At 42.3% G+C, this 66,231-nt stretch overlaps 3 protein-coding genes and 1 pseudogene across 8 annotated transcripts in view; 3 read left to right on the forward strand and 1 right to left on the reverse strand.

Annotated features, from left to right (window-relative positions):
• The window catches only part of higd1a (HIG1 hypoxia inducible domain family, member 1A), a 5,628-nt gene extending 2,200 nt beyond the window's left edge, over positions 1–3,428 (forward strand). For both annotated transcript variants that reach the window (XM_089007850.1, XM_089007848.1), the window contains exon 4: positions 1–3,428. This exon is cut by the window's left edge and continues 211 nt beyond it. The gene's annotated coding sequence lies outside the window, so the exon portion shown is untranslated.
• Positions 3,035–19,608, reverse strand: LOC148891908 (gap junction gamma-1 protein-like; annotated as a pseudogene). Its single transcript, XR_016116404.1, has 2 exons — positions 19,572–19,608; positions 3,035–9,228 (listed from the first exon to the last, which is right to left on the reverse strand). The product of XR_016116404.1 is annotated as a gap junction gamma-1 protein-like (transcript).
• Positions 19,609–49,934: 30,326 nt separating this feature from the next.
• On the forward strand, positions 49,935–59,030 carry LOC148891909 (coiled-coil domain-containing protein 13-like). Of its 4 annotated transcripts, none has more exons than XM_089008223.1 (13): positions 51,020–51,132; positions 51,459–51,615; positions 51,687–51,838; positions 52,416–52,558; positions 52,628–52,708; positions 53,849–53,962; positions 54,044–54,148; positions 55,479–55,628; positions 55,688–55,864; positions 55,930–56,187; positions 58,530–58,672; positions 58,734–58,876; positions 58,949–59,030. In XM_089008223.1, the coding sequence occupies exons 1-10, from the start codon at positions 51,126–51,128 to the stop codon at positions 56,128–56,130; spliced, it is 1,287 nt and encodes a 428-aa protein (XP_088864349.1). In that variant the 5' UTR covers positions 51,020–51,125; the 3' UTR covers positions 56,131–56,187; positions 58,530–58,672; positions 58,734–58,876; positions 58,949–59,030. The 4 variants fall into 4 exon arrangements, with proteins under 4 accessions (XP_088864350.1, XP_088864349.1, XP_088864351.1 ...); XM_089008225.1 differs by having other exon boundaries at positions 55,930–56,017; XM_089008222.1 differs by lacking the exons at positions 58,530–58,672; positions 58,734–58,876; positions 58,949–59,030 and having other exon boundaries at positions 55,930–56,457.
• A 5,066-nt stretch (positions 59,031–64,096) lies between these two features.
• Positions 64,097–66,231, forward strand: part of LOC148891910 (coiled-coil domain-containing protein 13-like) — a 17,843-nt gene continuing 15,708 nt past the window's right edge. The window contains exons 1-3 of the mRNA XM_089008622.1: positions 64,097–64,207; positions 64,269–64,411; positions 64,484–64,564. Coding sequence (XP_088864748.1) covers positions 64,165–64,207; positions 64,269–64,411; positions 64,484–64,564 — 267 coding nt within the window. The 5' untranslated portion in view covers positions 64,097–64,164. The remainder of the gene's footprint in view (positions 64,208–64,268; positions 64,412–64,483; positions 64,565–66,231) is intronic.

Raw genomic sequence — 66,231 nt, forward strand, 5'->3', positions numbered from 1 at the left:
TTTGATTATTCAAGATAAATTATTTGGTTTTGAATGGTGTGGGAGTGACATAATGAATTGACAAGAATATATTTATACAGTACCAATAGGTTAGGACTATATTGAAGAAAATATATATTTCCCTGTGTTGTTTTGTCTTCAATAAATAATAATCATAATTATAATAATAATACATTTCATTTATCAGCGTTTTTCTGTGGGTGAGCATCGACAGCCACATGCGCCAGCGTTCACTCAACTCGGAATAACTCAAATAGATCAAGTTAGCTAGCTCACTAATAAATAACTAATAGATAGCAGACACGAATGTATTTATGTAAGGTATGGTATTTTCATAATTTGCCAAATCACAACAACAACAAAACATTGTGCACACCTTAGCCCACTTTTGGCAACCTTTGAACCAAAGGTTTCTAACCAGTAAAAGACAAATGCGACTGATGCATTGACAAACGAATAATATAATTGCACCAGGGCTCCATAGCCCAGGCAGAAATCAGTTTATCTCAAGTTAAACAGAAATCAGTTTATCTCAAGTTAAACCCTTCCAGGACTTTATTTGATAGTGTTGAAATGTTTATCTACCTGTGTACCCCGCTTACTGCCCGAAGCCAGCTGGGATATATACACACACACACGCACACACACACACACACACACACACACACACACACACACACACACACACACACACACACACACACACACACACACACACACACACACACACACACACACACACACACACACACACACACACACACACACACACACACACAAACCTCCAACAAGCAGGAACTTGAAAAGCATCTGGAAAAGGTCCACCAGGACACAAAAAAGGCAGGAAAAACTAGCTATCCCACATGACATCCCCCCTATTGAACCACCAGAATTCAACCTCGAGACTGGCCCTCCAAAATGGAAGGAAGTGGACAATACAGTATGGGGTGCAAGATCAGCATCAGCCCCGGGGCCAAATGGAGTTCCATATAAGCTCTACAAGAACGCACCAGATGTTCTGCGTTATCTTTGGAGACTCATGAGGATTGTGTGGCAGAAAGGGATAATACCAAAGGCATGGCGGATGACCCTCACAGACTCCAGAGACCGGAAGATCAGTCAAGCTGCACCCCCCCTATCAAATGGACGGAAATGGACGCCATCCATTGCAGTGCAGCAGCCCTAAGGCACAGCGACATTGTGGGACACGTTCAGCTAGGAAGAGGGGGGGTTTGGCCTTACAAACAAACCTTCTTGGCGTAAGGCTTCAACATCGGAAAGAAGGAAAATGGTGATGGCAGAGGTGCGCCGCCAAGAGGAAGCTGAAAGAACTGCACAGGCTGTCTCTCTTGCCAAGCAGGGACAATGGATGAGGTGGGAAGGCCTGGAGAAGAGAAATCTCAGCTAGAGGGATCTCTGGGAAATGGAGGCAAGCAACATCAGCTTCATCATCAGAGCTATCAATGATGTGCTCCCATCTCCAAAAAACCTCCACCAATGGTATGGCGAAGATCCAACCTGTGACCTCTGTCGAACTCCAGGAACTCTCAAACACATCTTGACCGGTTGTAAGACCAGCCTCACACAACGCCGCTACACCTGGAGGCACAACCAGGTCCTGAAGAGTTTGGCAGTTGTCCTTGAGAGCAAGAGGAATACCATCAACTCCTTGCCAATGAGAGCCACCACGTCCAGCACAGCACCATTGATTTTCATCCGAGAGGGACAGAGAAAGCCCAACCATCCTCCTGCCAAACCAGAAGTTGGACAGCTATCCAGGGCCTGCGATTGGGATATGCGGGTTGACATTGGCCAGCAATTGGTTTTCCCAGCGGAGATTGCAGCCACCACCCTCAGGCCAGACTTGGTGCTCTGGTCCCATTCACTCAAGGCTGTCTACATCGCAGAACTCACAGTCCCTTGGGAAAACTCTGTTGAAGATGCCTATGAGCGCAAGAAGCTACGCTACACAGAACTCTCAGTGGATGTGCAACAGCGGGGATGGAAAGCTAAGGTATATCCAATTGAAGTTGGATGCAGAGGGTTTGTGGCTTCCCCCACCATCAGTCTGCTAAAAGACCTGGGTATCCACGGACAGGCTCTGCGGCACACAGTTAGATCAGTCTCTGAAGCCGCATAAAGAAGCAGCCAGTGGATCTGGATGAAGAGGAAGGACCCTTGTTGGCCTCATAGAACAGCAACCTAAGACACAACACCCCTCCCCCCACCAGCTTCTCAACATCTGATTGGGAATGGGACACAAGCACGGGCGTGATCAACCTGTCGCTGGCCACCATCGATGAGGGTGTCTAGTGATTAAAAGGCCGAAACACCCAATGATTCTTTGGCACACTACTGACGATGTGTCCCAAATTCACAACCTCCCATCCCTGAGGCACAGCTCCCACACCACTCTCAACATCAAGGCTAATCTCATGTGAGGACCACCCATTGGCACAAACGGTCAGAATAACATCACGTCCAGTGTTTCATGATTCTTAGTGTGTGTGTGTGTGTGTGTGTGTGTGTGTGTGTGTGTGTGTGTGTGTGTGTGTGTGTGTGTGTGTGTGTGTATATATATATATATATATATATATATATATATATATATATATATATATATATATATATATATATATATATTCCGTGTGTGATTTATGACACAGAATAATCAAAACTCTCACAAAAAGGAGACGTCTCTCTTAGTTGTTCTTGCAAAGAGAATAGGAGGGACTGAGTACAGCTCTCTCTAATCAGTCCTCTTTCTCTCTTTTTCCTCACATTACGGGTGGGACTTGATAGTTTCACACACAATGTCCTTTCGATAGCTACTTCTCTAGAAACACATTGACCATGATAGTATCACAGAATATGTTCTCATAATCAGGACATTCTTTTACTCTGTTCTACCTGAGAGATGTCCCCCAATAGGCACACTTAGCCCATGAAAATTTTTTGGAAGACCTTGAATGTGATATATGCATAAAGGTTAGGAGAATACATACGTACATGGGTTCAATAGAAGATATCAGTCTGAGCAAGTTCAGCATCATAATTTATTTTGACTCCGGTTCAATTTCATTGCAAGTGATGCTTTATGAGGCAAATGAAGCGATACGCATAGTGTACACTGTAAGTACAGATTTAGTATATAGCATGTTGTTATATTCACTGAAATGCCTTATGTGACAGCGATTTTCACTGTGCTCCAAACAAAGCGTATGAGGTAAAAGTAGTTAAGATTGCACAACTTGAGTTTTTATGTAATGTGTTTTTATTTTAATTTGTTTTGTAAAGCGATTTGCTACAGTTGCTGCTGTTGTGAAAGCGCTATATAAATCAGGATTTATTGTATTGTTTATGCTCAAAGTTTCACTATGTCTGTGTTCATGCCACTGAAAAATAAATGGTCAGTATGTCATTATGGACTATGGAATATAGTACTTGAATCCCATCCACTGTGATTTCACACTCCCGTGAATTCACAAATTGTGCAGACACCCATATTACGTATATAGCTTTTGATTGATGGGAAAACCTGAGATAAAAAAAAAAATCATGACTCAGGATGCGGGCTGCGTGTGAGGAACTGACGTCACAAAGCATTGCCGGAGCTGCCATTTGAGTGACGACCGACCTTCACTTTTACATTCGTAAACCAAGTCGACTCAGTTTCAAAAAAGTACAATATTGCTACTCCTACGTAGCAGGTACTGCTACTCCTCTCTTTTTTTGTATCTTGAGAATTTTCGCTTTAATTCCCTATTCTTTCTTTCTGACATTTACTGAATGACCACTGAGGGTACCCACAGTTAGTGAGTGCTCTCCTGATATGTTTTGACTCCTTTTCTCTACCGTCAATGCTTGTTTGTATTAGTTTAGCCCTATGCTGGAGGGTTCTGATAACTCCTAGTTTGTGTTGTAAAGGGTGGTTAGAATCAAAAAGTAAGTATTGGTCAGTGTGCGTAGCCTTCCTAAACACTTCTCTTCAGAATTTTTGGTTTCATTCCCTATTCTTTCCTTTTGACATTTAATGAAAATTGAAAAACAAAGTAATGTAGTTTATTCAATACATTGTAAAAATGAAAATTGTAAAGAGCAATACATTGGGGAGACTAAACAAATTCTCACAAAAAGGACTATCAACATCACAGGGATAATACTAGTGGGCCTCAATCGGCGGTACATATGCACCTAAAAGCTAGCAACCACTCATTTGATGGCAATGAGGTTAAAATCTTAGCGAAAGAACATAGATGGTTTGAAAGGGGAGTAAAAGAAGCAATTTTCATAAAACAGCTAAATCCTTCACTAAACCGATATGGTGGTGTGAGGTTCAATTTGTCGTTCATACAACAGAGTGCTTAGGCAACATAGGATTAGTTATGCTGATGAGGTGATACCAGGGCAAATAGGGCAATCAGGCCAGTCGTCAGTCAGGACAATAGAAGTAATCAGTGGAGCCACAGGGAGTAGTCCTCTGCTCCCCCCAACTAGAGAACAGGGACCTATCATAGCAGAGTCCGGCACCGCCACGTCTGCCTACTGGGCCGAAACTACCAGTAAGACTTTAGTTCGCTGAAGAAGCATCTTGGATAAGAAGCGAAATGTCAGACACCTTCAAAGAAGTACAGATGACGGCTGAAGAAACCTTTTCATCGATGAACCACTCCTGTACGACTGAGAGCTTACACAGACATAGGTAAGACAATTTTGGAGTGTCTTGCCGGAGGAAGGTTTGTTGGCATGGATATTCGAGGGTTGAGGTTTTGGGGCTGTGGTTTTGGAGCAGGACGATGTTGACTCGTTTGTCCATCAAATGTCCAGTCTTGCTTCTTGTTGTGCATCTAATCTCTGATCTGACTGATCTGTTCAATCAACATTCCTTCTCGACATTTAGAATATTGCATGAAATCTGTCATTTCATTCATAAATCCCTCATCAGGTAGAGCTCTATCTAGTTTTACTCACTGTCAGTCTTAGGCTTCACCACTGGTTCCATGTCACTCTGCTCAGCTACACCCTTGGCTTGGGAACTGTATAGACTTCTCATGGAAAATGAGAACGGCATCTCCTTGGGGCAACTCAAGCTCCTGACTTCCCTGTTCCTCTTCATAACTCTGCTGTTGAGTTTGGTTGGTCTATGCTGCACAACTTTTTCTTCATCCCACCTTCTTCATCTTGGCTTGCTGTTATCTTTCTCCACTTCAAGTAGGCATAACGATCCCACCACTGCCACCAATTGTTTTGCGGCAAGACAGCAAGCCCGGTGGAAAAACGTCTTCATTCAGCTTTTAAAGGTGGTTCACTTGAGCTTCTGGCCAATCAGGTGCAACTGGCAATTGGCCATTCCCAGGTGGTTGCAATTGCCTTTGCGAAAGCAATTAGTGGTCGCCCGGCACTGCTGTTTTGGATGGAGAGAAATACGTACCTTTCTTCCATTCAAAATTCCCCCCAAAAGTTTTTTATATTTCTTTTGGCATCATGACACAACCACTGAGACCGAAGAGCCAAACATGTTGGGTCAGAGACCAGGAAGTGGTGTCACTTCCTGGTTGATGGCTAAATCTGGCTTTTAATGGTGAAAAGTGGGCATGGAGAGCACAACAATCTAGATGGATAGAAAATTGACGATCAAGAACTAGCTGCATTTTGGACTCCAGTTTGGACTCTTGTGTTCACTGTTGAATAAAGAAAACTGCAGTATTTCAGTGCATGTGCTGATATATATGAGGTTCACAAATTATGCCAATTAAAACATTTTTATAATGGTGAATTTTGAGTGTTTGTAAGTGCGGTCGTGGTCGTAAAACGAATGTTACCTGTATATCCCTACTGTCCAGAGGTGCTGGTGCCAGACCTCTGCTATGATAGGTCCCTATTTTAGTTAGCTGACAAAGGCTCTTGGATAAGAAGCGAAACGTCCGACACCTTCAAAGAAGTACAGATGACGGCTGAAGAAACCTTTTCATCACACAGGCAGGTTGGACCCAAGATATGAAGCCTCAGCCTCTGACATGTGAGACAAATCAGGTAGCCCCTTTTCGAAATTGTCACCTTGTCACAAACAGTTCTGTCTCTTAGATGACTGTATGAAACACAAGAGTTGACCAATACTTGTACTTTATTTTCCAGAATAAAACACAAGAGTCTTGAAAAAGTCTGAGGCACGTTGGTGAATGATAAAAGTGAAGCCAGGATTAAACTAACTGCGTTTAAAAAGATATTTTAAGGAGTCTACATGCCTCAACACGTACCTATAGTTCCAGCACTGAAGATGGGGCTTCTATTGTAACCAACTGTATATCAAGCATGCATCATCTCTAGACAACAAAAAGTAACTATGATATAAAATAACAATCTCCCTTGCTTATAAAATGTGATGTTGATTTGATTTTTTAGCAATTAAACATCCGATGACTAAAAATGAACAGATCTGGGAGCAAAAGAGCATTTCAGGAACGTGATAATTCCTTATCAAAACACCCATCCATTTGCCGTACTGTTTATTCCTCATTAGGGTCGCGGGAGGTGCTGGAGCCTATCCCAGCCGTCTTCTGAATTGGTTGCCAGACAATCGCAGGGCACAGAAAGACAAACAACAGTCACTATCACAATCACACCTATGGATAATTTTGAGTGTTCAATAAGCCTGGAATGCATGGGTTTTTTTGAATGTGGGAGGAAACCGCAGGTCCCGGAGAAAACCCACACAGGCCTGGGGAGAACATGCAAACTCCACACAGGGAGGCCAGAGCGGGACGTGATACTGCGACCTCTGCATTGTGAAGCTGGTGTGCTAACCACTCGACTACCGGGCCGCTCTTATCAAAACATTTCATATTTAATTTGCTTCCAGCAACACCATTCAAACTGTCCATACTATCGGCATAAAAGCCATTGTTATTCATAGAGCCTACAATCAGCAGTCATCCTTTCTAAGAAATCAGTTTATCAATCCAGTTTGACCAGTTATTAAATACATAAGAACACTCTTGGTTTCTGTGTTGATGAATTAATTGAGTTCGAGGCGCAACTAACTGGTCATATGTTTAAGCACAATATGACAATGTAAGGCAGGGAGGGGTGTCAAAGTCATTTTTTGCCGCGGGCCACATTGTAGTTATGGTTTCCTCTCGAGGGCCGTTATGAATTTGGGGAACCCATTACAATGTTTAAATCCCTTCAAATATTACATATAGAGCACACAGCAAATTAATGAATAACTCATTTTCAAATCTGAAGTCAAGAATAATGACTTTTATTGTGGTTGACATCCAAAAATATGAAATTTTGGCTCAGATTTTAGCAATCATCATGGAATTTAACAAGTTTGATTTGCTTTCGCGGGCCGAAAAAAATGATGTGGCAGGCCGGATTTGGCCCGCGGGCCTTGACTTTGACACCTGTGATGTAAGGTAACAAAGACGTTTTTCATGAGTTTCTTGGTGTGCATGGGTCTGTGTGTCGCCACATTATTCTGCAATCCTTTGTATCACAGGTCTCAAAGTCAAAGCCCGGAGCCAGGTCTGGGCCGCCACATCATTTTACGAGGCCACAAAAGCGAATAAAGCATGTCAGGTTCGATGATGCATGCTAAAGTTTGAACCAAAATTCAAAACTGTTATACAGAATCCACAAGAATAATCATTTTTGCTGATTCCTGACTTTAAATGAAATCATTCAGCATTTCTGGGCACTGAATATGTAATATGTGAAGGTGATTAAACATGTACATGGTTTCCCAAAAGTCATTAACAACCCTTCAAGTAAAACCGGAACAACAGTGTGGCGTGTAAAAAAAAAGATTAGTTTGACACCCGTTCTTTTAAATGGTCTGACTTGTCCGAAGTAACGCAGGTCTTCATGCGCAGTCTTTAACAAGAAAATAAACTTGCCTCGTAACCGCTGTTCCTGAAAACCTTAAGATACCACTGTTAAAACACAAACTATGTCAGGATCCAGACTGACATTTTTTTCATTTTTTACTACTTTGTCAGCCTTCTCCATGTCTGACTTGGACCTGGCTCTTCTCCTGGACCATGTTGACACGATTTTGTTCTGCCATAGTTGCCCCAGACACTGGACTGCTGGTTCTGAATGTCTGCTGGTGATATTTTGTTTGGTACGTTTGAAAGGCCATGTCCAGTTGCTCCTGCGCCACCCGCAAGTGAAGGCTTGCCAGGTCAGAGGGGATGTTCTCATCTGGGCTGGTGCATTGCTGCTCCTGAGCTACGTTGGCCATGTTCTGCTCATGGGTTGCGATGAGGCTGTTTGGCATCCTGCTAGCCTTGTCTGTCTTCATCACAAGGTTGTATCCAGGAGGGAAGGCCGGGATATTGCGGGAGAATGGGCAGTCGAAGCTCCGCCGACCCCGATTCCTCTTGAGGCACAGAGTGTCTCAAAGAGTGCCAATTACCAGGTGAAGCATCTCACACAGGTTCAAGGTGAAGCAGAGGCAGCTTACCACATACATGATGAGAAGGAAGATTGTTTTTTCTGTGGGTGGGGAGATGAAACAGTCCACTTTGTGTGGACATGGGGTCCGGTCGCACACAAAGGAAGGACTAACTCGAAAGCCGTACAGGAGGTACTGTCCCACAAGGAAAGCAATCTCAAACATGGCTCGTGACAAGAGCTGAAGAACGTAGATCTGCATCAGCCCCTCTTGAAGGATTCTTTGGCGACCATCATGCTTTAACTGCTCTTTGCAAGTGCTGCTCACCAGCTGAGGTTTGCTCTCCATACCATCTAGCGCGTCTTTATAGATCATCGGCTCGGCGTCGTCATCCTCCCCCTGCAAGCTGTCCTCCAGATGGTGGCTTCCTCGCCATCTCGAGGGAGCCGACATCTTTTCACGGATCTTGTTCCCCTTATGCCGCTTCTGCTCGGACGAGCGTGCAATCTTGTGGATTGCGTAGCCCATGTACATGATGGAGGGTGTGGAGATCATAATGATCTGGAAGACCCAGAAGCGTACGTGCGAAAGGGGCGCAAAAGCGTCCTAGCACATATTCCCACAGCCCGGCTGGATTGTGTTGCAAGTGAACTGGCTCTGCTCGTCCGTGTCGATGGACTCTCCTCCGACGGCTGTGAGCACAATACGAAATATGATAAGCACGGCCAGCCACACTTTGCCTACAAAGGTGGAGTGGTTGTGGATCTCCTCAAGCAGACTAGTGAGGAAGGTCCAACTCATGTTGCACTTGATAGCTTTTCAATTGGAGTCTGTGGAGAGAGGAAAAGGGAATCAAATGATTCAATCCAGGCAAGGATCTTGTGCCTCAAGTCATTGATTGAAATAGCGATCCTTTAGTGCAGTGGTGTCAAACACACGGCCCGAACCGGCCCCTAAGCAGGTTTGATTAGGCCCACAGGATTTTAAAAGTGGAAAAATGCACAAACGACAAATTTTTAATGAGGTGCAATTCAAGCCTGAAGAATGAATGTCTCTCTGTGTCTTTGTTTTGTCATAGTGTCTCTATGCTGTCATATTATTTGTTATTTAGTTTTTTTGTTCTTTTGACTTCAAGACGGCGCCGCGAGAGTGGCTGCCTTTCCAGCAGCTCATGTATTTCGTTTTTCTACTTTCATTCCTTTCATCAATTTGCTGCTGTGAAACGTAAATTTCTCCACTGTGAGACTAATAAAGGCATATCCAATCCAATCCAAGAATTGTCCACTAAGGGGCAGAGTGGTGCTGTTTCGATCAACGTAGAAGAAAACAGCGGTGTTTTTTTTTTTTTTTTTTTCAACCACGGTCATTTTTTTTCAACCGTGGTTTCAACACGCTACTGGCAAGTGGCAACCCCGATCATTTAGACATGAAGCGGTACAAAGGCAAGATTGCAGGATTACTATGGGAGTTTGATAAACGTTTTCAGGTATTTGGTGAACTTCAAACAGAATTTTCAGTTTTTCGCTCACCTTTCACAGTGAAAGCTTTTGATCTACTGGTTGAAATCCAGCTAGATTTGATAATTGATTTGCAATGTGAGGCTGACTTGAAGGGCAAATTTGCCTCCGTAGGTCTGGACAAATTTTAACAGTACCGTATTTTCACGACCATAAGGCGCATATAAACGTCTCAGATTTTTTTCAAAATGTGCGGTGCGCCCTGTAGTACGGACATATTAGAGACCACCATGAGAAGGACGTGGGAGAGAACATGTGGGGGGATGTGTGGGCGTGGTTTGTGTCTAAACGGTAAACAGGTATTGCTTTACGCAGAACATTGCTGTTTTAACAACCCTAAAAATGGCACAGAGATATGGTTATGAAGCTCAGTTTAAACTGAAGGCTATCAGTTACGCCGAGGAACATGGGAGTGGAGCGGCTGTGACATAATACGCGGACAAAAGGCAAGGTGGCCGGAGTTGGAGTAGAAGCGAGCAGAAGGAGCGTTTCGACGGTCACCATCCCACTCAGAGCAGTAATGCTAGCGGAGGAAATGAAAATTGAACATTTCCAAGGAGGTCCGTCTTGGTGCTGGCGTTTTATGAAACTGTGTCATTTTTCCATGCGGACCGGGACTACTGTAGCGCAGCAACGGCCGGCGAATTATTCTGGAAAGCTGGTGAAAAGGCTGCCATGCTAACGGAGAGAAAGTCCCGGCGATTGTGATTTTTTAAAAGAAAGACTTTGCCTAAAGAGACATTTCCAGCAGGCGTCATTAAGGCAAACGAAAAGGGCTGGATGTTACGCCACAGTTTGCCAATGGATTGTGGATGCTTGGGCTAACGTATCTGCTAGCACGGTGGTTCGAGCTTTCGGAAAAGTCGGTACCGGTAATGTGCTCCTTTTTACCATGCCAACGCATATTGAGTGATGATTACAAAATGTCATTCCTTTGTAATTAATAAAGCACTACCAAACTCAGTTTTGCTCCCGATCTGTTTTTTTAATTAAATACGCATACTTGTATGCCTGTGTGTTGTTGTGAGGCGGACGTACGTATGGCAGTAGATGATATGTACCGGTATATAAAACTTGCGTCCTTTCATCCGGTGCGCCCAATGTGTGTGTTAAATACAGAAATGGCTCACATAAATGAGACTGCGCCTTTTCACACGTTCCGCCCTTTGGTCGTGAAAATACCGTAATTACTACCAGGGTAACCCAAATTAACAGCACTGCCAGCTAAAGTTTTGTGCATGTTTGGAACAACCTACCTTTGTGAACAAAGCTTCTCAGTAATGAATATCAATAAAACAAAAATACAGTGAGGCCTTCTCTTACGAACTTAATTGGTTCCCAGACAGAGTGTGTAAGGCGAAGTGTGTATCCCAATTTTTTTCCCCCATAGGAAACCATTAAAATGAGAATAATCCGTTCCCAGGTCTCCATAAAATATAATTTTCAACTAAATAAGCCTTAAAACTACACAGAACATACCTTATTCTATGTATAGTAAATGGCTATTGTATTGTAATGAAAGAAATACACTATAATAAAGTCACTTTATTTACATTTATGATGGTCGTTGATGGCTCTTAATTGACACCTGTTGCTTTCTGACTTGTAAGGTCTTACGAAACTGAGGCATCACATTATTATTCATCATGTTGATGATTCTCATAGCCTTTTGTGGATGGAACTGTTCAATAAAAGCCCACACATCAACTCCTGAATGGCCTGCTTCTGCTTGTTCTCTTGAAGGCAAATCAAATTATCTGTGTTGATGACCTCATTATGGTCAGCAACAAGCTCCTCGATGTCATCTGCATCCACTTCGAGTCCCGTCGGTGCTCGCAGAGATTTTATGACAACAAAAGGCGCGAGTCCGATGATTCCACGGACGCGGAATAAAACCCGACAAAAGAAGGCGGGCGGGGCGAATAAAATGGCACACTCGCGATCGGAAACCGGAAAGCAACAAACTTACGCGATCCCGGCTAACAATCACCTCGGGCAAAGCAAACTCTTGGACTTGACAGCACAATACACAGCGAGGCGCGGGGCGTTGTAATCATGTCACTGTCAGCTGTCAACTCGCACGTGACAATTTCGGTGTCATTAGTCACGTGAAAGCATCAACTAAATAATGCCTATGTGTAAAGCTTTTAGGCGAAGGATGGTAGCAATAGTGAAAGCAATGGTCGTAGAAAGTTACTCTCAGGGAAGTGACACACAGCGTGAGGGATGTGTCAGGCTGAGATTCACATGACAGCCACGGTGTGCACATGACGCCACAAACGCACACCTCGTTCGTGTTTCTCAATGATCTCCTTCTCCTGGACGGTGATTTTATTTTTGTGTCTTCTTCGGCTGAACACGAGCATGTGGTGTGTTTTTTTTCGCTCCTATAATAGAAAAAATATCTGCAAAAAGCTCCTCGGAGGCGATGGACGTGTGAATTCAGAGAGAGGGGGTGTGGAAAGTAGCGCCGGCTGGAGCGCTGTTCGGTCATGTGCTTCCGCCAAAGATCCGAAGAGCACTCCGCCAGCCGTGGTGGGTGTGCCATTTTATTTTGCCGAGCGTGATAGGCTAGACGGATCACCCCCGCCTGCCTTCTTTTGTTGCGTTTTATTCCGTGTCCGTGGAATCATCAGACTCGCGCCTTTTGTTGTAATAAAATCTCTGCCAGCACCTACGGGCCTCAAAGTCGATGCAGATGACATCGAGGAGCTTGTTGCTGACCATAATGAGGTCCTCAACACAGAGGATTTGATTTGCCTTCAAGAGGACAAGCTATTCAACAGTTGATGTGCAGGCTTTTATTGAACAGTTCCATTCAGAAAAGGCTATAAGAATCATCAACATGATGAATGATGATGTGATGCCTCAGTTTCGTAAGACCTTACAAGTCAGAAAGCAACAGGTGTCAATTAATAGCCATCAATGACCATCACAAATGTAAATAAGGTGACTTTATTATACAGTGCAGTGTATTTCTTTCATTACAATACAATAGCACACTTATTATACATAGAGTCAGGTATATTGTGTGTAGTTTTAAGGCTTATTTGTTCTGTCAACCAGCAGCTGATGTTTGGCACCTCTAGTTTCTTTACCAATGCCTTTCTGTGCTTTGCTCATGTATTGATCCATGTGTCCACTTATCTTAGCCGCAATGATGCCTGACATGAGCTTCCATGTTGTGGAGAGACAGGTTATTGGCCGATAGTTGGAAGGAACTGCACTCTTTGAGGAATCCTTCATGATCAGGATTGTTCGCCCTTCGGTTAGCCAATCCTGGGTGAGTCCCATCCATCAGCCACTGGTTCATTTGTGCTCCTAGGCGCTCGTGGAGAGCTGTGAGTTTCTTTAGCCAGTAGGTGTGGACCATATACGGGCCTGGTGCCGTCTAGTTTTTCATACCTGAGACTCTTTCTTGTATGTCTGCCGTTGTGATTGTAACTGGGTTCTGTTCAGGGAGGTTGCTGTGATCCTCTTTCAAAGTCACCAGCCATTGTGCACTGCTGTTATGTGCGACATCCTTCTCCCATATGCCTTTCCAGTATCTTTCAGTTTCCAGCCTTGGAGGGTCTGCTCTGCTGTTAGAACCCTGCCACTGAGCGCACACTTTTGCAGGTTGTGTTGCGCTCTCTGTCAATTACCTCACATCTTTTCGAGCCGCCTTGATCTTAGCCTCCAACCGTCTTTTCCATGGGGGGTAACGAATCTTGCGGCTCTCACGGTTGCGCTTGTAGCCAAGCATCTCTAGGATCACTGACGCTGAAGCGTATATCAGCTCATTGGTTTCCGTGATCGTTCCGGTCGGGATAGCTCTCAGTGCTGCATTCACAGTTTCCATGAGACTTTCAGGTGGTACTTCACATAGCCGTTGTAATCGGTTTCTTGGTTGCCCAGTTTTCATTCTTGCCATGATCTTATCTCTCAGATCAGTTGCTGTTTCGCTCAGCATTTCATTCATTGGGGCTGGCTTCCCCATTTCATCACTCATTGGGGCTTGCCTCCCAATCTCTGGTCTAACCTCTTCTTCTGATGTGGTTCCTTCACTTCGGAATTTGTGTTGTACCTCATCAATCTCAAGTTGTGATAGCAATCGCCGTTTGTGGATGTTGGAACCCTGAGCTACTAGTTGTTTCGTGGTCAACCGTGACTGTGGGTATCTAAGTAATCATTCAACCCCCATGCTCCGCATGTTTGTGTGTGTAGTTTACCTTCTATTTGTAGTGTACACCCTCATTTGTTTTCAGTCTAATGTTCCACGCCTTAAGTCACAGCCGCTCCCTTTGAAATGAGGTCATTCCCGCTAATGTATTAATAACATCTGTTGAAGTGCACTAGTTGGGCTCATTTAAAGGGGCGTTTACCGGTTTCAACATGACGGCCACTATCATCCAATCAAAATGGCGCTTTCGGCCATTCTAGGTTATTGTCATCCAATCAAAATTGCGCTTTCCGCCAACTGCAGCCCCAATGGGAAATGAACGGCGAAAAAAACGACAATATGTATTTAGTTTTATCCGCGAGCCATATGCAATCATCAAAAGAGCCATATATGGCTCGCGAGTCATAGGTTCCCGACCCCTGCCCTAGGGATTTGATCAAATCCAGTTTATGAGCCACTGCTGTTGATAAATAACCACTGACATTCACACCAATGAACCATCTCATTTTCAATGTGGATGTCTTTGAAAAACAGAAAACCCCAGCAGGCACACAAACTGCTCATTGGAAGGCTGGAGGCTGGATATGAACTTATGATCGCCAAACTTTGCCAAAGTGCCATTAATGGGTTAATTAACTATCATTAAATTGATCACCAGTCCTGTAATTTAAGAAACGGTTACTATTTTTTTTTTTTTTTTTTTTTTTGTTCTTTTGACTTCAAGACGGCGCCGCGAGAGTGGCTGCCTTTCCAGCAGCTCCTATGTTTTGCTTTTCTACTTTCATTTCTTTCATAACTTTGCTGCTGTGAAATGTAAATTTCTCCATTGCGAGACTAATAAAGGCAAATCCAATCCAATCCAATCCAATCCAATCTATTTTGAACACTCAGTTAATGAATTTCAAAGAATTACTCACCATATTTCTGTTTTAAATAATACATGTGACGTCTGAAATACAAAGAGGCATGTCCGGGACTGCTTCCAGCATCCCCTTTAGTACTGTTTCGCTGCAAATGGCACCTAACAAAGGATAACAAAATTGATCAGATATTTTGGTAGCGTGCATAACTTTTTGGCACTCTCTTCAATGCAGTGATTAGCCCTCCCCCAACCGGCCTGAGTTCATGCCGCCCCGCGCTCCCCGGCATAAAATATTCCCTTTCCCCTGCCATCTAAGGGAACAGGAGAGGCTCTGCTGTGACCTCCCCTATCCCAATTCCCGCACAATCTTTCATGACCCAGGACTGTTCACACTGGGGAAGGCTTTGGCCTCGTGGAGACAGATGGCACCAATGTAGGTAAGTGCACCTCAGGATGGCATGGCACACGGGGCTGCCTCGCAAAGAATACTTTCATTCAAATTCCATCTTTAAATGCCTATAATGTGCTGTTGTTAGTCTGAAAACGTGAAAGGAGAAGTTTCATTTGTGTAAGCTTTACTCTTGCAACATCACTCTTTCGTGAAATATTATACATCCATATACGTATACATTCATCCATATGTCATAGGGGAACAATCCCTCCCCCCAAAAATAATAATATAACAATCATACTTCATGCGGATTACATGGATCTGTCTGAGCGATTGTATGCGCCAGAAAATAAAGGTGTGAACATTTTGCCTCATGCTCAAAATAAGCACAGTACCACTTTAGTTCTCCTGTGATGTGGCTTATCCACTATTGAAAATGAAAACTGCAATTTTAAATATATTTTTTGTATTCATCTCACCAGATATTTATTGAACAATAGCTTATATCTTCTTCATATGGAAGTATATTATCTTGATTTGTTATGATCTGATTTTTGCTTTCTACAAATTGATACAGTAAAGTCTCGTTATATCGATATTCAAGGGAGTCCGAAAAAATATCGATATAACCGGGACTATCGATATATCCGACCCTGTTTGCATGTAATTTTCTCCATGCGTGCATAGAAATAGTATCGATATAACCGGGACTATTGATATATCCGATATCGATATAACGAGACTTTACTGTATATCCATTACATATCCACAGTCTATTAGCATTTACAGATCATGCCCATATCAAGAAGTTCTGTTCTTCAGCAATTATTAGGCCAATAATTTTAAAAAAAAACCTGGAGAAGTGGCAATTGCCGTCTCATCCTAAATGTTCATCTCGAGGTTCCCTTCCCAATCTGATCCATAGAACACCACCTCTATTCTAAAAATCCTGGACCCCTGGGTCCTATGGATACACTTCAAAGCCCTAAAACACGTTACACTTTCCTTTGGTATCAGTTTTCCTTCCCACATTCTGGCTGGAGTCTTGATTCTAATTTCTGAGCGTGCATAGGTCAGACTTATTAAATAATAAAAAGGGAGAACAAGGGGTGGGAGGGTGGTGGAAATAAACCTCTGGCAAGAGACCCACATCCAAGAGTTGAGATGTGAGAATATGGTCGAGCGGAATGAAAGCGAGTGAGTGCATTCATCCCAACATACTCAGCGCTCATGTGCAACATTTGTAATGCAAATGATGAGAGTTCCTCGCTACTTTTCCTCCAGCCCCTCCCTGTCTCCCCCTCTTTCCCTCCCTGACAACACACCTGTGCGATCTGGCGAGACTGAAGTAACTAATCAAAGTGCCTTTATATGTAAAAAAAAAGCTGCATAGTTTGTTTGAAATTGACCAATAAACATTTAGGTTGAAGAATGAAGTGGTTTTTGTCATAGAAATATAAAAAGGGTGGTAATCACACAAGAATGAACTTGCATTTGTCACGTGCGTTTTTAAATTTAAGAATTGTCCTTGTTCGGTCCAAATGCACTGTACCTTTCATTGTGTAACAACTCTGTATGTATATGTTTGGTCCTAATTGCTCAATTTACAGTGGTTGCTCTAATGAGTGGCTCCAACCACCACAGATGAATTGCGTGGTTTGGGCATACTTAGCCAAGAGAAGAGATTCTGGTTCAGATCCCCACATTATTACTACGCCCACATCAAGTTTATTCTAAAAAATCTCTGTCTATAAAATTCCACTCAAGGCATGTTTATTGTCAATCAGGTGTTGAAACGTAAAGCCATGCCCGAAACAGAAAGAACAGGAAGTGTTCATATTAAGCCATTTCACAGGCAAACAAATCTTTGGATGTTTGGTCTGATTGGTACCAAATTAATCTCATCCAGCCATTACCTGTATTTATTCCTGAACAGGGTCGTGTTGAGTTGCTGGAGCCAATCTTTCTTCTGGGGCTGAGGGTTTGGTTTGATTCCTAACCACTTTTTCATTTTTCCTGTGTTCTCTGTGCGTCTACTTTGGAAAATGATATGCAAATGCACCCGGAAGCACAAAGCTATTCGATGCAGGCTTGTGATTGGCTGCCGAGTATGTAAATTGCCAAACAAACCGAAATTCCGAAATTTCCAAACCGAACGAAGATTTTGAAATCGGAATAAAGCAAATGTTTGATTTGAAAAAAAAAGTTTCATTTTTTTTCCCTTGAAAAAGTTGTCGGCCACCCGCACAGAGACGTTCTGTTCGTTGTACGCCCAACGTAAAAGTTGCACGCCCCGGGCGTCCGGGCAGATGTTATTTCAGACACTATGAAATAATGTCTGCATTATGAAGGGATGTGATTGTGGGAGTGAAGTAGAGAGATAAAGTGCCTGGCTTCAGTCCAGATCCTCTTAGTCACATGGAGTCATGATAATATTTACTTCTTCCATTCAAGAACGTGGACAGTTAACAGAGAGTCGCCTCGCTTGCTGTCATATTCAGGAAGGGATCCCTCATGTATCAAATGAACAGATGGCGGTTTAATGTCTGGCTTGTATCAGGCCATTGTCAGGGTGAATATAAAATGCTGAAATGTTACCCTTGTATGATCCTCAATAACACTTGATGACACCTAGCGTCGGAGAAGATTATGGTGAAATCCTGTTGCGAAATGTGAAATTCCACGATTGAGTGACAATGAAAACAACAGCAGCAAATAATTCACAATTTGATACTATAGTAAGACTTACGATGATCAGGTATTTGCACTTCGTCCTTTGAGCTGAAGACATAAACAGCAAAAAAAAAAAATGTCAACAAATTAGAGGGGAGTGGAGGGAATGAATGCCACCCACCTACCCCAAAAACAGGTCTCAAAAATAGTGACTGCAATTTTGCAAATGCCGAACCACAAATATGCGGACATTGTAATATTCTATCAGCAATGTTTGTATCAGTTTAGCTCGAGAAGAAGCAACTATACGAGAGGATCAGGGGTGGGCAAACTTTTTGACTCGCGGGCCGCATTGGGTTCTAAAATTTGACAGAGGGGCCGGGCCAGGAGCATTTGGAGGGAGTGTTTGGGTTGGAAATACTAAACCTAAAGCATTAAAGGACAACCGACGCCACCGGACAAGTTATGTCCATAATTTATAATATCACTTCAAATGACTTCGACTGAGCATATTTTACAAAGATTCCACAGCATATAGCTATAGTTTAAGTTTTAAGACTTGCGCTGAATATTCATGAAGTCTTGTTTTCGAGTTGATGACGATGCCCATGTGACGTCACGTTTGGAACGCCCCTGACCAAGAAAGCGACACACAATGCATTTTGGGTACTTTGTTTGGTCTGAAAACTTCGTGTTGATCCGTGTTGATGGCGAAATTAGAAGGAAAACACATAAATAACGCCATGTTAAATCGTTGTGTGTTGCACCAAGACAACTATTTGATATTCGCTGACACAAATTCCCAGCTGACAAATTTCCATTTCCAACGGAGCTTGGGCGCAATCTTCTGCATTTTCTGGGTGCTACATTGCTGTCATTGACGGCTCGAATTGATATGGGAGGACTCCTTGAATCAATTGCAAACATTTATGCTTTCCGCTTCAGAACTATTTGAATCATATTCATAACTGGATGAGTAAAGAGAAAGCATCTTCTCCGAATCTGAAGCCATTGTTTTGATTCTCGAGCAAGGCAAGACGTCTTGGCGTGACGTCACGAACAAGGGGGTGGGACCTTCTGAAACTGGCCATTTCCGGATTCATTTTGAAGTCATTTTTATTGGTGTTTTTCATTTAACTAAAAATATCAGCCTGCCTGATTTGGGTATTTTAGATGCTATAAAACGTTTTTCTGATGTCAGTGGGAAACAAAAAAAATGGTGCAGGTTGTCCTTCAAATGTAGTGTGTACAACCTCATAGCACAGTAAGAACACTACAACCCAATTTATTAACTGTCTTTCAAATGTGAAAAATATCCCTGATTAGTTAATAAATTCGTCTCAAGGAATAGGGCGTTTACATACTATTTCGCAGATACTTGGAGGAGGAAATGGAAATAGATTAAAATAACATATGCACTGTGATTTATCAAGATTGCGTCTGTTTTTAATACGTTTTCATTGAAGGGGCAAAGTTAAAGAAATCAACATTTATTGAAAAATTGAATCACTTTCAACATTCAAAACATATTATTACACAACGAAATATTCAGGCTCAATAATACCTACTTGTGTTAAATTCCGCCAAATCATAGATGGTTTGTCCTGACCGTGCGCTCAACAAACTCCACTGACGCTCTCGCCTTCATGCGCAAACAGTACACGTGTACCGTCCCCGAGCACACAGACGTAGGCTACCTGCAGTTGAAATTTGCATACTCGGCACGGCAGCCAATCAGAAGCCTGCTTCTCTCTTCCGGACTTTCACAAGCGTTATAAAGTCGTGCAATTGCATGTCATTTTCCAAAATAGATGCACAGAACCTCAGCCCAGAAGAAAGATTCAAAAGAAGCTAACAACATATGTGACGCTACAAAACGTAAATTTACATTAAACCGTGACTGTAAAGTGTATGTGAGACTTATGAAAGGGGCTTAGTGGTCTTGATTTTAAAAAAACTTTACTTTGTGACAATGTTTTTAATGTGATTTGTTGTTTCATTGTTTTTTAAGTTGTGAAAAATGGGGCAGGCAACTTTTCACTTACCTGCCCTGTTGTCTGCTAACTTTTTGTCATGAGTTTCAGACACTGTTTTTACTATACTTTGGGCAAGTTCGGCGGGCCGGATTATAAAGCCTAACGGGCCGTATGTGGCCCGCGGGCTGTAGTTTGCTCATGTCTGCGAGAGGATGATACAGTGCTGTTTGAGTAGTTTCCAGTCCCATGAGAGCCATATGGGCCTGCAGGGCTCGTGGCCCTCTCCATGTGACGGATAAGATGTGGTGTAACTAGCACCCCCGGTAAGAAGACAGGGGATGATGCTGGAGTGAGCGCTCAGCATTTGAACATGTACAAATAAGCACGTGTTTGGCTCTTTTTTTAAATTATTTTTTGTTTATTTCAAAAGTCAGCTTTATTGTCAAATATGCTAATATGCATGACATACAGCACAGATGAAATTCTCTCGGACCCAGCATCCAAGGCACTTATAATGACTTTAAAAAACATAATAAACATGAATTTATCTATTTATTTTATATTTATTTATGTAACTTCACCCGCAACTTTCAACTCATTTCTCCCCGCTGCTACTTCCAAAATCTTTACCTCATCCAAACAACACAGATGACTGCTAAGTGAATGTTGGAGACACTCAAAGTCAATGTCACTTCCTCGCGTTCCTCGACAGTGAGTGAAAGTGGCTGGCTTCGATGGACAATTAGCATGCGCAGGTCTCAGGGATTTAAATAACGACACTGACACACACATCCCCAATTTCATTTGCGCCGTTAGAAAGCCTTTTTTTGTTTCACTCTGCACTGACCATGAAAATCTAATTTGAGATGTTTGTCATCTTTATAGGTTGCAACAAACAATTGCAACAAAACTAATTACATTCATTCAGTGCCAGACGTGCAAAAATGTGTCCACAACAGTACCAGGGTTTTTGTCATTGTCATTCGAATTCCAGGACCCTCAGAATATTGAGTTGTAGGACTACATAAACATTCAATGCAACGTAAGAAGTCTCAGACTCTCATCTTTCATCAGAAACAATGAGTTAATTCCAAAATTATATGGGTCTGGAGTTATTTGGTGGCTGTCCATAATACAATGCAATACATACACATTGGTTTTTATATGTCATGGTTTGCAAGGTGGTGATGGTTGTGGATTGGTTGTGGAAAAAAATCTAAAACATCAAAGTCATCTGAACAGAAAAATACAAAGTATCAAACAAAACCAAGAGTAAAAGTCTGGCAAGATTAAACAAACCTGACAGGGTGCAGCAAACAAATACACAGCATACAATGCAATGACCCGACACCGAATGGTCGTGCCGGGAGTCCTTTTAACTGCCACTGATTGGAACGACCAACAACTGTGCGGCTGCAGGCAGGGCCGACAGCGCCACCCGTTGGTCGCCAACCAGATAGTGACAATATAGGGCTTCAACAACAGCAGAAGCTGGTACAAAGCGCTAATATGGAAAAAGGGAAATACTACCCCTTGTGGAAAGGAAATAATATATTGCCAGAGGCCATGGCACTTTATCGGCACCCAAACAAGAAAAAACAAAACCCGACAAATTGTGGAATGGGTCTCTGTCATATTTTCAATTCCCGAATACATTTGTGAATGGCAGTGAATGAGTTATTATACTTAATCGAATGAGATTAGTGGAAACACAATGAATTGAATGATAATGGATGTGTGTCAGCAAAATCTTCTGTTAGTCAAAGTTAAAGTCAGCTTTATTGTCAAATATGCTAATATGCATGCAGGGATTAAATTTATGTCCTCTCGGACCCAGCGATCAAGGCACTTATGATGTGGCTAAAAGAGACATACAATTGACAGCAGACAATACATGTATTTTCTGAATGTAAAGTGAGGTAGTGTCGTATGTAAAGTGACATAATGTAGTAGTGCAAAAACAAACAACAAAAATAGGGTTGAAGTGAGGTCTTGCAGAAAAAATTAGAAAGAAAAAAAATAGAGTTCGGGATGATAGTACAGCATGTAGCGTGTACTCAGAGTTCAGTGGGAAGGGGCAGGGTGGGCAGGGCTGGTAGGGAGTTGAGTCTCCTGACTGCCTGGTGTCAGAAAATGAGGTATATTACTTTTAAAAATGTCTAGAATTGCTGTAAATCTCCCCTTTCCGGAACAGTGTTTACGACAGTCGACATCAGATTTCATTTGATATGTAACCCTTTTATATGTCCACCTCATACTTTTGGATCATCCCTGCATCAAACATCCCTGCGCCAGAATGATTCAGTCACCTAATTAATCTGTCGCTCTCCGTGTCTCCCTCTCCGAACATTCAAAAAGTCAGCGTCGCTTAAAACCAAACCAAAACATACCCAGCAATGACAGCAGAACAGGTCGCCTTGGTGTCCTCAGATAATTTGGGCTGTTCTCGCTTTGGGGCAGCGTGCTTCATGTTGATCACTATTGATTGAAGCGTCTGAAGCCATTCTTCTGTAAAACATGCTTTGACATTGCTCGCCATCCAAGGTCTGGCAACATGTGACAGCCAAACGGCACTCTTTAATATTCATAGGGTTATACAGTAAAGTCTTTATATCGGGAGATAGTGGTTATATTGATACTATTATTTTGCAAACAGGGTGGGAATATCGATAGTCATATCGATGGACTCCCTTGATATCGATATAACGAGACTTTACTGCTTAATGTGTATACTCTGTCTCTGTCTCAGTAAATCCCAAACACTATACCATGGCTCATTTGCGTGCCGTGTGAGATTATCAAGCATGCATCGGGAGGTGATGTAATTTCAGTTAATTGGACTGAATGAAGATGTCCACAATTCACAGCAGCAAAATCATGAAAGGTCGTCAAGCCATGCATCCATATAGCCGCAGACTATCCAAGGAAAGGAAAAAGAAGTAGAAGAACAAAATATTGGACATGCTGTCAGACACTTTCGCTGCACCATCTGGAAGTAAAAAAACATTCCACAACACAAAAGACACTTAACCACTTTTCCACAACCTCTGTTTTATGAAGCAGTTACAGACGAAAGGCGAGAGGATCAAAGTGCCCTTTTCACCAGTGGATTAGGTCAAGTTTTGAAATTAAACACAAAGCTGTAGCATTCATTGATAAAGAGATTGTCTCACATCTCTCCTTGTAACAAGGAATCCACTGCAATTCCAAGCTGCAACTCCCAGTTCCACATACGCATCGACGCTCTGCACTGACATTCCTTTCTTCTCTTTGCCGACTCGTCAAGCCATGCATCCATCTAGCCGCATACTATCCAACAGCCCAGACCTTTCTGCTGAACAAAGCGGGACAAATGCTACCCATGACAGGTGCAAAAAACCCACAGTTGTCCAGCGATGAGAGTCAAACGGCACAGACAATCCTCCCAATCAAAAACAGTGCAGGCATACTCCCATGCTGCCGAAAAGGCGCAACCACCAAGATCAGTCGCCTCCTTGATGAATATCGTGGCCAAAAATGCTGAAAAGCAATCCAAATCCACACAACACGTGACAAAACAAAACACAAAAACAGCAACAAAAAAAGTAAGGCTCATGAGAGCACTTGCCGATGGCTGCTTACTCGTGCGCCACCTTAGACTTCTTATTTATTATTTCTATCGTACAATTTTTTTTTCTTGCCCATTTACAACAAATAATGACAGTCAAGATAGTTCACGTGTAGAGTAAGTGCTTTGACTTGGTTGGAAAACACGACACATTGCAGAGAGCTGCAATGTGTCCTGTGTGGGGTTTGCCTGCGCAGCTTTTCTCTGCGTACTCCGGTTTCCTCCCACATTCCAAAAACACACATGCCAGGCTGATTGAACACTCTAAACCACCACACAGCATACGAGCTACATAAAAACTACCAAGTCAAAATAATCTAAACAAAAATGCAAAACATAATTATTTTCAAATGTTTTAAGGATTCTTTGTATGTACAATACATCTGTGTGGTTCTTAATTTGATGACTTGCACAGATGAGGGCTGAAGAAATCATCGTTGTATATACAATGTATGTTGATGTACCTTGCATAACTGAAGAAGCAATATTGCACAACACACATGCTACATATACATAATAAATAACTATTAACATTTTTGCCTCCTGAGTTAGTAAGAGCACATTTACAAATGTTCATCATTCATGGTGGAACGGTATTTGGACTTAATGATCTTCATGTAGGAAAAGGCTGACTCACATAAATCAGTGGAGCCGAATAATGCAGTCAAGAGCACATTTCTCATGTTGGGGTACTTTTCCTGTGTGAGTAAGTTACAGAACTCCCATGAGCCCTGGACTTCAGCAGGGAGAACACTCACAATCTCCGATGTCTTTCACATTGCTGGGTGTAATCCTCAGCCATGTTCTTGCAGACAGCTGCAGAGCTTTAATTGAAGATATCTCTGCCTTATTTTTAAAGTCTCTGAACAAGGAGTCAGCTGCTTCAACGAATGCTTCTTTTACCATCTCTCCGTCTTGAAAGACGATCGATGACATGACTCACCCGAAACGATGCTTCGGTGGCGGCTTTCGCATTTGAAGTATGTTGAGTGAAAAATGACTGCTGTCCGGACAACTGGGATTTTAGTTCGTCCACCGTTCTCTTTCTCAGCTTGCTTTCCGGCGGGAAGTCAATGTCGTATTTTCCATGAACAGTCCGAAAATGCCGCTCCACATTTTCCCATTCCGTATGAAAGTATATGTTTTGCCCCCTTACGTGGTCCCGCTTTCTCACTCATTTTGATCACCATATGTTTTAGCAAGAGCTTAAAATTTTTCTACTGTCATTTCTTTCATAACGTTGCTGCTGTGAAATGTAAATTTCTCCACTGCGAGACTAATAAAGGCAATCCAATCCAAAATCTGAGGTAATTCGCGGACTAGCTTGTAAATTTTGCTGCGTTTAGCGCCGTTGTTTACGCATGCACGGCGACCTAAAGGTAAAAATTCAGTTCTGAATGGGTGCCCTGTATGTCAATCAAGTGATGGGACATTTGATAGGCTGACAAATGTTTTTTTACTGTCACGCTGCGATCGACCAGTACTACCTCCGCGAACGACCGGTAGATCGCGATCGACGTAATGAGCACCCCTGCTGTAAACTGTCCCTAGGTGTGTGTGTGAGAGAGCATTGTTGTTTGCCTCTGTGTGTCCTGTGATTGGCTGGCAACGGGTGTCTCCCGCCTACTTCCCAAAGACAACAGGGAAAGGCTCCAATATTCCCCATGACCTCATGAATAAGCGGATTGGAAAATGAATGAATGGATATATCTAATTTGTTGAGTTATTGCTTGAAAATGCTGAGATATGAGAGACAAATTTCTTCTGGAAAAAAAAACCTGAATGTTCGTGAAAGAAAAAAAATGAACAAAACATTTTTTGGGGAAAAAAGTCAAAAGTCAAAGTCAGCTTTATTGTCAAATTAACTGTCTTTCAAATGTGAAAAATATCCCTGATTAGTTAATAAATTCGTCTCAAGGAATAGGGCGTTTACATACTATTTCGCAGATACTTGGAGGAGGAAATGGAAATAGATTAAAATAACATATGCACTGTGATTTATCAAGATTGCGTCTGTTTTTAATACGTTTTCATTGAAGGGGCAAAGTTAAAGAAATCAACATTTATTGAAAAATGGAATCACTTTCAACATTCAAAACATATTACACAACGAAATATTCAAGCTCAATAATACCTACTTGTGTTAAATTCCGCCAAATCATAGATGGTTTGTCCTGACCGCGCGCTCAACAAACTCTCCACTGACGCTCTCGCCTTCATGCGCAAACAATACACGTGTACCGTCCCCGAGCACACAGACGTAGGCTACCTGCAGTTGAAATTTTCATACTCGGCACGGCAGCCAATCAGAAGCCTGCTTCTCTCTTCCGGACTTTCGCAAGCGTTATAAAGTCGTGCAATTGCATGTCATTTTCCAAAATAGATGCACAGAACCTCAGCCCAGAAGAAAGATTCAAAAGAAGCTAACAACATATGTGACGCTACAAAACGTAAATTTACATTAAACCGTGACTGTAAAGTGTATGTGAGACTTATGAAAGGGGCTTAGTGGTCTTGATTTTAAAAAAAAACTTTACTTTGTGACAATGTTTTTAATGTGATTTGTTGTTTCATTGTTTTTTAAGTTGTGAAAAATGGGGCAGGCAACTTTTCACTTACCTGCCCTGTTGTCTGCTAACTTTTTGTCATGAGTTTAAGACACTGTTTTTACTATACTTTGGGCAAGTTCGGCGGGCCGGATTATAAAGCCTAACGGGCCGTATGTGGCCCGCGGGCCGTAGTTTGCTCATGTCTGCGAGAGGATGATACAGTGCTGTTTGAGTAGTTTCCAGTCCCATGAGAGCCATATGGGCCTGCAGGGCTCGTGGCCCTCTCCATGTGACGGATAAGATGTGGTGTAACTAGCACCCCCGGTAAGAAGACAGGGGATGATGCTGGAGTGAGCGCTCAGCATTTGAACATGTACAAATAAGCACGTGTTTGGCTCTTTTTTTAAATTATTTTTTATTTATTTCAAAAGTCAAAAGTCAGCTTTATTGTCAAATATGCTAATATGCATGACATACAGCACAGATGAAATTCTCTCGGACCCAGCATCCAAGGCACTTATAATGACTTTAAAAAACATAATAAACATGAATTTATGTATTTATTTTATATTTATTTATGTAACTTCACCCCCAACTTTCAACTCATTTCTCTCCGCTGCTACTTCCAAAATCTTTACCTCATCCAAACAACACAGATGACTGCTAAGTGAATGTTGGAGACACTCAAAGTCAATGTCACTTCCTCGCGTTCCTCGACAGTGAGTGAAAGTGGCTGGCTGTGATGGACAATTAGCACGCGCAGGTCTCAGGGATTTAAATAACGACACTGACACACACATCCCCACTTTCATTTGCGCCGTTAGAAAGACTTTTTTTGTTTCACTCTGCACTGACCATGAAAATCTAATTTGAGATGTTTGTCAGCTTTATAGGTCGCAACAAACAATTGCAACAAAACTAATTACATTCATTCAGTGCCAGACGTGCAAAAATGTGTCCACAACAGTACCAGGGTTTTTGTCATTGTCATTCGAATTCCAGGACCCTCAGAATATTGAGTTGTAGGACTACATAAACATTCAATGCAACGTAAGAAGTCTCAGACTCTCATCTTTCATCAGAAACAATGAGTTAATTCCAAAATTATATGGGTCTGGAGTTATTTGGTGGCCAGCGCCACCCGTTGGTCGCCAACCAGATCGTGACAATATAGGGCTTCAACAACAGCAGAAGCTGGTACAAAGCGCTAATATGGAAAAAGGGAAATACTACCCCTTGTGGAAAGGAAATAATATATTGCCAGAGGCCATGGCACTTTATCGGCACCCAAACAAGAAAAAACAAAACCCGACAAATTGTGGAATGGGTCTCTGTCATATTTTCAATTCCCGAATACATTTGTGAATGGCAGTGAATGAGTTATTATACTTAATCGAATGAGATTAGTGGAAACACAATGAATTCAATGATAATGGATGTGTGTCAGCAAAATCTTCTGTTAGTCAAAGTCAAAGTCAAAGTCAGCTTTATTGTCAAATATGCTAATATGCATGCAGCGATTAAATTTATGTCCTCTCGGACCCAGCGATCAAGGCACTTATGATGTGGCTAAAAGAGACATACAATTGACAGCAGACAATACATGTATTTTCTGAATGTAAAGTGAGGTAGTGTCGTATGTAAAGTGACATAATGTAGTAGTGCAAAAACAAACAACAAAAATAGGGTTGAAGTGAGGTCTTGCAGAAAAAATTAGAAAGAAAAAAAATAGAGTTCGGGATGATAGTACAGCATGTAGCGTGTACTCAGAGTTCAGTGGGAAGGGGCAGGGTGGGCAGGGCTGGTAGGGAGTTGAGTCTCCTGACTGCCTGGTGTCAGAAAATGAGGTATATTACTTTTAAAAATGTCTAGAATTGCTGTAAATCTCCCCTTTCCGGAACAGTGTTTACGACAGTCGACATCAGATTTCATTTGATATGTAACCCTTTTATATGTCCACCTCATACTTTTGGATCATCCCTGCATCAAACATCCCTGCGCCAGAATGATTCAGTCACCTAATTAATCTCTCGCTCTCCGTGTCTCCCTCTCCGAACATTCAAAAAGTCAGCTTAAAACCAAACCAAAACATACCCAGCAATGACAGCAGAGCAGGTCGCCTTGGTGTCCTCAGATAATTCGGGCTGTTCTCGCTTTGGGGCAGCGTGCTTCATGTTGATCACTATTGATTGAAGCGTCTGAAGCCATTCTTCTGTAAAACATGCTTTGACATTGCTCTCCATCCAAGGTCTGGCAACATGTGACAGCCAAACGGCACTCTTTAATATTCATAGGGTTATACAGTAAAGTCTCGTTATATCGATATCGGATATATCGATAGTCCCGGTTATATTGATACTATTTCTATGCACGCACGGAGAAAATTACATGCAAACAGGGTGGGATATATCGATAGTCCCGGTTATATCGATATTTTTTCGGACTCCCTTGAATATCGATATAACGAGACTTTACTGTATTTTGGAGTGTGACATATTTTTAAACGGTCATGTGTATACCGCCTGCTTAATGTCTCTGTCTCAGTAAATCCCAAACACTATACCATGGCTCATTTGCGTGCCGTGTGAGATTATCAAGCATGCATCGGGAGGTGATGTAATTTCAGTTAATTGGACTGAATGAAGATGTCCACAATTCACAGCAGCAAAATCATGAAAGGTCATCAAGCCATGCATCCATTTAGCCGCACTATCCAAGGAAAGGAAAAAGAAGTAGAAGAACAAAATATTGGACATGCTGTCAGACACTTTCGCTGCACCATCTGGAAGTAAAAAAACATTCCACAACACAAAAGACACTTAACCACTTTTCCACAACCTCTGTTTTATGAAGCAGTTACAGACGAAAGGCGAGAGGATCAAAGTGCCCTTTTCACCAGTGGATTAGGTCAAGTTTTGAAATTAAACACAAAGCTGTAGCATTCATTGATAAAGAGATTGTCTCACATCTCTTGTAACAAGGAATCCACTGCAATTCCAAGCTGCAACTCCCAGTTCCACATACGCATCGACGCTCTGCACTGACATTCCTTTCTTCTCTTTGCCGACTCGTCAAGCCATGCATCCATCTAGCCGCATACTATCCAACAGCCCAGACCTTTCTGCTGAACAAAGCGGGACAAATGCTGCCCATGACAGGTGCAAAAAACCCACAGTTATCCAGCGATGAGTCAAACGGCACAGACATTCCTCCCTATCAAAAACAGTGCAGGCATACTCCCATGCTGTCGAAAAGGCACAACCACCAAGAACAGTCGCCTCCTTGATGAATATCGTGGCCAAAAATGCTGAAAAGCAATCCAAATCCACACAACACGTGACAAAACAAAACACAAAAACAGCAACAAAAAAAGTAAGGCTCATGAGAGCACTTGCCGATGGCTGCTTACTCGTGCGCCACCTTAGACTTCTTATTTATTATTTCTATCGTACAAATTTTTTTTCTTGCCCATTTACAACAAATAATGACAGTCAAGATAATTCACGTGTAGAGTAAGTGCTTTGACTTGGTTGGAAAACACGACACATTGCAGAGAGCTGCAATGTGTCCTGTGTGGGGTTTGCCTGCGCAGCTTTTCTCTGCGTACTCCGGTTTCCTCCCACATTCCAAAAATACACATGCCAGGCTGATTGAACACTCTAAACCAGGGGTGCTCACACCTTTTCAGCATACGAGCTACTTATAAAAACTACCAAGTCAAAATGATCTACCCACGACAAAAATGCAAAACATAATTATTTTCAAATGTTTTAAGGATTCTTTGTATGTACAATACATCTGTGGTGGTTCTTAATTTGGTTCTCAAATTTGTACAGATGAGGGCTGAAGAAATCTTCTTATCGTTGTATATACAATGTATGTTGATGTACCTTGCATAACTGAAGAAGCCAATATTGCACAACACACATAACTACATATACATAATAAATAACTATTAACATTTTTGTAATTACCTGAGTTATACCTGAGTTAAGTAAGAGCACATTTCCAAATGTTCATCATTCATGGTGGAACGGTATTTGGACTTAATGATCTTCATGTAGGAAAAGGCTGACTCACATAAATCAGTGGAGCCGAATAATGCAGTCAAGGAGGTAGCACATTTCCTCATGTTGGGGTACTTTTCCTGTGTGAGTAAGTTACAGAACTGCCCATGAGCCCTGGACTTCAGCAGTGAGAACACTCACAATCTCCGATGTCTTTCCACATTTGCTGGGTTAAATCCTCAGCCATGGCTTCACAGTGCAGACAGCTGCAGAGCTTTGATTGAAGATAATATCTCTGCCTTATTTTTAAAGTCTCTGAACAAGGAGTCAGCTGCTTCAACGAATGCTTCTTTTACCATCTCTCCGTCTTGAAAGACGATCGATGACGTGACTCACCCGAAACGATGCTTCGGTGGCAGCTTTCGCATTTGAAGTATGTTGAGTGAAAAATGACTGCTGTCCCTGGGATTTTAGTTCGTCCACCGTTCTCTTTCTCAGCTTGCTTTCCGGCGGGAAGTCAATGTCGTATTTTCCATGAACAGTCTGAAAATGCCGCTCCACATTTTCCCATTCCGTAAGAAAGTAATATGTTTTGCCCCCTTACGTGGTCCCGCTTTCTCATTCATTTTGATCACCATATGTTTTAGCAAGGGCTTAAAATTTTTCTACTGTCATTTCTTTCATAACGTTGCTGCTGTGAAATGTAAATTTCTCCACTGCGAGACTAATAAAGGCAATCCAATCCAAAATCTGAGGTAATTCGCGGACTAGCTTGTAAATTTTGCTGCGTTTAGCGCCGTTGTTTACGCATGCACGGCGACCTAAAGGTAAAAATTCAGTTCTGAATGGGTGCCCTGTATGTCAATCAAGTGATGGGACATTTGATAGGCTGACAAATGTTTTTTTACTGTCACGCTGCGATCGACGTACTACCTCCGCGATCGACCGGTAGATCGCGATCGACGTAATGAGCACCCCTGCTGTAAACTGTCCCTAGGTGTGTGTGTGAGAGAGCATTGTTGTTTGCCTCTGTGTGTCCTGTGATTGGCTGGCAACGGGTGTCCCCCGCCTACTTCCCAAAGACAACAGGGAAAGGCTCCAATATTCCCCATGACCTCATGAATAAGCGGATTGGAAAATGAATGAATGGATATATCTAATTTGTTGAGTTATTGCTTGAAAATGCTGAGATATGAGAGACAAATTTCTTCTGGAAAAAATAACGTGAATGTTCGTGAAAGAAAAAAAATGAACAAAACATTTTTTGGGGAAAAAAGTCAAAGTCAGCTTTATTGTCAAATATGCTAATATGCATGACATACAGCACAGATGAAATTACTGTCCTCTCGGATCCAGCATGCAAGGCACTACAAACATAATAAACATGAAAATGCCAATTTGCCGGGAGGGGAGCCGCTGCGTGTTCACGCGCCGCCATCTTGGGGAAAAAAAAAATAATAATAATAATATGACAACACAAAGACACAGAGAGTCATTCGTTCTTCTGGACTTGCCGTACCCTCTTTGTGATGATGTGAAGCAGTTCTAGATGAAAGAGGAGAGGATCAAAGCATCCATTTCAGCAGTGGATCAGGAACGTCATGGTGGAATTTGCACGTCTACTACAAGCTAAATGTTGAAAGCAAACACAAAGCTGTAGCATCCATTGACAAAAAGACATTGTCCCACATCTCCTGTCCCACATAAATCCGCTTCAATTCCAAGCCGCGACAGTTCTACATACGCATCGGCGCTCTGCGCTGACGCTCCTTCTTATCGCGGGTTCCTCAAGCCATGCATCCATCCAACCGCAGACTGTTCCACAGCACCGACCTTTCCGCTCAACAAAGCGGGGCTGTGAAGATACTCCCCATTACAGGCGCAAAAAAGCACAATGTCCCCAGAGCTGGCCAGCGATGACAGTCAAATGGCTCCGACATTCCTCCCATTCAAAAACAGTACTGGCATATTCATGCTGCCGAAAGGCGCAACCGCTCAGCACAGTCTCCTCCTTGATGATTGTCGTGGCCAGAAATGCTGAAAAACGATCTGTATCCGTTCCACGTGACGCACAGCAACATGAAGTGACAAAACAAAACACAATAACAACACAAAAACAACAAAAAAAGCAAGGCTCATGAGAGCACTTGCTGATGGCTGCCTTACTCAGGCGCCATCTTGGAAAAGATGGTGCACAACAGCCAGTTAGGACCAAGCCCCCTGTCGCCTTAAAAAAAAGACTGACATACATGTTTTCTAAAATGTGGAACAAATACACATGACAATTCAAAAACAAAGAAAAAGAATAAAAATGAGCCTTGACTTTGACACCTGTGCCTTAAACAATCGGAACAACTCTTGACCCGACGGGCGAATGACGAGGATGTTGCATACACATATATTGAACATCTACCCCCAAAGACACATACAGTCGAGGTCCGTCTGGAAGACTGGAAAATCAACGTGACACTTGTGCCCCCGTGGTAGTTGGAACACTTGGGGCAGTGACCTCCAAACTTGATGAGTGGTTGCAACAACATATTCCGGGAACAACATCTCAGTCCAGAAAAGTGCAGTGCTGGGAACAGCAAGGATACTGTAGGATTACTGTTTCCCTTCATTTGAAGATGCAAAACAACTTTCCTCTGGTTGGTAGTCTGAGATTTCTCAGCATCTTGTGGTGGCCATGTCGCAAATTCATTTTTGTCCTGAAGGCGAGCCTGTACTGTATAGGCTTGGGAGGCTGCACAAACACTGGATTAAACTTCATCACGAGTGACATGAATAGTCATCGCATACTCGGCGGATTGCAACCACCACGATTAAGTGACCTCGATCAAAACATGCTCCATACTTTTGTTTACATTGCAACATTTCTACACGGCTGTCATCGAATCCATCCTGTGTTCTTCCATCACCGTTTGGTTCGGGGCCGCCACAAAAATGGACAAAATCCGACTTCAACGGACAGTTAGGACGGCGGAAAAAATCATTGGCACCGCCCTACCCACTCTCGAGGACTTGCACACTGCAAGAATCCAAACTAGGGCGCGGAAAATCCTACTGGACCCTCCGCACACTGCCCACCACCTTTTCCAGCTACTCCCCTCAGGCAGGCGCTACCGATCCATGCGCACCAAATCCAGCAGACATTTAAACAGCTTCTTCCCCCAATCCATTAACTCTTTGAACTCTTTGAACTCTTTCAACAGTAGCCAAAATGGAACTGTATAGTGCCACTTAGCAGTTTTTTTTGACGACGATACTAGTGCAGCGTGTTCTACCGGAAACAAATTCCTTGTGTGTTCTACATACTTGGCAATAAAGATGATTCTGATTCTGATTCTGATTCTGACGAGTTTCATTCCAATTGCATGAATATGTGCCACCTGCCCCAATACAATTATACAAATTTCAAGGCACTACTACCACCTTCCACCTTTGTTGGGCCTTCAGTTCTCCAGTCCAAACACTGACACTTCTCTTTGTACAGTTGTTTACGAAATCTGCCTGCAAGTTGTAAACTGACTCAGCATGGTGGCTTCCATTGTCTCTGAGATTTAGTGGGGAAGTTGGTGCGCGGTGACCGCTACAAACTCACACATAGCCGAACTCATTTGCACATGATGTAGCATAAGTTTTCCGGCACTCCTTCAAGGCTTTTTTCATCTCTGTTGCTTCAGTGGAGTCAGGCCTTCGTCAAACTGGCACGAGACGCACTGGGCCCACAGGTAGGATAGGCTAAGAAAATGATGTGCCAGATAACCAAATGAGATAGGACTGCCACCACTCTCAGGCAGCTTATGGGATACGCTGCATCAGAACCCGCCCCTCACACTCAAATCAAAACACTTAAATGATAGTACCACACAGTACAGGTGGCGCAGGAGCAGTTGCATGTACTCGTTCTGGTGTCTTGTGTCACTCTTTTCTGTCAGGGTTGGGGGGAGGTGGTCAAAAAAGGTTGGAGAGGGGTGGGGGCATTTCCAAGTCAATTGGGGGCAGCTCGATCTGTTACATAAATGCAGGCGTCCAAAGCCCTACGTAAAAGCTGGGCCAAAACAAACATGCGTATCATACCTCTGATGTTGGAGGTTACTGATTCGCTGTGGCGACCCCTTGAAGGGAAAAGCCGAAAGGAAAAGAAGAAGAGACGTGCAAATTCCACCATGACGTGCCTGATCCACTGCTGACATGGATGCTTTGATCCTCTCCTCTTTCATCTAGAACTGCTTTATGTCACCACAAAGAGGGTAGAAGTCCTGAAGAATGAAAGACTCTGTGTCTTTGTGTTGTCATATTTGTTTTTTTTTACCAAGATGGCGGCGCGTGAACACGCAGCGGCTCCCCTCTCCCGGCAAATTGGTGTTTTCATGTTTTGTTATGTTTGTTAAAGTCATTATAAGTGCCTTGCATGCTGGGTCCGAGAGGACAGTAATTTCATCTGTGCTGTATGTCATGCATATTAGCATATTTGACAAAAAAGCTGACTGACTTTTTTTGACTTTGTTACTGTCAATACTATTTGTTCATTATGTCATTTGTATTGTACTTGCCATTAACTCATTCACTGCCAGACATGTGCAAAATTGTCTCAACTTTAGTGCCAGGGTTCTTGTCATTTTCCCTCAAATTCCAGGACCCACACAGGTAACATCCGACCTACTACCGGGTTCCGTTCCGACCAACCGGTCGTAGGTCAAAATGGTCTCAAGTCGAAAACTACTTAAAATGTTGAATAGAGACTCTGTGGGAAATGACTTGCAAACGACCTGATTCGGACGCCATGGGGGCAGGCGGGCGTGGGTCTAGGTTGCCGGTGTTCTACCGGTTGCCGTCTCCCCGCCCTTACCCTGCTCTCCGCACGGCCCGACCCAGCGCCAGGCAGGAGGGAGCAGTAGGGTGTATTTGACCAATTGTATTAAAATAAAGTAAGCAGGAAAGAAATCTAAAACATCAAAGTCATCAGAACAGAAAATACCAAATTATCAAACAAAACCATGAGTAAAAATATGACAAGATGAAACAAACCTGACAGGGTGAAAAAAACAATGACCCGACACTGAATGGTCGTGCTGGGAGTCCTTTTAACTGCTGCACCCGTTGGTCGCCAACCGGAACCTGACAGCGGCTCTAGTCCTGGCCGCGCCACGGCCGGCGTCGGTGGACACTCCCCCCTCCGGTGCCATCACGCAGTCAATTGCTGTGCAAGAGTGAGATGCTGGCTTGTTGGCCAAAATTGCCGTACGCGTTGCCAGATTGCTCGCGCGTTGCGGTGCCAGGCATGCAATTAAAATTTTTAAAATAGGGTCTGGTTGTCGTGGTCTTAAGTACGGGTGGTGATAAGTCGAGCCGGTCGTAAATCAGATGGTACCTGTATTGAGTTTTAGGACTACATAAGCATTTAATGCAGTGTAAGAAACCTAAGACTCTTCTTTCATTAGAAAAAAAACAGTCAATTCCTGAATTATATGGGTCTGGAGTTATATGAGCTGGAAATGAGGGTAGCTGTCCGGAATACATTGCAATACAAACCTATAGGTTTATAAAGTTGTATTAAGTTCATCCTGTCTACTTGATATCTAATTTAAACCAGATTATTTTCTGACAGACAGTGTATTGTAGGTGTTCAAATATCTGACATGTTTCGGCGTATACTTCCGCCTTCGTCAGAGTGTCCACTCTGAAGACAGACGACACTCTGACGAAGGCGGAAGTATACGTCAAAACATGTCAGGTATTTGAACACCTACAATACAATGTGTGTAAAAAAGAATCTGGTTTAAACAGTTGGTTTATATATAAAGCTGGAAAAAAAGGAAATGCTACCCCCTCTTGGAACGGAAAAACCATTGCCAGCGTTCTAACCAGCGCTTTATCAGCACCCCCAGCAATAAAAACCAAAACCCGAACAAATCCTAGAATGTCATATTTTCAACTCCCGAATAAATTTGGCAATGGCAGTGAATGAGTTAACTTGCAAAGACTATCATATTAAGTTCCACTATGACTGTGACTTATCATCACACTTTTTCATTGTCACTGGTACCCTTCTATAGTATTCTCATATTCTGGAGCCTATAATCAAATGAGTTTTGTCCTACTTTGAGTTGAACACACTTGTTTAGTAGTCTACAGTCAATGCTATACGCGATAAAAATCAATATGTATTGCATTGTATGTGCACTCTGTGTCTGAGGGATACATTTCACAGTGGCGCCATTCCATGTTTGGCCTTTGGTCAGCCACGAAGCAGTGCAGCCTGTTGCACTTTCAGTGAGTGCAACATGTCACATGGATGCTTCGCCTGGCGAAAAGAAATGTCATGGCAGCAATCCAAAGCCATTTGATGCTAATGTACAATTCGTTTCCGAAACCAATGATTTTCAACCACTGTCAGAGCATTGTCATCAAATGGTGAGTATACTTTTGCTTTATTGATTGTTGCTGTGCCACTGACCATTTTGTGTTTGGGAGCCTTTTACTGAGCGAGTTGCTTGTTCTGTACCCACAAGGGGACATAAGTCTTCTTGTGCCGGTCCCAAGCCCGGATAAATACAGAGGGTTGTGTCAGGAAGGGCATCCGACGTAAAAGCTTGGCCAAAACAAACATGCAAATCAAACCTCTGAAGATGGAGGACACTGATTCGCTGTGGCGACCCCTTGAAGGGAAAAGCCGAAAGGAAAAGAAGGGCCGTGGCACCCTGGTCAAGTCAACGTCAAGTCAGAGTCAGCTTTAATGTCAAATATGCTAATATGCATGACATACAGCACAGATGAAATTACTGTCCTCTCGGACCCAGCGTGCAAGGCACTTATAATCTTCTTCTTTTCCTTTCTGCTTTGAGTTGATGACGATGTCTGACGTGACGCGACTGGAGCACCCCTGACCGAGAAAGCGACACACAATGCATTTTGGGTACTTTGTTTGGTCTGAAAACTTCATGTTGATCCATGTTGATTGCAAAATTATCAGTAAAACACAAATAACGCAATGGTGAATCATGTGTTGCACCAGGACTACTATTTGATACTAGTTGACACACATTCTCAGCAGACAAATAAGCCAATTTCCAACGAAGCTTGGGCCCCATCTTGTGCATTTTCTGGGCACTACATTGGAGTCCAGACGCGTCAAAATGAGACGGAAGGACTTCGTTAATTGATTGCAAACATTTATGCTTTCCTCTTCAGAACTATTTGAATCATATTCATAACTGGATGAGCAACAAAAAAGCATCTTCTCCGAATCTGAAGCCATTGTTTTGATTCTAGAGCAAGGCAAGACGTCCTGGCCTGACATCACAAACAAGGGGGCGGGACCTTCTGAAACTCGCCATCTCTGAGGTCATTTTGAAGTAGTTTTGGGACACTAACTCATTTTTATTGGTGTTTTGCATTTGACTAAAAATATCAGCCTGCATGTTTTGTGTATTTTAGATGCTATAAAACGGTTACAAATTTATATATTCATATTACAAATATGGAGTGTCTCGAATTCAGAACATGCGGCATGCTACCTCTATTTTTGTTGATCCTGACTTGGTATCCAATGCGAATAATTGTAAGTAAATGGTGCGTTTTCCACTAATAGCTGTACCTCATAGCTTTGCATTCTCAATATGATTATTGAAATGGAGGTCCATACTTTTTTCCTTAAAATACATGTATATCTCTGCAGATCCTGATGAGAATGCCCCTGTGTCTCACCAAAGAAGAGCTTGAGAAGTGGCTGAGATGGATATTTTTTCTCAATCTCAAAATTACCAAACACTCGGACGCATTGAGCTCGAAAGCTATTGTCACCAACTGATTATGCTGCAGAATGCATGTCAAGGGATCGCTTCGAAATTATAAAAAGGAACTAACATGTCGCAGACAACACAAAACAAAGAACTCGAGGAAGCCCAAATTATGATCCCTTGCACAAAGTAAGGCCAATAATAAATCACCTGCGGCAGAAGTTTCAAGAATTACCCAAATCACAGCGTTTGTCAATTGATGAACAAATGGTTCCCTATGAAGGATGTTCACTCAAGCAGTATCGACCAAATAAACCAAATAAATGGGGGTTCTAGTTCTTTGTGCTGGCAGGTTATGATGGCTACATGTATGACTTCACATGTATGACTTCATTCCATATTCAGGAAAGATAGATCCAGTCAGTGATTCCAAGGTTACCGATCTGACAGTAAGCTCAAATGTTGTGCTCCATTTGGCTCAAAACATCCAACCACAAAGAATCATCGATTGTATTTTGATACTTGGTTTACATCTGTCCCCTTACTCCAACATTTGGCAACAACAAAAATCTGGTGTTGTGGCACAGTGAGGCTCAATCGATTGGTCAGCTGAACCGCAAGCTAAAAGACATTGAGGTTCTTTGCCCTCCGATGATATTCGGTTTGACAACATAGCTGATGTTCCATATGTTGCAAAGGACCGCAACAGGTGCAAGCATGGCACATACTCGGAGAAAAGTAATACTGGATACTTTACTGCAAAAAAATGCAATTTAAGTCTTTGAATCATCACAAGAACTGCTTTGCATTATTCCATGGTTATTAGCTAGTTTTCTGTATCTGTAAAGGAACTATGTATTTTATGTAAATATTTTATATAAATATTTTATGATGTAAATTATGTATGTATTTTATGTAAATATTTTGTGTATTTTTATGTCAATATGGATAAAAGTTGAACCTTTTTGACGAAGAGAGCCATAAAAGTAAAATATTTAGAAATGTTTTTCAGTGAGAGCCACACACACAAACACAGACACACACACATGCGCGCAAACACGCATGCGTGGCCACTTTTCAACAAAATGTCAGAATGTATTATTGAAAATAACTTTGTGATAGTACTCACAGTTAACACAAAAGGTTTTCCGTTCCTCGTGATTGTTAAAAATCCAGCCAAACGATTGGAATGAAATTCAACTTGCCGGGTCCATAGGCGAAGTTACTGCTAGCTAGCCTGCAGATGGCTCATAAGCTTCCACACTTGCTGTCTGCAATATACTTCTCGCAGAAGTATATTGATGCTAACGTTAACATGGGGCTTGTTAAAATGTCACTGACATTCGACTGTTTCATCGATGGTACTGTTTCATTGCAAATTAGCCTCAGAACCTTTTCTCTCCTCAAAGAAGAATTCTCCGGTGCATTCAAGCTTGAAGTGTACTCGACGGGCTCATTTAAAGGGGCGTTTACGTGTTTCAACATGACGGCCAGTATCATCCAATCAAAATTGCGCTTTCCGCCAACTGCAGCCCCAACAGGAAATGAACCAGAGACGGGCTCACAATACAATTATACAAATTTCAAGGCACTACTACCACCTTCCACCTTTGTTGGGCCTTCAGTTCTCCAGTCCAAACACTGACACTTCTCTTTGTACAGTTGTTTACGAAATCTGCCTGCAAGTTGTAAACTGACTCAGCATGGTGGCTTCCATTGTCTCTGAGATTTAGTGGGGAAGTTGGTGCGCGGTGACCGCTACAAACTCACACATAGCCGAACTCATTTGCACATGATGTAGCATAAGTTTTCCGGCACTCCTTCAAGGCTTTTTTCATCTCTGTTGCTTCAGTGGAGTCAGGCCTTCGTCAAACTGGCACGAGACGCACTGGGCCCACAGGTAGGATAGGCTAAGAAAATGATGTGCCAGATAACCAAATGAGATAGGACTGCCACCACTCTCAGGCAGCTTATGGGATACGCTGCATCAGAACCCGCCCCTCACACTCAAATCAAAACACTTAAATGATAGTACCACACAGTACAGGTGGCGCAGGAGCAGTTGCATGTACTCGTTCTGGTGTCTTGTGTCACTCTTTTCTGTCAGGGTTGGGGGGAGGTGGTCAAAAAAGGTTGGAGAGGGGTGGGGGCATTTCCAAGTCAATTGGGGGCAGCTCGATCTGTTACATAAATGCAGGCGTCCAAAGCCCTACGTAAAAGCTGGGCCAAAACAAACATGCGTATCATACCTCTGATGTTGGAGGTTACTGATTCGCTGTGGCGACCCCTTGAAGGGAAAAGCCGAAAGGAAAAGAAGAAGAGACGTGCAAATTCCACCATGACGTGCCTGATCCACTGCTGACATGGATGCTTTGATCCTCTCCTCTTTCATCTAGAACTGCTTTATGTCACCACAAAGAGGGTAGAAGTCCTGAAGAATGAAAGACTCTGTGTCTTTGTGTTGTCATATTTGTTTTTTTTTACCAAGATGGCGGCGCGTGAACACGCAGCGGCTCCCCTCTCCCGGCAAATTGGTGTTTTCATGTTTTGTTATGTTTGTTAAAGTCATTATAAGTGCCTTGCATGCTGGGTCCGAGAGGACAGTAATTTCATCTGTGCTGTATGTCATGCATATTAGCATATTTGACAAAAAAGCTGACTGACTTTTTTTGACTTTGTTACTGTCAATACTATTTGTTCATTATGTCATTTGTATTGTACTTGCCATTAACTCATTCACTGCCAGACATGTGCAAAATTGTCTCAACTTTAGTGCCAGGGTTCTTGTCATTTTCCCTCAAATTCCAGGACCCACACAGGTAACATCCGACCTACTACCGGGTTCCGTTCCGACCAACCGGTCGTAGGTCAAAATGGTCTCAAGTCGAAAACTACTTAAAATGTTGAATAGAGACTCTGTGGGAAATGACTTGCAAACGACCTGATTCGGACGCCATGGGGGCAGGCGGGCGTGGGTCTAGGTTGCCGGTGTTCTACCGGTTGCCGTCTCCCCGCCCTTACCCTGCTCTCCGCACGGCCCGACCCAGCGCCAGGCAGGAGGGAGCAGTAGGGTGTATTTGACCAATTGTATTAAAATAAAGTAAGCAGGAAAGAAATCTAAAACATCAAAGTCATCAGAACAGAAAATACCAAATTATCAAACAAAACCATGAGTAAAAATATGACAAGATGAAACAAACCTGACAGGGTGAAAAAAACAATGACCCGACACTGAATGGTCGTGCTGGGAGTCCTTTTAACTGCTGCACCCGTTGGTCGCCAACCGGAACCTGACAGCGGCTCTAGTCCTGGCCGCGCCACGGCCGGCGTCGGTGGACACTCCCCCCTCCGGTGCCATCACGCAGTCAATTGCTGTGCAAGAGTGAGATGCTGGCTTGTTGGCCAAAATTGCCGTACGCGTTGCCAGATTGCTCGCGCGTTGCGGTGCCAGGCATGCAATTAAAATTTTTAAAATAGGGTCTGGTTGTCGTGGTCTTAAGTACGGGTGGTGATAAGTCGAGCCGGTCGTAAATCAGATGGTACCTGTATTGAGTTTTAGGACTACATAAGCATTTAATGCAGTGTAAGAAACCTAAGACTCTTCTTTCATTAGAAAAAAAACAGTCAATTCCTGAATTATATGGGTCTGGAGTTATATGAGCTGGAAATGAGGGTAGCTGTCCGGAATACATTGCAATACAAACCTATAGGTTTATAAAGTTGTATTAAGTTCATCCTGTCTACTTGATATCTAATTTAAACCAGATTATTTTCTGACAGACAGTGTATTGTAGGTGTTCAAATATCTGACATGTTTCGGCGTATACTTCCGCCTTCGTCAGAGTGTCCACTCTGAAGACAGACGACACTCTGACGAAGGCGGAAGTATACGTCAAAACATGTCAGGTATTTGAACACCTACAATACAATGTGTGTAAAAAAGAATCTGGTTTAAACAGTTGGTTTATATATAAAGCTGGAAAAAAAGGAAATGCTACCCCCTCTTGGAACGGAAAAACCATTGCCAGCGTTCTAACCAGCGCTTTATCAGCACCCCCAGCAATAAAAACCAAAACCCGAACAAATCCTAGAATGTCATATTTTCAACTCCCGAATAAATTTGGCAATGGCAGTGAATGAGTTAACTTGCAAAGACTATCATATTAAGTTCCACTATGACTGTGACTTATCATCACACTTTTTCATTGTCACTGGTACCCTTCTATAGTATTCTCATATTCTGGAGCCTATAATCAAATGAGTTTTGTCCTACTTTGAGTTGAACACACTTGTTTAGTAGTCTACAGTCAATGCTATACGCGATAAAAATCAATATGTATTGCATTGTATGTGCACTCTGTGTCTGAGGGATACATTTCACAGTGGCGCCATTCCATGTTTGGCCTTTGGTCAGCCACGAAGCAGTGCAGCCTGTTGCACTTTCAGTGAGTGCAACATGTCACATGGATGCTTCGCCTGGCGAAAAGAAATGTCATGGCAGCAATCCAAAGCCATTTGATGCTAATGTACAATTCGTTTCCGAAACCAATGATTTTCAACCACTGTCAGAGCATTGTCATCAAATGGTGAGTATACTTTTGCTTTATTGATTGTTGCTGTGCCACTGACCATTTTGTGTTTGGGAGCCTTTTACTGAGCGAGTTGCTTGTTCTGTACCCACAAGGGGACATAAGTCTTCTTGTGCCGGTCCCAAGCCCGGATAAATACAGAGGGTTGTGTCAGGAAGGGCATCCGACGTAAAAGCTTGGCCAAAACAAACATGCAAATCAAACCTCTGAAGATGGAGGACACTGATTCGCTGTGGCGACCCCTTGAAGGGAAAAGCCGAAAGGAAAAGAAGGGCCGTGGCACCCTGGTCAAGTCAACGTCAAGTCAGAGTCAGCTTTAATGTCAAATATGCTAATATGCATGACATACAGCACAGATGAAATTACTGTCCTCTCGGACCCAGCGTGCAAGGCACTTATAATCTTCTTCTTTTCCTTTCTGCTTTGAGTTGATGACGATGTCTGACGTGACGCGACTGGAGCACCCCTGACCGAGAAAGCGACACACAATGCATTTTGGGTACTTTGTTTGGTCTGAAAACTTCATGTTGATCCATGTTGATTGCAAAATTATCAGTAAAACACAAATAACGCAATGGTGAATCATGTGTTGCACCAGGACTACTATTTGATACTAGTTGACACACATTCTCAGCAGACAAATAAGCCAATTTCCAACGAAGCTTGGGCCCCATCTTGTGCATTTTCTGGGCACTACATTGGAGTCCAGACGCGTCAAAATGAGACGGAAGGACTTCGTTAATTGATTGCAAACATTTATGCTTTCCTCTTCAGAACTATTTGAATCATATTCATAACTGGATGAGCAACAAAAAAGCATCTTCTCCGAATCTGAAGCCATTGTTTTGATTCTAGAGCAAGGCAAGACGTCCTGGCCTGACATCACAAACAAGGGGGCGGGACCTTCTGAAACTCGCCATCTCTGAGGTCATTTTGAAGTAGTTTTGGGACACTAACTCATTTTTATTGGTGTTTTGCATTTGACTAAAAATATCAGCCTGCATGTTTTGTGTATTTTAGATGCTATAAAACGGTTACAAATTTATATATTCATATTACAAATATGGAGTGTCTCGAATTCAGAACATGCGGCATGCTACCTCTATTTTTGTTGATCCTGACTTGGTATCCAATGCGAATAATTGTAAGTAAATGGTGCGTTTTCCACTAATAGCTGTACCTCATAGCTTTGCATTCTCAATATGATTATTGAAATGGAGGTCCATACTTTTTTCCTTAAAATACATGTATATCTCTGCAGATCCTGATGAGAATGCCCCTGTGTCTCACCAAAGAAGAGCTTGAGAAGTGGCTGAGATGGATATTTTTTCTCAATCTCAAAATTACCAAACACTCGGACGCATTGAGCTCGAAAGCTATTGTCACCAACTGATTATGCTGCAGAATGCATGTCAAGGGATCGCTTCGAAATTATAAAAAGGAACTAACATGTCGCAGACAACACAAAACAAAGAACTCGAGGAAGCCCAAATTATGATCCCTTGCACAAAGTAAGGCCAATAATAAATCACCTGCGGCAGAAGTTTCAAGAATTACCCAAATCACAGCGTTTGTCAATTGATGAACAAATGGTTCCCTATGAAGGATGTTCACTCAAGCAGTATCGACCAAATAAACCAAATAAATGGGGGTTCTAGTTCTTTGTGCTGGCAGGTTATGATGGCTACATGTATGACTTCACATGTATGACTTCATTCCATATTCAGGAAAGATAGATCCAGTCAGTGATTCCAAGGTTACCGATCTGACAGTAAGCTCAAATGTTGTGCTCCATTTGGCTCAAAACATCCAACCACAAAGAATCATCGATTGTATTTTGATACTTGGTTTACATCTGTCCCCTTACTCCAACATTTGGCAACAACAAAAATCTGGTGTTGTGGCACAGTGAGGCTCAATCGATTGGTCAGCTGAACCGCAAGCTAAAAGACATTGAGGTTCTTTGCCCTCCGATGATATTCGGTTTGACAACATAGCTGATGTTCCATATGTTGCAAAGGACCGCAACAGGTGCAAGCATGGCACATACTCGGAGAAAAGTAATACTGGATACTTTACTGCAAAAAAATGCAATTTAAGTCTTTGAATCATCACAAGAACTGCTTTGCATTATTCCATGGTTATTAGCTAGTTTTCTGTATCTGTAAAGGAACTATGTATTTTATGTAAATATTTTATATAAATATTTTATGATGTAAATTATGTATGTATTTTATGTAAATATTTTGTGTATTTTTATGTCAATATGGATAAAAGTTGAACCTTTTTGACGAAGAGAGCCATAAAAGTAAAATATTTAGAAATGTTTTTCAGTGAGAGCCACACACACAAACACAGACACACACACATGCGCGCAAACACGCATGCGTGGCCACTTTTCAACAAAATGTCAGAATGTATTATTGAAAATAACTTTGTGATAGTACTCACAGTTAACACAAAAGGTTTTCCGTTCCTCGTGATTGTTAAAAATCCAGCCAAACGATTGGAATGAAATTCAACTTGCCGGGTCCATAGGCGAAGTTACTGCTAGCTAGCCTGCAGATGGCTCATAAGCTTCCACACTTGCTGTCTGCAATATACTTCTCGCAGAAGTATATTGATGCTAACGTTAACATGGGGCTTGTTAAAATGTCACTGACATTCGACTGTTTCATCGATGGTACTGTTTCATTGCAAATTAGCCTCAGAACCTTTTCTCTCCTCAAAGAAGAATTCTCCGGTGCATTCAAGCTTGAAGTGTACTCGACGGGCTCATTTAAAGGGGCGTTTACGTGTTTCAACATGACGGCCAGTATCATCCAATCAAAATTGCGCTTTCCGCCAACTGCAGCCCCAACAGGAAATGAACCAGAGACGGGCTCATTTAAAGGGGCGTTTACCTGTTTCGACATGACAGCCAGTATCATCCAATTGGATTGGATTGGATTGGATTGGATTGGATTGGATTGGATTGGATTTGCCTTTATTAGTCTCACAGTGGAGAAATTTACATTTCACAGCAGCAAAAATTGTGCGTTCCGCCAAGCTAGGTCAGTGTCATCCAATTGCGCTTTCCGCCAACTGCAGCCCCAACAGGAAATGAACCAGAAAAAAGTGAGAATATATATTCAGTTTTATCGTAGCCATATACAAACATCAAAAGAGCCATGTATGGCTCGCGAGCCATAGGTTCCCGACTCCTGGTCTAGTCTTTGAAGTTGCATTTGACATATGTTCCAAAAAAAGGCACTCACTCAATTGAGGTCTTTCATGACGATTGTACATAATTAGGCACATGATCAAATTTTCTTTATGATTGGAAAATAATAAAAAAAGAAGCTACTAGTATGTTATTATAATAATAAAAATAATAATAATACATTTTATTTCAAGCGCCTTTCAAAACACCCAAGGACACTTTACAATAAAAACAATAAAACAAAGCACATAACAATAAAACCATAAGTAAAATGATACATAATAAAATAGCAGATAGAACTATACATTGAAAGCAATTTTAAACAAGTGGGTTTTGAGGTGAGCCTTGAAAATAGGGAGGGAGTCAATGTTGCGGATGTTGGGTGGAAGAGAATTCCAGAGTTTGGGAGCAGAGCGGCTGAAAGCTCTGCAACCCATCGTGGTGAGACGGGCAGAGGGCACATAGAGGTGAAGGGAGGATGAAGATCTGAGGGACCGAGAGGGAACGGAGATTTGAAGCAGGTCAGAAAGATAGGGAGGGGCAAGGTTATGGATGGCTTTGAATGTAAACAGAAGTATTTTATCCATCAATGACCATAAAAACTGAATATTTTTTTAACTAGAAAATAATTCAGGCAGTAAAGGGTTAAGATGAAAGACTGAGAAGTCAACTGACTTATGAGTTTGATAAAAAAGTAACTAAGAGATCATAGGAAACTATCGACCAGATTAAAGAAAATTACACAATAATAAACAATAGCAAAGGTTTGCTGGAATAAAAATACATGAGAAGTGTTCACACGGCACACATTTGCATCAGTGCTACGCCAATGTATTTTGTTGCAGTATATCTGACACTGGTGTAAATTTTTTGGGAGCGTTCACACATTTCGCACTTGTACTTCGGCATTTGACTCAGCATGGTTCCGATTTGGTCTTGGTTTCACTCCCTAGTGCTTTCTACTAACATTGTAACTACTTTATTTCCTGTGTATATCTGTCCATGTCAAGTGCTTTGTTGCAGATTCAGCTGTTGTTAACGTGCTATAAAAATCAATATGTATTGTATTGTATATAAAGCTGCTTCGTGTACAGAAGCGTGTTAACCCCGGTGCAGATCCACTTGTGTTCACATGGCAGTTTCTGCGGCTGTGCAACACGATAAGTAATAATACGGGAATAAAAAATGTGCTTGCATAAAGCGTACTTCATCTTTCCTGCGTTGTTTGTGACATATTGAAAAACCCTGGTTTATACTTCTCCAACCAAATCAACACTGTGGTCTGTCAGACACCGTAAAAGGATGAGCGAGAATGAAAGGAAAGATAGGAGAAGTACAGCAGAGCATGGAATACTAGTTCACCACAATTTCCGGTGTATTGGGTGCGCACAAAACACGCAGGAAAAAAGCAGTTGGTCTCCCCTCTAAAGTACAGGGAAAAAAAACTGTTCGTATCATTTCACAGTCAGCGGGAGAGTTCATTTAATTGCGACAGCAATCTCTGTCATTTATTTAAAAATTAATCAAAAAGACTACTCCCTCGAAAAGGCTTCCTACACATGATCAGCGTTTTTGGTGGTTTGATGTTTGGCAAGGACGTGACTAACCCGATTCTAAGCAATCGGTGCTCGTCTTACGCTGCGTCTTCGGCTTGGGAATGATTCACTGTCGTGCTGAAAGCTGACCTTTCAAATCCCGCACTTTTGTGTCACTCTAATGTGTTTTTGGAGGGAAATCCGTGTCATTGCTCCTGTGTACCGTTGTGAAGTTGAAGTGGCGCCTCAGATTGATTTAATTCGCTAATGCCACCGTTTTATTGCGAAACAAACAAACGGGCTTTGAATCAGAATAAATAATAATTGTAAATAATCTTGCTCCCACTCACCGTGAAGATTGTAGTTCTTGGCTCGTTTTCTCTCAGTCCATCTAAGGGTGATTAGCGCTGTGATCGCGGGCTGCTTGCTACAATTGAACAAGTTGCATCAGCTTTTCCAACCAACTCTCCGGTAAGTAAATTCGCTATTGGCTGTCCGAAAGTGTTGTGTCCGGAGGAATGAGAGAGGAGAGTTGCTTTGTCAACGTGTTTATTGTGCCACCATCTTAGTCTACCTGCGGTCGTGACGTCACCGCTGCTTTTCGACCTGTCGCAACATTCTGTAGCAGTGTGACATATGCTACATTTACCCCCCCCCTCCCTGAAGGAACCAAAAACACTCTGTAACAAGAGAAACCGGGTAGACTGCCAGTTTCCCTGCTTAGCCGTGTGGGTTATTCTGCCACGCGATAGGCTAAGCACTGGCTAGGGTCTGAACATTCAAAATATGTGATAATTGTCCAAATTACCAAAGGGCAAAGGCGAACGCGAGCTGGCCGAGGCTCTGGCCCTACGGGCACGGCTGGTTCACGACGCTCTTCGAGGCGTCCCATCGGTGTTCTCTGATGTGTGACAGGACGTCAATAGTCTTTGCTTGAGAAGTCGTTCGAGGGGGTCGGTGCCGCCACTCTCATGCCAACGGGACCCGTCAGCCAGACAGAAGGTGGTCGGTCCGAGTTGGGCGGTAATCTGGACTGGTGCTGTCCAGAATGAGTCCAATTTGTGAGAGCAGCACGGCCGGCGAATGCGGACCCAGTCCAACACAGTAAGTGTGCGTTGCTTCGTCCGGCGCTTCTCGTTGGGCCCTCTGCTGGCTGAGGAAGAGTAGGGCAGGCCGTCTGCTTGGTTGGAGCTTCCTCCACCCCCGTTGGCCTGGGGGTGAATTGGGGCACCCGCACTGTCAGAGATAGAAAAGCCGAGTGCACAAAACAAGTCCAAGCCCAAGCCCAAGAGGTTGGCGCCGTGACGGGACACTTGGAAAGTGAAAGCAGGGAGAGTCCTTGAGCCATAGCGCGCCGTGAAGGTGGCAGTTCCCACCATACCAATCTTAGTTTGGCCATACACAAACAAGTCCTCAGCGTTGGCCTTGATCTGGAGATGAGGAAATAGCCGTCGAACTGTGGACACGTTCAACAGTGACCTGGAGGCTGCCGTGTCGAGCAGGAGTGGTAAGCTCACTCCATCCAGTTCCACTGTGCACCACTTGAATGGCTTGGCGCGCGAGCCCACGCAGTGGTTGGTGGTTCGCCTCGGCTGGTCTGGCGAGCGGGATATGTTTGTCGACGAAGGGGCGGAGCGGCACATTCTGGAGAAGTGATTCATCTTCTCGCAGCGTTGGCATCGTTGTCCGGTGGCTCTGCAAGTGGGCGCACGTGTGGGGTGCGAGGCTGACCCACAGTTGGCCACATTTATCTCGGCACCGTCGTATGTAGCGGTGGAGTCGTAGGTGAAGGTGGCGTCTGGGAGTGCAGGGGTTGGAGCAACAATCTGTGCCAACGCGGGAGAGTGTGAAGGTGTGGGTGGGTTCACGAACCGAGCCGTTAATTGTCCTGCGTTCTCCAATTGAAACGCCATTTCCACAGCCTTCGATAGTGGGAGGTCGTCAGGGGACAATAACAGTTTCTCCCGTAGTTTGGGATCAATCGTGTGTTTGGCGAGTTGATCCCTAATCATTTCCTCCTCCAAGCGGCCGAATTTACAGAGGCCCGCTAAACACCGCAAGTCGGCAACGTAGTGGTGTACCGACTCGCCTGTTCGTTGCCGTCGTTGACGGAAGGCAATCCGCCGGACAATCACGCCCTGAGGTGGGGTGAAATGTCGGGCCAATAAAGTGACACAATCCCCGTATGTCTTCGCGGGTCCAAGAGAGTGAAAAATGCGCTGCCCCTCACTACCTAAACTGTGTATTAGCATAGCCGTTCGGCGTGCTTCGCTTGCCTCGTTTAGTCCGGTCGCCGTCAGATATGTCGTGAACGAGTCATACCAGCGGGACCACGGGACTGGTGGCTCACCGGGGAGCGCGAGAAACGAGGGGAGGGGAGCTGTGTAGAAGGCCATCTTCGTCGCCAATGTTGTGTCCGGAGGAATGAGAGAGGAGAGTTGCTTGCACAAGATATGCTAGCTACCTAGCTGGCTATCTATTTGCTATCCATTTGATATATCTTTGCTATCTATCTATCTATCTATCTATCTATCTATCTATCTATCTATCTATCTATCTATCTATCTATCTATCTATCTATCTATCTATCTATCTATCTATCTATCTATCTATCTATCCATTTACTATCTATTAGCTAGCTGCTGAGCTGGCTATCTATTGGCTATCCATTTGCCATCTATTAGCTATCTGGCTAGCTCGACATGTAGCTGGCTATCTATTAGCTATATGGCTATCTAGCTAGTTGACTGTCTCGCTGGCTATCTATTAGCTATCTGTTAGATAGCTAGCTTTCTATCTATTTGAGTTACTTCTGGGTTGAGTGAACGCTGGCGCATGTGGCTGCCGCTGCTCACCCGCAGAAAAACTGATCCTGTGACTGTAAAAAGTTTTGAAAGGCGCTTAAAAATGAAGTTTTATTATTATTATTATTATTATTATTATTATTATTATTATTTGATTGATGGAAAACTCGAGATTTGAAAAAAGTCATGACTGGGGATGCGGCCTGTTGGTGAGAAAACGACGTCACAAATCATTGCCGGAGCTGCCATTTGGGTGACCAGTAGTGATGGGAATTCCGGCTCCTTTCAGAGAGCCGGTTCTTTTGGCTCGGCTCACTAGAAAGATATTTAGTGGCTCCCAATTGGCTCCTCAGTTTGTTTTTGTTGCTTAAATTAACTACCAACAATTATGTAAAAATATGCAACAAGCAAATTACCCATGTAAAAAATACACTATCAATTATTTTTATTTATATGGCTTTGTTTATATGTGCACAGAGCATCCACTAACTTCTGAATATCAGCTGTCACTAATTTGCTTTTCATATTAATAATGCTAGAATACAAATGAGTAAAAATGATAATAATTGAATAATAGTAACAGCATAATATGATAATAGTTGTCCACTGTACCTGTCGACACTAATCTCCAGTGACCCCCTCTTCCACAGATCTTGACCAATCGCGTGCGGCTTTCACTGAAGACTGGGGGCGGGGGATACAGAGGATAAAAACCGGCTCCCATTTCCAGCTCCTTGTTAGGTGCTGGCTCTCTTCCTTTACTTCAAAGATCCGGCTCGTTCGCGAACGACACATCACGAATGACCCGTGACCACCGACTTACACTGTTACACTCGCAGATCAAGTCGACTAGTTTCCCAAAAAAGTACAATGTTGCACAAAGGTTTGGAAAAGAATTACAATATTGCATAAAAAGTATGCTCAATCAATAATAGCAACACACGTTGTCAAATATGTAGTCCAGCTGATCGTTCTCTCGCGATATCTCGTCAGGTCAGCGTCGTTGCCATGGATGCTGTTGTTGAGGTACAACAGAAAGTTCGGGCAATCTTCTTTTCCAGACAGCCGTGCAAAACAACATCCGTCGTAAAAGAAGACGACATTTCATCTAATGGAAGGTCAGTAAATTGTATACTCCAGTTGTAAGAATCCACTCTATGTATCAACGTTGGTTTTGGGATCCTTCACAAAGTGTTAGAACTAGCTCCTGTTTAAAAAAAATACACCACGTGACAACTAACTGAAAACAATACTTGTACAGTCTAATCATAGATAAACACTGTTTGAGGTATTTAACAATACGTTCAGGAACGTTCTCTTTTGGTTGTAGTTTGGTTTAGAGCTTCAGCGCATCATATGTTTAGAATATAAATATATCCGGAAAATGAATAAATGAGTGTACCCCCCGCCCCCTTTGTGTGATGTCACTGTGCCCTTATAACAGAAGCATCACAGATGGACTATAGCAATGAAGCGAACAATCTTGAGTCTCTTGAAAATGTAAAACAGCAAATGGACAATATGAAATCCAAGGATACGTTTCTAAATGAGCATATGGACTTATTGAGCCAAAGCGCTTCGGCAAACACCATTTTAGACAGGTGAGAAAGTCTAAAAGGATAACAGTCGTTACCTTGCGTTCATTCACATTTTATTTCTCAACTTCCTGTAGACTTGAACGGGATGAGCGTCAGCGTTTGTTGGACCAGCTGAGGGAGCTGACGGATGTCAACGGTCGCCTCTTCAAATTACTGAGTGAAAAAGAATTTGAGTTCAATCACATGAAACAGAAATGGGAAAAAGAAAAGGCCTTTCTCATGGCTGGTACGTGTGTCATAAAATGATAAGGATCCACCGATTTCCCTTGTTTTTTTCTGTCTGAATACTTCTGAAATCTGTGTGCTGTACTCATCGATACCTACAGACCAGATGCTTGATAATACTATCCATTTTGCATTTTTTTTATTTTTTTTTTATTTCAATTAAATGTTCAAAAAAAGAAACTTTTCATGAATATGGCATAAGTTACACGCATGTAGGTTTAATGTCACAACTCGTCATTTGTGTTATTTTAGCACCCAACTGCATGTTTTTCGAAGTGTAGTCATACGTTTTATTTAAAAGTAGCCTGTTAAGACATGAGATTTCAATGTTGTAGAGTCTCAAACTGAATGCTGAAGGACACACAGTTCAAGATGTACATAGGTTAAAAAAAAAAAATATATATATATAGGATCCGGTTATTATGAAGAAGTTATGAATATGGGTGCCATAAATACCTCTGTGGTAATTTCAAAATAAAAGTGAGTTAAATTATTAAAAAATTGCAGTCACTGTCCCCTTAGAATCTTGGCTTTCATAGATTGATCACAATAAGTGTTAGGAGCTTATGGGCTTTTAGGTGTGTCAGGCATGTCAGGCGATGCAGCTGCCGTCAAGATTGTGGAGTTGTCTAAAAAGAACCGAGAGCTGAATGCTGAAGTGGAACGAGAGCGGACAAAATGCAAACAAAACAGCAATAGAATCAAAGCACTGGAAAAGGATGTGAGTTTTTTTGGTTTCATGTTGCCGCATCATCTGAATGGTCATTAATTTCCATTTTTCTTACGACAGCTACAGGCTGCCGTGTGCTCACCTCAAGGAAAAAACATTGATGCCAAAAGGCAGAAGCAAAGCTCTTGTCAAAACTTTGAGGTTCGGTTGACTCAAATGTTGTTAAAGACATTGCAGCATTTTGACATTGAAGAAAGTCAATGTTATTTAAAGGACAACCGACGTCTTCGGACAAGTTGTGTCCATAATTTGTAAAATGGCTTCAAATGACTTCTATTGAGCGTATTTTAATAAGATTCCACGGCATATAGCTATATTTTACGTTTTAAGACTCGCGCTGAATATTCAGGAAGCCTTGTTTTTGAGTTGGTGACCACTCCGTACGTGACGTCACGAAAGGACCACCCATGACCGACAAAAAGACACATTGTAGCAGTCCTTCCATCACGTCAATTTCGCTGTACTGTTTGGTCTGAAAACCTTGTGTTGCACCCAAAAGTCGCCAGAAGAGAGCCTCCAAGCTCCATGGAAGGAATTTATCAGCCTGTGGAAACGAGCTGATTCATTCCTCACAACAGTGGTGGCCATTTTTGGGTGCGACATTCCCCCTCGCCCGTTTGCCTCAAAATGACATGGAATAAATTCTTTAATCGGTTGCAAACATGTATGCTTTCCTCTTCAGAACTATTTGAATCGTATTCGGAACTGGATGTGTACCAAGAAAGCATATTCTCCGAATCTGAACCCATTGTTTTGATTTTCCAGCAATGCAAGACGTCTTGGCATGATGTCACGAACTTGGGGTGGGACTTTCTGAAAATGCCCAATTCGCAGCTCAATTTTTTTGCAGATTTTGGACACTTTAAGTCATTTTTATCAGAATCAGAATCATCTTCATTGCCAAGTATGTAGAACACACAAGGAATTTGTTTCCGGTCGAACACGCTGCACTAGTATCATCATCAAAAAATTGCAAAGAGCCACTATACAGTTCAATTTGGGCTACTGTTCAAAGAGTTAATGGCTTGGTGTTTTGCATTTGAATAAAAATATCATACTGCGTGTTTTGGGTGTTTTAGATGCTATAAAACGTTTTTCTGATGTCAGTTAAGAAACAAAAAAGTGACGTCGGTTGTCCTTTAAAACGTTCACTGTACATCATGAATCATTTACTGTGGATGTTGTTGTGTTCCATCTTAGCGTTTCTACTGCAAATTTGTGTTGTTTTCTGCAAGTTAATCATGTCATCCTAATGAGAACAACTGATTGTCTGCAAAACAGGACAATCCAGTGGTGAAGTCTTTGAAGGATAAATTATCTGCTTCCCAGCTCAAAGTCACAGAGTATCGCAACCAAGTTCAGTTTCTCAAACAGGAGCTAAAAGTGGCTCACAAGGTACAAAGCATCTCCTTCTTATGTGATTACCAAACACATTTTGCACACAACCTAAGTTGTTGTTCATATTATCCGTTGAAGGTTCTGACAAATGAGGTTGGGGAAGACGTCAACTTAAGCCAGCTACTGAATTGTGTGGGAAGCTTTAGAGGACGTGCACAGCAAATAATGGCTCTACAGTCAAGGGTAAGAAGGAAATTAGGTTTCATATTAAATGTGAGAGTTGACAAAACACATTGAAACAACACATTTTTGTTTTGTTGATGTTTGTTTTCCTTTCCACTTCCTTTCATAATTTAGCTGCTGTGAAATGTACATTTCTCCACTGTGAGACTAATAGTCTAATTGAATCTAATCTGTCAGGTAGTGCTTGCAGTCCTCATAGGATTTTGAATCACTGACCTCTTTGATGAGTTTAACCAAAATAATTTTGCACTGTTAGATAAAATTCATGTGATTTACAATATCAAACTTTGCATGGTCACGCATAGTCCTTTAAATAGAATTCAGACTTTCAGACAAATTAAGCCCCCTATGATCAGTAAAATATATGAACCTTGGTTTCCCTTGCCCTGACGCGGGTCATCGGGGTCCCCCCCATTTGAGAGCAAGGCCTCGAAGTGAGGCTCCAGGACATGCAGGAGAGAAACTGTCTCCATGATGGCCTGCAAATGCCTCGGGATCCCGAAGAGCTGAAAGAAGTAGCAGGGGAGAGGGGAGTCTGGGCTTCCCTTGCTAAAGCTATTGCCCCCGCACCATACTAAATACAATTGAATAAATGTATACAAATAAATATACACACAATATATAAATTACATGCATATTTTTACCACAAAATAGATTAACAAGTTTATACCAAAAGGCACATACATTACAATACGTTATGTTACATACATTTTCCAGGCCGCTTAATCCTCATTAGGGTCGCGGGGAATGCTTAGGTCAATCCCAGCTGTCTTCGGGCACTAGGCGGGGACACCTTGAATTGGTACCAGCCAATTGCAGGGCACAAACAAACAACCATCCGCACTCACACTCACATCAAGGGACAATTTGAAATGTTCAATCGGACTGCCATGCATGTTTTTGGAATGTGGGAGGAAACTGGAGGAAACCCACGCGGGTCTGGGGAGAACATGCAAACTCTACACATGTAGGCCGGACCAGGTCTTGAACTTACGACCTCTGCACTGTGAAGTCGGCGTGCTAACCACCGACTACCGGGCCGCCCATAAACACATCTAGAATTGTTTTATTTTTATTTTCTGATTTATATATTGGCTTTTTTCCTTGTCCAGTATATTCCATTCACAAATAAACCCAAGTAATGTCATGAACACAAGTTTTCTATAAAATACAATTTGTTCTTTCTTGATAATCATTCATGAATTTTTGAGACCTCTTGACAAAAACTCCTGGCTCCCACAAAGTGTGTGTGTGTGTGTGTGTGTGTGTGTGTGTGTGTGTGTGTGTGTGTCTGTGTCTGTGTCTGCGTGTGTGCGTGCGTGCTTGACAGGTGCGGGACCTGGAGCAGCAGCTGAGGTCACCTCCATTGAGCATGTTGAACACGGACGAAGAACAACTATCAGGCATTCCTCCGAAAAGCCGTGGCCATTACATTGGCTACTTCCGCAGCGCTGAGAAAGAAAAGAAGGAGGCCTTTCAGGTAGGTAAGTCATGATTATATTTTCATGGAAATATACCGACATACTCATCTTTCTCTAGAGGCTCTCTGACAGCTATGAAGCCTTGCAGCGAGACTGTAATCAGGTGAAGAAAGAACTGGAAGCCTCCAAAGCTAGGAACCAATGTCTATCTGCTGACATAAAAACCCTGAAGGCTCAGTCTTCCTCCATGCTGCTGAAGAGTAAACACGATGATGAGCTTGTGGATGCTATATTGGTAAGAAGAATATAAACCTAGTGAGTTGAGTTAAGATGTTAGTTGCCTCCCTCTTTCCATGGCAGAAGGAGAAGAGTCGCATGCTGGATCTGCTGAACCACCTCACCAGACAGAATGCACCGAGTCAACCCAGCGCGGCGCCGTCACTCAGCAGTGAGCTCTCCTCGCAGAAAATGCTTATCCAGAACTTATACCAAGTGGTCGCTGACAAAGAGGACACCATCAAGGAGTTAGAAGAAAAAATTAAGAAGCATTTCAGTCCTTGACAACTGATGACAAGTCAAAATGAATGATCTTTCAAAACAGCAATTTGGGTGGAAAAGGTGATTTAGAAACAACCCCATTTTGGACTAGATTGTCAAGTTTTCAAAAATATTCAAAATTACATACATTGAGATGATAAGGTATGACTGCATTTCTACAAGTTTATATGAATAACTTCCAACAATAAGATAAAATAATGCTTTATCTTGACTCATGATAAAGCAGTTTTTTAAATAATTACTGAGTAGTACAGACTCCTGACAATACTGAGCTGTATGTCTTTTGCTAGTTGAGAATGTAAATTCAAAATAAAACAGTGAGCACTGGTTCCCAACCACTTTGCCATGGCACATGAGTGTGATGTGTGGAGTCGTCTGATTTCACTTTCTATCGCTCAAATATATCTTTGCTCATCTATTGATGCCAGCGACGTAGTATGACGGGCAGAACAATTACTTGCCCTTCCATTCCATTTCTATAAGATTAATATGATCAATACTTTTGATAGCATTTTTGTTTGGCAGTGTGCCTTGATATTTTGGTAATGCAAAACATGCACCATTCTACAGTACACATTGATAACATGTTCATATCAAGTGGAAAATATAGATTTTTTCATTACCTTGACTCTCGCCAGTCGAACCTGAGTGTTTTTAGTGGAGTGTTTATTCGTTTATTCTTCTCTCCGACTTCGGTATTTGTACTGTTCCAATATGGCTGTCACACAAGCTCATGTGTGACGGCTGGCAAGTAAGTGGAATGTGTCAGAAAACACGCACCTAACCGAGGTAAATGCCCGTTTCTTGCGCAAGGTGGTGGTGTTCAGCCTCCTTGAAAATAATTGACTCTGGGAACTTGTTAAAACCAAATTCATGACGTAACCACACGGTGTTGCTCATGTTAATTACGCTGAAAGAGCGTCCGGCCTTCGCAAATATGCAACAAAGGGAAACATTTCTGACAGTGACATCAATGCCTTTACGCTATAAAGGCTGACATAACTGCGAGTGAGTGGCAATACCCTCGCGCGAAATTGAAGCGATCCAATAGATAAAAAGTGACTAAAACGGATCGCGGTTAGGGACCATTTCCGGCACGAAAAAAATGCAAAATTATACCTCTGTCGGGGAGCACGAAAGGTGAGTATAAAGTGACTTTTCGATAAGTGCATTGGCTTTCCCCCAAAGGTAAATAAAATTACACTTATTTCATCTGTCGGTGTTAGCGTTAAAACTGCTAATTTGCTACTGATGTAGTTTTTAGAGCAGATTCTTACTGGTTAGCACACCGGCTTCACAGTGCAGAGGTCGCCGGTTCGCGTCCCGGTCCGGCCTCCCTGTGTGGAGTTTGCAGGTTCTCCCCGGACCCGCGTGGGTTTTCTCCGGGTCCTCCGGTTTCCCCCCACACTCCAAAAACGTGCATGGCAGCCAGATTGACCACTCCAAATTGTCCCTCGGTGTGAGTGTGACTGTTGTATGTCTTTGTGTGCCCTGCGATTGGCTGGCAACCAATTCAGGGTGTCCCCCGCCTCGTGCCCGAAGACAGCTGAGATAGGCTCCAGCAACCCCCGCGACCCTAATGAGGAATAAGCGGTACGGAAAATGAGATGAGATGTTTTACAGTACATCTACAATTCTAATAATTGGATGATAAAGCTATTGATATATGTCAGTTTGTCTCACAATGACAATAATAACTATATTTTTTTTCTCAGACATTGAATTTAGATGAGAGCAAACATCCATCTGTCCATCCACGACTCTACTCTCAGAATTGTCGATCGCATGTCAGAGTTTATCAAGCTGCCTTTGGGCACCCTAATTGGGCACATCCCAAAGTTGTTGCCAGCCACTTACACCCACACATAGGCAACCAACTACCATTCACACACACAATCACACTTTGGAACAATTTCGAGGGATAATTTAACCCGCACATGCAAATTTCACATAGGAAAGACACGAGAATTTCAACTTTAATTTGACACATTACCAACACAATTATTAACTTATATTGTTTTCTGTGGTGCCCTGGTGGACAACTGGTTAGCATGTTGACCTCATGATGCAGAAGTGCAGGGTTTGATTCCGGCTCGGCCTTTCTATGGACATTATCCTTCAATGTGAATGTGAATGCCGAGGAATGTCCATCAATGTGCGTCCTGGGATTGACTGGCAACTAGTTCAGGGTGTGCCCATCCTAGTGCCTGAGACAGTGGAGAAAAGGATGGATGATTAAGGCATTCTTTCGAAATGTCACAAATACCAACATTTATTCATGAGCCAGTCCACACAAATATATATATGTATTTCCATCTTAACTCATTCTCAGTCACAGTATCCATAAAACGAATTTAAAAAATAGTGATTTCAATTATTGTCAATTATGTTGCTTATTTTAGACAGCAGCAGGAGAGCCTGTTGAACCAACTGAGAGAGGCGAGGGATGAAAATGACTGTCTGATACAACTGCTCACTGAAAAGGACGTTGAAATCAAACACATGAAGAAGAAACTGGATGACGAGCGAGTGCTGGCCTTGGCGGGTATGTTTGTTCTGATGTACTTATGTTGTATCTGAATTGAAAACAAAATGTGATATTTTAGGTGTAACGGGCATAGCAGGTGATATGGCTGCCGTCAAGATTGTGGCGTTGTCCAAGAAAAATCGAGAATTGACCTCTGAACTCGAGCGAGAGAGATCTAAATCCAAACAAAACAGCAATCGAATGAAGGAGCTTGATAAACAGGTTGGGCTCGATATTATGTAATGGATTTGTGTCAATACTCTGAGTTTATTTTTGCCTTACTTCTCACTCCAGCTGCAAGCTGCGCTGCTCTCACTATCAGGGCAAAACGCTGATGCCAGTATGCAGAAGCAAAACTCATTGAAAGACTGGGGGGTAAGTTTATTTGGGTGCTTACCCAATGTCCAATTACCCAATTGCCCTTGAGGTCATAATAATCCATGCATTTTCTGACCCTGAACAATTTTAAATGTTCAGTCCCTTTACAATGATGCCACTGCCATTTGTTTTTGGACATAAATTTTGTATTTTTACAGTCATTAAAATGGGTACATCTTCATTCATGACAGTTAAGTTGAATAAAGAGCCCAACTACCTTGTGTATTTGCCCATGTTTGTCATTAAGAGTGGGTAGTTTTGTTAGGTTAATTAAATTGTAGATTCATTTACTTGGAAATCATGAAATATTCAAAATTTCATTTAGTTGACGTTACATTTAAAATGTTTTCTATATTTAAACAATTTTAAAGTATAATTGAATGTAAAAAAATCTTTAGATTTTTTTTTGTATTCTGTTATTCAGCATTGAGCTTGTTTTCATATACTTTCTATCAATATATATCAATATAATTTATGAACATGTGTTGACATGTTATTGCTATTTTTTTAAACAATATTTAAAATAAAACACATTTTAATTATCCAATATTTCCGATGGAAAAATATGTTTATGTTTGATATACAGTAAAGTCTCGTTATATCAATATTCTCGGGAGTCGGAAAAAATATCGATATAACCGGAGTATCGATATATCTGATCCTGCGGCATGTAAATTTTCTTCTTGCGTTCATAGAAATAGTATCGTAATAAGCAGTACTATTGATATAACCGATATCGATATAACGAGACTTTACTGTACTTTTTTGGAGTGAAATGTTTTTTGTAACTCATTTACTGCCATTCATGAATGTATTCGGGAATTGACGTAGAATGCCATTCCCGAATTTGTTCAGGTTTTTCTTTTTTCATTGCCTCTGGCAATGTTTTTCTCTTCCACAAGCTTCCACATGTTAGCACTTTGTTCCATCTTAAGCTGTTGTTAGAGCTCTATATAAACCAATATGTATGTATTGCATTGAATTTTGGACAGCTGCCCTCATTACAAACTCATATCACTCCAGATCCATATAATTTAGGAATTACCGTAATTTCCGGACTACAGAGCGCACCTGATTAATAGCCTCACCCACTACATTTTTAAAGGAAAAACCATTTTGTACATATATACACCTCACGTGTCTATAAACCGCATGTGTCCAAATTGAAATGTTTATAAAGAAAGACAGTACACAGAAAACGTTTTCATAATATACCTTAACTTTTGTTTCAAAATAGTGCCTGTTACGCGGCAGCAACACAACAAGCTTTACGGTGGCAACACAGACCGAATAGGGATAGATAAAAAACATGCCGGGAAAAGTGAGACACGGCAGCAACACGTTAGCGCTCGCTGACAGTTCTGGGCACAAAAACATACCAAGTCACTGAGATGCGGAAGAAATATGTTTGCACTCACTAACTAACAGGGTTGGTTACAAAAACATAGCAAGTCGCTGAGAGCCATCCTCATCTTCCTCCTGTAAACTGAAAACATGGAAGTCTTCCTACTCCTGCGTGTCGGATTGGAATAGTGTCTGATATTCCTCGCCACACACGCTCTCATTCTCTCTAACGTTGTCACTTTCATCTGAGGTAAAGTCACTGCCGTGCTTGTGCTGTCCTCGCCGTCACGCAGCAGACCAGCTTTTCAAAACCCGTTGGTGATGGTTGATTTTTTTTTTCACACTGCTCCACGCTATCAGGATCCACTGGCAGACTTGTGAAAACGTTGCTCTTGGCATACGGCCATTTTAGGTAAACGATTCTCGCCGCTGGTTATTCAGGCCTCCCATTCAACTCAGAGTGCCACTTTAAATGCATGATTCACACGCAAAGTTACATTAAACCTGCGTCTTCCTCGGCACATATATTCGCCGTGTCTCACTCTTACCTTTAGTGCTCGAGCGCCCTATGGTGGCTGTTTGGGAAAAAATGCATAAATTGGCCGGATCGTTGCATAAATCGCAGGGTTGAAAGCTTGTGACAAAAGTCACGGTTTATATTCTGGAAATTACGGTAACGTTTTTTCTGACGAAAGAAAAGATTATCAGGTTTCAAAGACGGCGACGAGTCTGCGTACCGACAACAAGTGGAGCAGCTGGAGCTCTGGTGCAGCCGTCACAACCTGGAGCTGAACACGCTCAAGACAGTTGAGATGATCGTGGACTTCAAGAAACATCCATCACCACAGCTACCCCTCACACTATCCAACTGCCTGGTGTCAACCGTTGAGACCTTCAAGTTCCTGGGAATCACAGTCTCCCAGGACATGAAGTGGGAGGTCAACACCAACTCTATCCTGAAAAAGGCCCAACAGAGAATGTACTTCCTGAGGCTGCTAAAGAAGCATGGCCTGCCACAGGAGGTGCTGCAACATTTCTACACGGCTGTCATCGAATCCATCCTGTGTTCTTCCATCACCGTTTGGTTCGGGGCCGCCACAAAAATGGACAAAATCCGACTTCAACGGACAGTTAGGACGGCGGAAAAAATCATTGGCACCGCCCTACCCACTCTCGAGGACTTGCAAGAATCCAAACTAGGGCGCGGAAAATCCTACTGGACCCTCCGCACCCTGCCCACCACTTTTTCCAGCTACTCCCCTCAGGCAGGCGCTACCGATCCATGTGCACCAAATCCAGCAGACATTTAAACAGCTTCTTCCCCCAAGCCATTAACTCTTTGAACTCTTTGAACTCTTTCAACAGTAACCAAAATGGCCAGTTAGCAGTTTTTTTTGACGATGATACTAGTGCAGCGTGTTCTACCGGAAACAAATTCCTTGTGTGTTCTACATACTTGGCAATAAAGATGATTCTGATTCTGATTCCTAAAACTCAATAGTCTGTGGGTCCTGGAATTCAAGTGACAATAAGAAAAATCCTGGCACTGGAATGGACTCATTTTTTCACGTCTGGCAGTGAATGAGTTAACAGACTTATTGAGTGAGCACTGGTTCCCAACCACTTTGCCATGGCACATGAGTGTGATGTGTGGAGTCGTCTGATTTCACTTTCTATCGCTCAAATATATCTTTGCTCATCTATTGATGCCAGCGACGTAGTATGACGGGCAGAACAATTACTTGCCCTTCCATTCCATTTCTATAAGATTAATATGATCAATACTTTTGATAGCATTTTTGTTTGGCAGTGTGCCTTGATATTTTGGTAATGCAAAACATGCACCATTCTACAGTACACATTGATAACATGTTCATATCAAGTGGAAAATATAGATTTTTTCATTACCTTGACTCTCGCCAGTCGAACCTGAGTGTTTTTAGTGGAGTGTTTATTCGTTTATTCTTCTCTCCGACTTCGGTATTTGTACTGTTCCAATATGGCTGTCACACAAGCTCATGTGTGACGGCTGGCAAGTAAGTGGAATGTGTCAGAAAACACGCACCTAACCGAGGTAAATGCCCGTTTCTTGCGCAAGGTGGTGGTGTTCAGCCTCCTTGAAAATAATTGACTCTGGGAACTTGTTAAAACCAAATTCATGACGTAACCACACGGTGTTGCTCATGTTAATTACGCTGAAAGAGCGTCCGGCCTTCGCAAATATGCAACAAAGGGAAACATTTCTGACAGTGACATCAATGCCTTTACGCTATAAAGGCTGACATAACTGCGAGTGAGTGGCAATACCCTCGCGCGAAATTGAAGCGATCCAATAGATAAAAAGTGACTAAAACGGATCGCGGTTAGGGACCATTTCCGGCACGAAAAAAATGCAAAATTATACCTCTGTCGGGGAGCACGAAAGGTGAGTATAAAGTGACTTTTCGATAAGTGCATTGGCTTTCCCCCCAAAGGTAAATAAAATTACACTTATTTCATCTGTCGGTGTTAGCGTTAAAACTGCTAATTTGCTACTGATGTAGTTTTTAGAGCAGATTCTTACTGGTTAGCACACCGGCTTCACAGTGCAGAGGTCGCCGGTTCGCGTCCCGGTCCGGCCTCCCTGTGTGGAGTTTGCAGGTTCTCCCCGGACCCGCGTGGGTTTTCTCCGGGTCCTCCGGTTTCCCCCCACACTCCAAAAACGTGCATGGCAGCCAGATTGACCACTCCAAATTGTCCCTCGGTGTGAGTGTGACTGTTGTATGTCTTTGTGTGCCCTGCGATTGGCTGGCAACCAATTCAGGGTGTCCCCCGCCTCGTGCCCGAAGACAGCTGAGATAGGCTCCAGCAACCCCCGCGACCCTAATGAGGAATAAGCGGTACGGAAAATGAGATGAGATGTTTTACAGTACATCTACAATTCTAATAATTGGATGATAAAGCTATTGATATATGTCAGTTTGTCTCACAATGACAATAATAACTATATTTTTTTTCTCAGACATTGAATTTAGATGAGAGCAAACATCCATCTGTCCATCCACGACTCTACTCTCAGAATTGTCGATCGCATGTCAGAGTTTATCAAGCTGCCTTTGGGCACCCTAATTGGGCACATCCCAAAGTTGTTGCCAGCCACTTACACCCACACATAGGCAACCAACTACCATTCACACACACAATCACACTTTGGAACAATTTCGAGGGATAATTTAACCCGCACATGCAAATTTCACATAGGAAAGACACGAGAATTTCAACTTTAATTTGACACATTACCAACACAATTATTAACTTATATTGTTTTCTGTGGTGCCCTGGTGGACAACTGGTTAGCATGTTGACCTCATGATGCAGAAGTGCAGGGTTTGATTCCGGCTCGGCCTTTCTATGGACATTATCCTTCAATGTGAATGTGAATGCCGAGGAATGTCCATCAATGTGCGTCCTGGGATTGACTGGCAACTAGTTCAGGGTGTGCCCATCCTAGTGCCTGAGACAGTGGAGAAAAGGATGGATGATTAAGGCATTCTTTCGAAATGTCACAAATACCAACATTTATTCATGAGCCAGTCCACACAAATATATATATGTATTTCCATCTTAACTCATTCTCAGTCACAGTATCCATAAAACGAATTTAAAAAATAGTGATTTCAATTATTGTCAATTATGTTGCTTATTTTAGACAGCAGCAGGAGAGCCTGTTGAACCAACTGAGAGAGGCGAGGGATGAAAATGACTGTCTGATACAACTGCTCACTGAAAAGGACGTTGAAATCAAACACATGAAGAAGAAACTGGATGACGAGCGAGTGCTGGCCTTGGCGGGTATGTTTGTTCTGATGTACTTATGTTGTATCTGAATTGAAAACAAAATGTGATATTTTAGGTGTAACGGGCATAGCAGGTGATATGGCTGCCGTCAAGATCGTGGCGTTGTCCAAGAAAAATCGAGAATTGACCTCTGAACTCGAGCGAGAGAGATCTAAATCCAAACAAAACAGCAATCGAATGAAGGAGCTTGATAAACAGGTTGGGCTCGATATTATGTAATGGATTTGTGTCAATACTCTGAGTTTATTTTTGCCTTACTTCTCACTCCAGCTGCAAGCTGCTCTGCTCTCACTATCAGGGCAAAACGCTGATGCCAGTATGCAGAAGCAAAACTCATTGAAAGACTGGGGGGTAAGTTTATTTGGGTGCTTACCCAATGTCCAATTACCCAATTGCCCTTGAGGTCATAATAATCCATCCATTTTCTGACCCTGAACAATTTTAAATGTTCAGTCCCTTTACAATGATGCCACTGCCATTTGTTTTTGGACATAAATTTTGTATTTTTACAGTCATTAAAATGGGTACATCTTCATTCATGACAGTTAAGTTGAATAAAGAGCCCAACTACCTTGTGTATTTGCCCATGTTTGTCATTAAGAGTGGGTAGTTTTGTTAGGTTAATTAAATTGTAGATTCATTTACTTGGAAATCATGAAATATTCAAAATTTCATTTAGTTGACGTTACATTTAAAAGGTTTTCTATATTTAAACAATTTTAAAGTATAATTGAATGTAAAAAAAATCTTTAGATTTTTTTTGTATTCTGTTATTCAGCATTGAGCTTGTTTTCATATACTTTCTATCAATATATATCAATATAATTTGTGTGACATAATGTGTTGACATGTTATTGCTATTTTTTTACACAATATTTAAAATAAAACACATTTTAATTATCCAATATTTCCGATGGAAAAATATGTTTGTTTGATATACAGTAAAGTCTCGTTATATCGATATTCTCGGGAGTCGGAAAAAATATCGATATATCCGATCCTGCGGCATGTAAATTTTCTTCTTGCGTTCATAGAAATAGTATCGTAATAAGCAGTACTATTGATATAACCGATATCGATATAACGAGACTTTACTGTACTTTTTTGGAGTGAAATGTTATTTTTAACTCATTTACTGCCATTCATGAATGTATTCGGGAATTGACGTAGAATGCCATTCCCGAATTTGTTCAGGCTTTTCTTTTTTCATTGCCTCTGGCAATGTTTTTCTCTTCCACAAGCTTCCACATGTTAGCACTTTGTTCCATCTTAAGCTGTTGTTAGAGCTCTATATAAACCAATATGTATGTATTGCATTGAATTTTGGACAGCTGCCCTCATTACAAACTCATATCACTCCAGATCCATATAATTTAGGAATTACCGTAATTTCCGGACTACAGAGCGCACCTGATTAATAGCCTCACCCACTACATTTTTAAAGGAAAAACCATTTTGTACATATATACACCTCACGTGTCTATAAACCGCATGTGTCCAAATTGAAATGTTTATAAAGAAAGACAGTACACAGAAAACGTTTTCATAATATACCTTAACTTTTGTTTCAAAATAGTGCCTGTTACGCGGCAGCAACACAACAAGCTTTACGGTGGCAACACAGACCGAATAGGGATAGTTAAAAAAACATGCCGGGAAAAGTGAGACACGGCAGCAAGACGTTAGCGCTCGCTGACAGTTCTGGGCACAAAAACATACCAAGTCACTGAGATGCAGAAGAAATATGTTTGCACTCACTAACTAACAGGGTTGGTTACAAAAACATAGCAAGTCGCTGAGAGCCATCCTCATCTTCCTCCTGTAAACCTAAACTTCCTACTCCTGCGTGTCGGATTGGAATAGTGTCTGATATTCCTCGCCACACACGCTCTCATTCTCTCTAACGTTGTCACTTTCATCTGAGGTAAAGTCACTGCCGTGCTTGTGCTGTCCTCGCCGTCACGCAGCAGACCAGCTTTTCAACACCTGTTGGTGATGGTTGATTTTTTTTCACACTG

The sequence above is a fragment of the Hippocampus bargibanti genome, linkage group LG11 (assembly GCF_051943395.1).
Source record: "Hippocampus bargibanti isolate YZ-2025 linkage group LG11, ASM5194339v1, whole genome shotgun sequence".
NCBI classification, from domain to species: Eukaryota; Metazoa; Chordata; class Actinopteri; order Syngnathiformes; family Syngnathidae; genus Hippocampus; species Hippocampus bargibanti.

What these genes read in the sequence shown, in the direction of transcription:
- LOC148891909 (XM_089008223.1), top strand. An exon ending in GCAAACACCATTTTAGACAG is followed by an intron (nt 51,616 to 51,686) that starts GTGAGAAAGTCT and finishes AACTTCCTGTAG; the next exon opens with ACTTGAACGGGATGAGCGTC. An exon ending in AGCTAAAAGTGGCTCACAAG is followed by an intron (nt 53,963 to 54,043) that starts GTACAAAGCATC and finishes TATCCGTTGAAG; the next exon opens with GTTCTGACAAATGAGGTTGG.